The sequence below is a fragment of the Amblyomma mixtum genome, chromosome 2, assembly GCF_055824585.1.
Source record: "Amblyomma mixtum isolate Tamu chromosome 2, ASM5582458v1, whole genome shotgun sequence".
Lineage (NCBI taxonomy): Eukaryota > Metazoa > Arthropoda > Arachnida > Ixodida > Ixodidae > Amblyomma > Amblyomma mixtum.
The window spans coordinates 268,309,410-268,364,920 of record NC_143013.1 but is presented as its reverse complement, the minus strand read 5'-3'; the positions used below and the strand labels follow the sequence as shown (position 1 = coordinate 268,364,920).

Here is a 55,511-nt window from a genome sequence, read left to right as displayed (position 1 = left end):
CTGCTTTGACAGTGCCCGCACACCCTTTGGCCCCCTTGCGTGAAGTGACGCGAAGTGGTTTGGACAAGAGCGAGAGAGAGAGAAAACAAAAAAAAAATGCACAAAACTCCAGCAAGCCGTCGTGCAGGGAAAATGGTGGGACTAGCTGTTTGAAGCCCCCGGCGGCTCAGGTCCTGCTCCGGTTGGCTGACTTGGGTTCTGCAGCAGCCTTTTGACCTTTGACGACGCTCCGCCGTTTCTCGAGGACTGTATAGGACGCGTGCCGCTATCAGCTTAGTAATACAAGTCGGCTCGTATAATGTGTTACCACAGACTGTGAGTACTTGAGTGAGAGAGTATAATGTTAAGTGGATGAAGCACGTGCTTGATAGAATTATCACAGTGTCGATCGTGAGAGAGTTCGAGTATAAAATGGGGCCCGTATTTCGGTAATGACCACGAAGCGTACATAAACAAAGGTGTATGGACTAAACTGGGTGCGTTCCCTCGCACCGAAAAACGGCAGACGCTACCACCGCCGTCTCGGATTCCGTTAGTTGCGCATAAGAGCTCGCACCGCCTTTTAACCAAAGAAAGCCGCTTCAAAATATAAATACAAAGTATTTGTAGCACCACTGCTGTGATATTCACTTTTGCGCCACCGTAACTGATGCAATGCCGAACAACCGAGATGGCGTAATAGGAAAGACAGGTCGGCTGTCGTCCCGCAGGCGTCACTTCCGCATTCGAGGCTCCAACCAATCAGCGATGACCGAAGTTGACACTTTCAGAGTACAGGCCTAAGCTCTGACAACAATTGACCAAACTTTTGCGGCACTTTCACGTGCTGTCCACACAACATGTTAGCCAGTTTGGCCTGAGACATAGCACACGAACATCTGGACCGGGCAGGGGCGCCCTCGACAATATGGCGTCCCTGGTCCTGGCTCTCGTGGACGGGGGAATGTGCGCACTTATAGCGAATGCGGCCGATTGGGAATTTTTTTCACCTTACTATTCTAGACGAAAATCATATTTCGAAGGGCAAACCAATGAGTGAAGAATAATTATTGTCATAGGACTGCCTGGGGGAAGTATGAGGAACGGAAAAAGGGCAAGAGAGATGGTACATTGCAAAAGGGGAGGGAAGAGAACATTTAATATTTTGGTCATAATAACGTTATCATTGTTTTATCGAACCGGAAACTCTAACCTAGGCCGTGATGCATAGTATACGCTGCCCCTTAGTCACATACCTTCACAATTATTTGTGTTTGTTCAGTGACAGTTGAGTGGTAGTGACAAACAAGTTCTATCGCAGTGGCAGTCATTCGTGTCGCCTCTAGATCGCGTTGATCACTGATCGTACCGAGAGGGTAAGTGGCTGTAATTTTCTACCGTTTTATATTTTTACCTTGACATGATCTCCCTGTCAAAAATCAGACCTCCTCAAGGACATTAGTGTGCATGACGTTTTAACATATGGTGCGATTAACCAAGCATAATGTATCCGATGTAATGCTACATAAAAAATGTTTGTATTATTTGACCAGGAGAAATCGTTTTTTTTCCTTATGTGCAATGTGAAAATGGTCCGAATGTATTGAGCATTACACCTGCAGTGGCATTGTGCAAGGTGGTGTTCTCAGCTCCACTTTATTTATTCTGGCACTCATTGGCCTTTTTGAGACTACCAGGTAAAGGCCACCTCCCCGTGTTTGCTCAGGTCATCTTCATTTGAGCCTCCGCGCCTTGACGTTCGTCCACTTCACCAACAGGCAGCAACTGTGGCATATCCATAACTCCGCTCACAGAGCCTCTCACCAGAAGAGTGCGTGTTGATTGTTTACCCACAAACAATTATGACACTATATCAGATGTCTATCAGCCGCTAACCAATATTTTACTGTAACCCTCACCGCTTTCTGGGGCTTATTATAGATCTATAAGTATCATGGGTCCTCTACTCCGTTTCCTGATAAAACTTTGTCTACCGCGCACTTACCAAGCTGTTTTGGCGGAAAAACATGAAGGGCGTCGGCGAAGTCTATACTGCACGGGATCATACAGCAATACAACGTACGAGTACGTTAAAAAGCGTGCAAAATAAACGTATGTGCCCCCAAAAGCGCCAAGACCAAGCCCTTAGCCCATGCATAAAACTCCCCCGGAGCGCAACAACAGCTTAACCTGCTAGTGTCAAATGCCAACCACCAAAAGTGCGTATCCCACATCTTCTCCAGATACCTCAGTATCATCTGGCATCCTCGCTAGAATAGAGATCGCAAGCCGTATTTTCAAAGGTCATTGCTGCTCACTATTCTTCTGCGCCACTATAGCACTGTAGCAAAATTTGCACCCTTAAGGGTGCATTTCCGTGTCTATAGTTCACACCCTTGCACCCCTACCAAAAGAGTGCAAAGTATGCTCTTCGCACCCATAGTAAGGGTGGGATCGTTGCAGTTGCACCCTTTTTTTCAATTATCCAAAAGGGTGCAAAGTATGCTTATCACACCCATAGCAAGGGTACGATCGTTAGAGTTGCACCCTTTTCCCGACTGTTTTGCAGTTTCGTTGGTTTTGAATGCTTTAAACGGCGCTGATCAACCTTTTTTGTTGCACTCTTGAAGGGAAGCTAAACATTTCCTACGAAAAGCTGCAGACGACCTATCTAACTTTACACTACAGTTACGGCATCTCCAACTGTAATTATTATACCCAGATGTGTATCTCACGTTGTTTCGGAACCTTCTTGCTGTGGAGTCACATTTGTGATGTCTCCATGATGTTCATGGCGTGGTTCTGCTGAATATATTTTTAAAAAAGGAGCTTGCTAAAGGGGTCAACTTTCAGCAAACCCGCTCGCAGAGTAACATGATGCTGTATTGTGCCCCATATTTTGCTAAAGGAACATAAACAGGTGTAGGCTTAACTGGAATGAGTCACACAAAGCTACTGAACTACTGTGTTGAACTCTGAGGGGACACAGTTCAACACGGAAGACATCATTGCTGCGCGCAATACTTACTTGCCATAACGCGCATACTTTCTCCAAGTTTACATATGCAATTTCAGCGAGCCCCTATTTTGGAGTCAGTGATACTTAGCACTTCAGCTAAAATAATTCAGTTAATTATCGTATTATGGTGGCGCAAATCGCAGTCATAGCTGCTCGCATCAAGGCTGCAACTGTCATTTAATGGAAACCTCAAATAGCTCACATCATTTTAAAGCACGCTTGATTGTACTGGAATGAGTGTTCGACAAGTCAAATAACACCCGTGCATCCTTACGCACCCTCGCATCCGAAGAAGCGACAACACCCTTGCACCCGTGCACCTTTGAAGAGTGCATTGGTGCATTAAAGGTGCTAACATGCTCAACGCACCCTTTTTCAAACCATAAGAAAAACTTAAGGGTGTGGAAAGAGTGCAGTCATGAGCGCTACACCTTTAAGGGTGCAAATTGGTTTTGCTCGTCAGCGGCAAGAACTTTGTCCATCTGGTGGAGCCTGCGCAGCCTTACGGGCGTCTTGCCACATCGGACATAGTGAAGAAGGCTGGCCCGTCTTCAATTACTCAGTAAAAGGGCCCGAGATGCTAGAAATGAAATTCAATAAAGTGATTGTGCGGACTTGTTGGTAGAGGAAGATATCGCTCTCCTTTTCACACACAGAGCACGCAGATCATATCCAGGTGCCACGGACGACTTGCGCTCGTCCATAAGCTGGACATCCCAGCTATAACATGGTCGCGATCATGATCTGAATTCCACACATTACAACTTCCACTGGGTGCAAACTCGCCGCGCTTCGAGCCGCTACACTCATTTTATCTTACAACAATCACCTCAAAGACTAGCTGTATTCGTTTGTACAACTGGTATCCAGAGATTAGGCCCATTTATTATCATGTATTATATGAAAGTCTCGACATACATAACTTTTTAGTCGACACCAGGTCGTCATGACATTGAAGGTAATGACCTAGCTGATACAGCTGATCTATCAGCGCATGGGAGAGTACCGCATGTCTGCATTCCACTTTTAATAGCGTACACTGAAAGGGAACTTCGTGTACTTGGTCTCAACATGGCGCTGACTTCGTAGCACACTCCAGAAAGCATGGGACTGCCACTTGCACAAGCTCGACCATCCAGCGCGATTCCGATTACCACCCTGCCTTTCCCGCTGCAAAGCAACTGTTGGGTCCCCTGTGGTTGAGAATGGCCTTCCCGAATGCTGTCCTCGCACGAATGAGATTGCTTCCTCTACAGCGTGGGACCACTACAGGTAAGAAGAAACAAATGGACACCTACTTCGCCCCAGTTCCCCCTTCGTCACTCGGCAAATGCCTCTCGGCGCAGCACCGCGCTCAGGAGATTTCACGGAGGACAAGGTACTAGGGTCACGACCTCAACTTTCATCGACACAGAAAATCATTATAGCGCTATCTAGATATTTAAAAGCCATATGCACAAGCGGCTATACCTGTAGACAAAGTACAGATATTTTCTTCTTGTTTTTTTTTTATTGACAACGATGATTTTATCTTGCCCACCTTAACGAATGTCTGCACGGGTTAGGGAAGCAGTCGGTGACAGCTGACAGGCCCACGTATTTTTTTATCCTTTCTTCATAGACACTACTACTGCTGCTACTACTACTATTACTTCTACTACTGCTACTGCACTGCTACCACAAGCCGCCGCGGTTGCTCAGTGGTTATGGCGCTCGGCTGCTGACCCGAAAGACGCGGGTTCGATCATAGCTGCGGCGGTTGAATTTCGACGGAGGTGAAATTCTATAGGCTCGTGTTTAAAGAACCCCAGGTGGTCGAAATTCCCGGAGTCCTTCACTACGGCGTCCCTCATAGCCTAAGTCGCTTTGGGACGTTAGACCGCCATAAAATAAAAACATTGAATAAAATACACTGCTATCAATATTAATATTACTACCTTTACTGCTACTACTACTACTACTAATTCTGCTACCGTTGCAGCTACTACTGCTACTGCTACAACTGATAGTACTACTGCCACTACTGCTACTGCCACTACACTGCTACTGTTACTACCACTGCTACTGCTACTACTACTAATAGTACACCTGCTACTACTAATATTACTGCTGCTCTTACCATTACAAGCACTGCTAGTTCTGCTACTACTAACATTGCTGCTGCTACTACTACCGCTATTACTACTACAACCACTACTACTACCACTACTACTGCCACTACTACCGCTACTAATACTATTACTACTACTACTACTACTACTACTACTACTACTACTACTACTACTACTACTACTACTACTACTACTATCACTGCTACTACTGCTAATGCTGCTACTACTACTACAGCTTGGTGCGTGTACTATAACTTGTTTTCTTGACCTATGCGGACCAATGCTGAATTCAGTGCACAACTCCCGTTATATTTCTCGATCTTAATGCCAGCTTCCTTGTAGTACCATACGTACAGAGCTTACAGAGCTCGAAGAATTTCATTCTGGGCCGTGATGCGGAGTTCGTCACGCATCACCAGCTTTCCAGATCTGTTGAAGGAACTCTCATCTACGCTAACGCTACAAGAGACCTGCTCGCTTTGCAAGCAAATTCCTTGTGCTCTAAACTTTTACAGTGTATTACAGCTTACAGTATATTCTCCTTACGAACTTATGAACACTACTTGTTGTTGCCTGTTAACATGCCTCCGTTTCGTACAACAGCTGCGTTTAGTTACTGGCTGCACCAGGCATCAAAATCCGGTCCGCGGAGGCTGTGTTTCGATAGAAGCGAAATGCAGGAAATGTACATAAACTGCAATGGCAGCGCGCGCTAAAGAACCTCAGGTGGTCAAGATTAATTCGGAACCCGCCACTCTCTTCCTTCTTTCACTCTTTCCTTTTATCAAGGCGCAGCTGAGGTATCCATAGAGAATGAGGCAGTTACCGTGCCTTTCCTTTACTCATCAGCAATTTTCGATGCCATCGATCCAACAAGGAACCCCACTTAGCGTTAACAGCAATATCCTAAAAGTTCATGTCATGTTTTAGGCTAGTGTGGCTTTCTTTTTGTTGCTGACATGGTACTGGTGTTATTGTGCCTGTGACTTCCCTCGGGAGAAAAGAACATGATCAGGAACTACTATCACCAGGAATGGAATTGTGCATTATATGTATGCAAGGTGCGTGAAGGGGAAGAGGGAATACAGGAATGTTGACCAGAAGGGTGTTCTAGTTGGCTACCCTGCACTAGGAAAGAGGGATTGAATAGGGAAAGAGAGAAAGGGCGAGGTGCACAGTCACAATTTGTCCCTCGAGCCAGTTGCTCTCAGAAAATAAAAACAGTGTCTTGTAGGCTTTGAGGTCAGTCGACTGCTGTGGCTACCGTCCTTATCCTCTTTTAAAGGTCGAGGATCGAGGCGATCCAGAGCGCAACGCAGCTTCCCAATGCTCATTGAAACGCCCTTGGACGTCCTGCGGATTTCAGGATGTCTGCAGGACGTGTCCAAGGGAAGTTCAGTGCCCATCAGGTTATGTCTTTAGGTCGCGAAAACAGGCCACTCACACTGGAGATGTACAATTATCTCCTCGTAGCCACATCTTTCACAAGCAGTGCTGTCGGCCATCCCAATTAGGAACGCGAATTGTTTTGTAAAAGCAACACTGAGCCATAGACGGCGCTGGCGCAGTCTATACGGTTCGATGCCCTGATGCGACGTTTGAAAAAAATGCCCATGTTCTACCCAGAAAGTGCGTGCTCCTGCCCCAACCAGCGAAGCCCACACGCTGCGTCAACTCTTGATATAGGAATATAGACCCGAAGTCCGCCATTGTGGGCAGAGCGGGTAGCCTCGTCCGCGTAGTGGTTTCCCTTGATACCGCAGTGTCCTGGCAGCCACTGGAAAAATGATATCATGATCTTTTGACATGGCGCAGTGGTACACCTCGCGAATCTCTGCAACGAGGTTTTCATGCGACCTGCGACGTAGAGGAGGTTGCAGGCATTGTAGGAATGCTTTGAAATCAGTGAAAATTGACCATTCTTGTGGAGGTTCTTTGCTGATGAACTGAACTGCAGCCCGAAGGGTAGCTAGTTCCGCACCAGTTAAGTGTGGCAGGTCGTCTTCACCTTCATCAAGATGGACCTCGCCGGGATTCCCACAGACCCTGCGGAACTGGTTGAGTTAAGTGGGTCATCTGTGTAGACATATATGCGGTGACTGTGGTTAGAATGCAGATGTTCCAGCGTGATCTGTTTGAGAGCAGCCATTGATGCACCAGCTCCGTATAATTTCAGGAATAGAAAGGTGCACCCGAAGTTTATGTACACTCAAAAGGGCGACCATGGTTTTCAGGCAAGGGTGAATTGCGATAGTAGATATCTTTCACACACACACACACACACACACACACACACACACACACACACACACACACACACACACACACACACACACACACACACACACACACACACACACACACACACACACACACACACACACACACGCGCGCGCGCGCGCGCGCGCGCGCGCACGCACGCACACACGCACACACACTAAGCAGGTCTTCCAAGGAAGCCCGCCACTATTTCTTTTTAAACATGGGATTTTTCATTATGAAGACGGCTCCTGCGGGAGAATAATGCCAGCTACGGCGGACATCAGTAAAAGGGTGAATAAGGTTACGTAGTTAGCCGCCTGACTAATTTCTGGTAATTAGTTTTTCAGCTGTCACAGTTAGGCAGCCAGTTGCAGTCAGAGATTTGTAGCCGGTTGCTAGTAATAGCCTTGCCAGTTTTTAGAATTTCCAAAACGCGATTATCCTCGGCGAACGTACACTCCCCGAAGAACAGAGAGCGATGGTTTTGTGACCCATAGGGGTCCCTTGTTCGCAATGATGACGGATGGTACGGCATCGCTTCTTAGGCGCAGTCAATGGATGTAGATATCAGGCAGATTTCCCATCATCGCAAAAAACTGAGTTTCTGTCAACAGGCAAGACCGTGTCATTTCAATGCCTTTCTAAAGAGTTTACTGCATGTCTCAAAAGAACACAGCATCACGGCAAAGAACAAAACAGCGATCGATGATCTCTGGCTGACCGCGCATCATGGCACAAATATCGCCTCAGAGTGAAGCGCTTTGACAGGTAACGTCGACTTGTGGAGGTGAAAAAAGAGTGCGTTTGCTTCGTCGTCGGGGCAAGCAGTTGCAGTGAGAAATGGAAGAAATAACTGTACTAGGTCAGTTCGATTTATAATACAGGTATCTCCTAGTCGTGTAAATACGGCCTAACCGTTCAAATTTGCCGCGTTTGGACACGTAATTGGTGCAGCGTGCAAACGTTAATTGCTGCGGCCTCCCCATTTGGTTTCGTCGTCGGACCACCTGTCGTGGTTAGCGTGACTGTGGTGTACACTGATGCGCTTAGGCAATTCACCCGGCCATGCAACAGCGCGACCACATTTACCCATTAAACGAAACTAAACGAAACCAACGATCGAAACCTAACCCAAGCTAGACCTACAACGCCACAAGATGGCCACAAGGCTACAATGTAGCAAAATGCTGTGGCCAGAGGCCAGAGGGCAAAGCTGCCAAAGCACGATGATGATGATGATGATGATGATGATGATGTAGTCTTCCCTTTGTAACGGGCGGGCGCCTACCAAAGGTGCCCTGGCTGGATAGATACACACATAAAAACACCACTATCAAACGCGAAGCGGCAAACACACACGCGAATACCGACGGAGATGCGGCGGTAGCGCCACCTATCTCGGTCGGTACGAAGCAAAAGAGCGTTTGTAGGCGTTTGTGTCGTGCCGGTGTGTCGAGCAACCCGTGCCCGTAAAATTTTCACGTTGGCGAAAAAGGCGTGACTTTTGGCGTGGTCCGACTTGTGCGTGAGTGAGTGCAGCACCGTGAACCCAATGCATCGTGGCCTCGAATGTCCGTACAGAATATCCTGACCTGCGGCTTGCTCCGCTCGTGCTCGAGGTGACTCGTGAGCCATTCGATGTCCTAACTGCGTGTTGCATGTTTTCCTCACCGGCCAAGTTTTCATGTCTGGTTTTATTTCATGGATGGACCCGTGTTTGTCGTTATTTGACGGCATCGCCGTTGTAATTGCGTTAACTTACCACTGGGAAGAGCAACATGGGTCGCGCAGCGACTCAGGGACAGCTCAAGGAACAAACACCGATCGGCCTCGGGGTTCGTTTCTCAATCGCGCGGCTGCTTCCGCTGACAGGAAATGTGTGCAGAACATCGATTAGTATATCTACCAGTCGGCACTAGCAGGCTGATATTTTCGAGGTCCACGAAGTGTGAGAGCTGCTTTCTTGCGCTCAAATAGCGACTTTAAAACGGGTCAAAACGCCTTAACTCGCTCCCCCCTCTAGAGCTACCAGATTTCTCGAGTCGGGACCGTTCCTGCAGGGTCTATTTATACTTTGCATCGCTGTCCGAGCGCGTCCTGGCTCCTCGGACCCGATTAGTGGGTGACAGATGTTGCAAAAACGGCTAATTATAACTTGAACCGACGACAGTGTAGCGCAAGCGAGGACGAAGTGTGGAAATCTTACAGGTTGTACTAGTATTCCGTGCTTGTGACTGTCAGCTTTCTTTGTTTTGCCGCTATTTTGGAGAGCGCGTATTATTGGCTCGAGAATCGCCCCTGGCATGCCGCGCGAGGAATTTGGGAGGCCTCCAACATTCGTGGAATAAGGCGGCGAAGACTGTTGGTTTCCGATCGAGGCCGGAGCCGGGCTCGAAGGCGCTCTTGCGCCCCAGCGCGAAAGGTAGCGCGCAGCTGCGAATGAGGGGGAGCGGCTCTTTCAAGTGTGTCGGTTGCGTCCTGTGGGCTCAGCAGGTGTTCCGGTCGTATCGGTCGCGCTGAATACGCACAGCCTCTATCGCTTTTCTCGAGTTCGCCAGGTGCTGCCCGAAACTAACGCCAGAGGGGAGAGCTGGGACTTCGGAATATGAAGTAAGGTGCACTTCGTCATCGTCGATTTGTTTTCTCCATTCATTGTGAGTGAGCCGCAGTTTATCGTTCCACTGAGCCAGCACGGGCTTTTCTAACAATGTTTGAGCAGCATCGTTTCTTTCTGTTTTCGCTTTCTCTTAGAAAGAAAGCGCTCTTTTAGTAAATGCATCTGTTTATAGCGAACAGGATTACATAGGCGCACATTCGAGTTTTGGAACAAACGTCTTCTGTCCAAGTATAACACAACAGGTTTGGCTTTGGGATATGGTCTCGATGATCTGCTGTTGTGATTTCCTTATGTCAAGCCTCTACAGTTCTTAGATTCCCACTCCTAAGGCTGTAGGTGTAGACTTTCCCGCTATTCCATTTGGCCACAGGGCTTAACCCAGAGGTTTTTGGCCTGTGGCCAGTTATTGCTGCCTACAGAAGCAGACCATTTTGCCTCATGCTCTTCACAGTTCAGGCATTGCTTATACATCGAGGACAAACTGAAGGGCATGCGCAAAGACGGCACGACTGTTGGAACTTGCTGGCTTCATTTGTTAGGATGATCCCCAGCTCATTTTCATGAGGGTGGGGTGCTCCCTCTCTTTACGTGATGCCATGAGTTGGTGCAATTCTGTAAGGTGCTGGGAATTATACCAAATGATAGAGATTGGAAATAATAGTGACGCGTTTTTAATATAGTTGTATATATATTTATTGTCCAAAGTACATGTTTCAATGTCGGGCCCACGTAAGCAACAGGAGGACTTGCAAGGCAGTTGACACCCAGATATGGCTAACAGGCTTTTCTTCAAGCTGCATAACTGCATGTGTGTTTATAAGTGGTCACGTCATTCCAAGCTAGCCTGAAATGAAGCGGGGGCCAAGACTGCAGCAGCTCCTGGCATCCACAAACCATCAAAACAAACATTGGCATAAGAGTGCTGTCTGCATCTCCTTATGAGTGGAATGACCTTGCAGTGATAACACTCGTGAAAGCACACTTGAGAAAATAGGCACAAACGCAGAATGGAGAAAAAAAAACTGCAAAGATAGAAAGCACTCGGAAGTGGATTGTATGAATGATGCAGTAAGGCACAGCAAAGTCGTGTCCCCCAGCTGGCTTAAGACCAATTATGCTGGTCCAGATGTGCTTGTCTTCACTCATGTGCCAGCATTTATCATTTCGTAGGCTCATGCTCGTGTAGCTGCGTGGCACCACCGGTAGCTTTTAGATGTCACTTTGTCATTCAGGATTAGCTTGTCTGTGACTGCACACCACCTTGCTGTTGTCCTCAGGACTGACGTTGGCCGTGGTCTGGTCATGCAGGATGTTCGTCTGAGGGGCAGTGGCCCCCTTGACGCGGCAGTGCATTGTCAGACACTGTGTTGTGCCCCCCTGGAGAAGAGCGCTGGCGTCAGGCGGCAAGCGCCTGCGGATGCAGCCTCATGCGGGCCAAGAGCTTCCTCCTGTTGCTGGCATGCATCGTGGTGACCAGCACCCTCGTCTGTCTCTACGGGGACCCAAAGCCCGCCCTGGACGGGCTCGTCTCAGAAACGCACCGGCAGCTCAGCAATCTCAAGAACCTGAAGGTGGGGGTACATGAAAACTATTTCTGTGTCCTTTGAGCACCAGCTGTTGTGACTGTGGCTAGAATATGCGAAGCACAAACTATTGCTATTCTGGATGAGGCGTAACTCAAAGCGTGCCTTGTATAAAAATGTTGGTGGTCTATATTAATTTGAAGCTGTAGAGTTTGGCATCCCCCATGCAACTGATGTTACTTTTGTACTCAAGAAACCTTTCATTTTGTTGTTGGGCTCCAAGACCACTAGAACCTCTCTTTGATGGTTAGAAACTTATTTGAAGAACCCAATGTGGTTGAGTGCGGTTACATGCTATTCGAAGCTCTTACACCGTTGGAGATAATGCTTGCTGCTTGTTCTGTGATATTACAGACGTGTACAACAATATTTTCCACTGTCTGGCAGCATTTGAAGCGTACCCTTTTTAGTGCACACTGTGCCATGCCTTTTGCTGCACTTTAAACAACTTCAGGCTCAGATGCGGCTGATAGTTTAAAAAGAAGCTGTAGAAGTCTTAATACCATTATTTTCTGATTGTGCAAGTTCATGTAATTATTTGAAGCCTTTTGATAGTCACCACTGATTGGTACATGTGCATGTGCCAAGGCTAGCACAGCAGCTAGTACAGCAGCTAGCCTTTTTGGTGAAGCAGAGTTCCTGAAAGGAAGCTAATGCTTCACTGGAGACGACAGTGTGATTTACTGGAGCAGAGAAGGCCTCATAATTATTCAGCCAGTATTTACTTTCAGACTTTCAGTTCTATGGCTCTTTCTCATTGGTGTTTCTTGAGCAGTGTTCCAGAGTTGAAGAAGAATCAGGCCTATGGCAGAAACAAGTGCAGAGCTTTTGCTGTCGAGTGCTGCCAAGGCATTTCATGTTACTTGAGAGCACTGTGTCTGTGTGGCAGTGTCTATGTGGCAGCGTCATGGTGACCCTTAATGGGTGTTGCCGGTGTCTGTGGTTCAAGGCTCTAAATATATTGAGGGCTGCTTGGGCATTAGTGAAAGGGATTGAAAAGCTGATAAGAGCACTGTTCTCAAGTATTACAAGTAAAGGGGATCACGGAGCTAGTTGTGACGATAAAATGGGCTTGCCAGGTCTGCAGACATATACATACATCAAGCTGTGCAATAAGCGCAGCCTCAGGCTTTAAATAGAAAATCAATGGCAACTTTGATTTTGAATCCTCCAACGTTATCTACCTTCTAGAATGCAGTGTGTATAGTATGCAGTTCATAGGATAGAAGGTTAACTCTCTACGATATCACTTTAATAACCACTGCACTCGTGCCTTATCTCTGCCCAACCTGCCCTTGACAAAACACATTAATGAGAAAAACATCCATTTGACGCATTTAAGTTAACAGTCCTACAGGGTGGGTTCAACAACACCCGGGAATGGGAGCAATGCTAGTCCTACTTTATTTCTAAGTTTGAAACAATTGCCTACGGCATTAATAAATTGTCTTCCATCCACCCCTTGCAAAGCCAGTGCTGATCTGCCGAGTCATGGCTTGACAGGCCTCGGCCGTTCCTCCTTAGTCGAATCCTTTTCAAGCTTCCCTCTATACGCATACACAGATGCGGTTATCCCACACCACACTCATCTCTTCGCCAATTTGACCACCTTGATAAGCGCAGCGTAATCAAAGAACCCCTCCTAAACACTGCCATCATTCATAGTGGCCCCACACCGCAAACTCACGTTTGTATCCGCCTTTTTTTTGCAGGTGTGTGCATTTACAGCCCACATGTGTCTAGTTACATTCCACTGTGCCCGCCTTGACTCATTGTGCCGAAGGGGTTCCATATGGCAGAAGTCTCCCGCCTTTTCCACATTTGCTTTATTTTGTTTACTCGTTTACGTCGGCAACACAGGAGTGCACCTCAAATCTGTTCTGTGCTTCCGCCACTGGCTGTTTCTGTGCACTTTACTCACTGCTGCTATGGTGCTACTCAGGTCGGCACCCATTCTTCCCTTCCGCTCTTCTTTTTTTTTCCCCCTTTTTTTCTGTCTTTCTTTTCTCCCCGCGACCACATACGTGGCCAGCATGTGAGGACCCTTCCCTTTGCATTTTCTTTTTCCTTTTCTGTTTTTTTTTTCTTTCGAGCTGTTCTTCCCCACATTGGCCAGATGCCAGCGCGCGCGCACACACACACACGGATCATCGGGGTGCGTTTATTATGTGCCCTCAGAAAGACCGAGCAGCATATTCAGGCATAGCCAGCACCAAGAGCAGGGAAACTCTTCGTCTTCAGGCGCAGTGTAGTGTCGGCATGTGCCGGTAGCGGAACCCGTGACAGTTGGCACACTACAGTTTCCCCTAGTGAAAGGTGCTACTTTTTGCATTTTTTCGCGTTTTGATTTAGATTCCTTTTATTAATTAGCTCTGAATGTTTGCTTTCTATGTGCTGACTTGTCTCGTGCTTCCAAATGTCGTCAAATATGGGGGCAGTCGCCCCGTCAAGCTGCTCTGTGAAGCAGCTTTTCAGTGGCTGCTCCTTTCCGTGTACCGAGGGAGAATAAACTTATTATTATTGTTATTATTATTATGCCGAAATTGAATTGCGCAGGAATCTTCCAAAGTCTGTGGCAGTGTTTGTGTAGTGGCACCGTGATCTCGAAGCAGCAGCATCTGCCGTGCTCACTGGTCTGGTCTGTGTGCGTTGCCAGGTTGTTCCCGAACAGCGTGACCCTCAGGAGCTGGAGCGGTACCTGCTCCACCTGGGCCTGTCGCCCGCCACGTCTGCAGTGGGCCCCTCCCCCTCGGCTCTCCTGGCGGTGGCCAACGAGAGCGGCCCCCTGCCACCCGTGGTGGGTACGGCCATGGGTGTCGACCAGCTGGGTCGCCTGCAGGGCTTCCTGGAGGCCTGCCAGGCACACTTCCCCGACCACATGGTGGTCGTCTACGCGCTGGACTTTGGCCCTTCCGAGCTGCTCGCAGTTAGTATCTTCTTCCCAACACCTTCCGACTGTGCGAAACGGTGTTTCAGTGGGGACGAGAGTCTTAAAACTAACTTTTTTATTTATGGCTAGAATCTCATGAAATTTTGCACACAGATGTAATTTTCTCTTCTGATTCTAAATATGTAATCATAATTGAGCTGGTGGTCTTAGATCTTACAAAGTCTAGAATGTAATTAGGTAATTTCTTACGCAGCTTTAATGAACTTTCTCATTACATTTTGTTGCTTTTATTTACATGAATCGATAGCCAGAGAGTTCCCATACCCGATGACATTCTTCGTTTTTTTCTAAAGGCATGTCATCCTGATATGCTATGTCGAGAGTAAAAGGTTGCAGTATTTTACACTGCGACTCGTTAAGCTTTGCTTTTTGTATGGGGCCTAAACAAAAAAAGTAAGAATGTCATCGGGTATGGGAATTTGCTGGCTATCAATTCATGTAATTAAAAGCAACAAAATGCAATGAGAAAGTTCATTAAAGCTGCGTAAGAAATTACCTAATTACACTCTGGAATTTAAGATAACTTTTGATCTAAGACCACCAGCTCAATTGTGACTACAGTTTTGGAATCTGAAGAGAAAAAACGCATCTGTGTGCAAAATTTCATCAGATTCTAGCCACAAATAAAAAGGTCAGTTTTAAGACCCTCGTCCCCCCTTCAGTGGGCGATAACAATAGCAGCGAAGCAGTTGGGCTTTGATTCATCCTGGATTCGCCTCTCTAGGTGGAAAGCAAGGTGCTGCAAGTAGATGCACCAAAGAAAACATGATGCAGTGACCAGGGTCTGTTTCATAACTGCAGCAACTGTTGGAAGCAAATTTCCACTGGCACTTGGTAGCTTTGAAGTGGTCAGAAGGAGAGCTGTTCTCACCTTGCAGAGATTTGGAGCACTGAGGTTTTCCACACCAGCCATACTACAGGGCCCATAAGCAAAACCCATGACCTGGGAACTTCTAAAAAGGTTATGGTAGTATACACTGTTGGGCCATTATGCTGTTTTGGTCACGGATTCACCACCAGAGTCACTTCTGTTGGTAATAGAATTGACTTGCATTCCTTCATTGTTCGTTTCAATTGCACTCTGCAATTTCTGCCTTGCTTTCCGTTGTGCAAGCTGCTTAATGCGTCCCACCTTGTTTTTGTACCCTGTGCAGGCACAGAACTTGTGTAACTCTAGTAACTGCACCTTGCGCACACTCAACTTCGACTTCTACCCACCGCACGTGAGCAACCTCAAGATTTATGCCTACCGGCCTATTATAATTCAGGTGAGCCATCTCTGTTCAGTGTTCCACCTCTTGTCTTTGTGTGAATCTCACCGCACCTGTTTACCATAGGTGTGACTATGGGTGTTTGTTCCTTTTACCAGTATGAGTGCAAAACGGGGCAGAAAATGGTGGTGCATTTCAATACAAGGTCAGCGCACCGTTGCAAAACGCACCGCAACCCTTGCTTCTCTGACTTGTCTAAAACCATCAACAACTGGAGTTTTGTTTACAGGCAAAAGGCCTCTCACTATACTCAAGCCACCGCAGAGTGCATACCGCCGGTTACGATGCCAGTTTTATTCTCTAGTTGCTAGGCCTAATTACGAAGGCCAACACCGACAGAGTGCTTGCTTTGGCCGTTTCTCAGTTCTTATCAATTTGCCATTTTTGCCTTCTCGTCGTTCCAAGTCCTTAGTGCTGCGGGCACTGCACAGTTCCCGCAGTGGCGGGTTATCTTTCGCCTGTAGACTTCGTCGCAACCCGTGCGTTCATCGGCAACATAGAAAAGGCTGTATAGCCATCGTACAGTGAGCTCATGAAAGTGGTCACTACTCGTCGTCTTTGTACATGACTTGCGCCGAGGTTTAGTCATGAGGAGCTTCAGAATGTGTGCACAACTATTAAACCCTTCCTCTAGCTTATTGGCAATAAGTGAATCGATCGTCAACTGTAAATAATTTTTTCGTGACTGTAACCAGTCCCTGTTTCTAATATGCATTCATTTCTCATGACCATGGCGGAAGGTATGTGCAGCCGGCAAAATCTTTAGCTGGCGTGCGTGACGGCTGCATTTTTCATGCCCCTACAGCTTATGATGGAGCAAACTTGAGAAAATATCAAATCTAAGCACAGGCTTAGTGAACCTGTGCTTAATTTTGAGCTTGCCGGAAGTTGCTTCGTCATAAAGCGCAGGAGAGCAGAAAAGGTTGCCATTGCGTATGCTAGCTGAAAATTTGGCCCACTGTACCTTAGGTGAGGACGCATTGCTGGAACCACACCCACTTACTAGCTGACAGATAAAGTAGCATTCATGCACCTAGAAATCAGGAAATCATGGCAGTATATGGTTTACAAGCCAATGAATGGTGGCAGAAGCAAAAACTTAAAAAGTTAATGACTGTATTGTCGTGGTGATGAATGTTGGCATTGCAGCTTTCTCGCATAAATGTGGTCTAGGTAGCCATTCATGTCACATTTCTGTGAAGTGACTCCTTTATTCATTCACCATACAAAATTTTCACCTTTCCATTTCATGTCACAACATCCACAATTTGTTATCATGGTACCACCGTCACTCAACGAACATAATGACACCTTTATACTTGTACATCACTTACTGCTATGGCACCTGGGTCGTCTTGCGCATTGTGCTGTTGTATTATTTTCTTTGCTGTTAATTTTTCATAGCTTAATATGTGGGTACAAGATTAATAAGCTGCAGAATCTCGTTTATTGAAGCTCGTTCAATTGAAACATCTTGTTATTCGAACTGGCACTTTCTTCCTCTAACTGGAAAGCTTCCTCCAAATTTGAACTACACGCATCTCGAATGTATTTTCGATTTCCTTTGAATTATTGAAATATATATGAAATTATCGAACTTCAAATTGTCAAGAGACAACTGCATGCATTTCAACTGCGTAAGACTATACTTATCACATGTTAATGGAAGTAACGATCTGTAAATCAGACAGGTTCATATTTGGTCACACTAACTGTTCCTCTTCTGCATAAGAGCCGCATTCTTCAAATTTGTCAAAAGGTTGCACTCAGCATAGATCTGTAAGGGGGTCACATAGCAACCAGACAGTATTTTCCTAACTATATGATTGTGTTTCCTACAAGATACAATATAGGCTGCCAAAATTGAATCCTTTCTGCTTGTGACCAGTCTACAGGCCACCATTGCCAGCTGAGTATTTATTCTAGGCATTGTGCAGTAATGGGCTGTTGAAAATATGTTGGAGCACTGCATTCAGTTATTCACCGGACAGTACACACGCTCCTTTAAAACATGTCTGAGTGCCTCCTTTGTGTACGCAAACCGCAGAAACAGCGTGGAAAATGAAATGCTTAAGGCTAATAGAGAATGTGACAATGCCGCATGATGTACATTGAAAGACGTTATCTGATCACTTCGGAGCAAATGAACGATAATCTGAGACCTGACTTTTATTTACCTTGTCAGAACGGGCATAAATGCAATCATGAGTGTACCGTGGCCATACATCAAGAGGCCATCTCGAGAGACGCGTGTCAGTCACACAGACGTGCACCACCGGAGTGCAAACGACGCACACTGGGAGCTGGCTTCTTATCCTTGTTCCTTGCATGCCTGCGAGCAGGAGTTGGTGCGGGAGTCTGGTGGCGTGCTGTGGGTGGAGCCAGACTACCAGTTGACAGGGGCACCTGACCCACGGCGCGTGGTGGGCCGGGCGCTGCGCGAGGGCCTCGCAGCGCCCTGGGCTTCCCAGCCACAGCCCACGTCGGCGCTCACCCACCTGGGCATGTTTGAGTTCCTGCGGGCTCCCCGCGAGGCCTTCTTCTTCCAGCGCATGGTCGACCCTTCGGTCCTGCTTCTGTTCGACTCCCCTCAGGTACTCCGCTCTTCTCGCTTGCAGTGCATTTGGATGATATGTTCACACCTTTTAAAGCATTAGATTTGCACAGCTGTGCACAGCTTACGTATAAAAGACTGGGGGGGAAGAGAACGCTTGGCCGAAAGACCTGTAGCGAATTAATTGGAACACCAAATAAGTGGCCAAGGATCCTTTGCCTAAAAATAAAGTTTTTGAAAAGAAGCTAATTTTGCTTGAGTCCCATCGCAGTAGCTCAGCGGTTATGGCGCTCGGATGCTGGTTCGAAAGACACAGGTTCGATACCGGCCGCGACAGTCAATGGAGGCGAAATGCTAGAGGCCCGTGTACTGTGCAATGTCAGTGTACATTAAAGAACTGCAGGTGGTCGAAGTTTCCGGAGCCCTTCGCCGTGGCGTCCTTCATAGCCTGATTTGCTTTGGGGCATGAAACCCCCATAAACCAAACCAAACCAGCCAATTTTGCCTGAACCCAAAAAAGAAAGACAGTGAGAGAGAAAGGTCTAAATATGGTAATAAATGTAGTGGGCTGGCCAGTTTAATGTGGCCGCCTTGTATACAGGGTCATTGCATGTGAGCAGCATGGATGCTGTGGCACATGCATGGCTGTAGGATGCGAAAGTCATGTCAAGAGGTGCCAAATAAACAAAAGGTGAAGAAGGGACTGAGATGACATAAGAACCTACTCTCAACTGCAGTTTTAATCAGAAATTCTTGGGAAAGTATACAACAGAGAGAAGAAAAAAAGGACAAACACACAGGTCACTTGTTAACCTAGAAGACAACTTCTTTGCTTGACAACAACACAGATGGGTTTATTACATATACCTTACGAGCCTTATTCGTAAATTATATTTAAGTGATTTCATGTACCAATTTACCACAATGCTTTAAGAGCACATTTGTCTTTTCAAATGTGAGGAGAACCAGATGAGGAAAGCAGAACTACAAGAAGAGGTGAAATCGGGAGAGACAGATGCCAGACTGCTGTACCAAGTTTTCTGGTGGCATTTTTTCTCAATCTTGGGTGTTGCACATCTTATTTTTTCGCAGGTGCGAGGCCGGCTGATGCTGCCGTGGGTGCGGTGTGCCCTGGTGGCGGACTGCATCACTCCAGTGGGAGCCCAGAGCACAGGCTGCCGCTTTGATAAGAAGCCCCTCTACCGGTATTCGGGCTGCCATAGGTGAGTGGTTGGGATGGCGGGGGGGGGGGGGGGGGGGGGCAGTGTTTTGGGTTTTAAAAGGGTGCTCCTACTGCGACATGGTGTGTCTTTTCTTTTAGATCTAGCATACCAGTGGGAATTTCTGGGGGTAGAGGCAGGCCACCAGTACTTCGGCAGCTCTTTGGATGTAAAGCTTTACATCGGTTTTGCTTGGAAAGTCATGGCATCTGCAGCCAGTTGCGTTGCATATTCTCGGAGATGATGGCTCGGAAGAACTATTGTGACGCAGTGCACCAGGGAAACAGAATGTGCGGTAGCGTGCAAAAAATCTAGGAAATAACACTTATCATAAGCATGTGGCACTGATTCAGCCATACTATGTTACATTCTGTTGCTTGAGTGAGCTTCTCATAACACATGAAGTAAATGTCCGTTAGCCACTTATGTTTTCGACCTTTTTCCCTTTCTGAGTAGACAAGAGCGTGTCTTGCGTGCAGGGTCAAGCGTGCAGAGAAACTCAACACCAAGGCAGAAAAACTTTTTCATATGGTCACTTAATCACGTGTCCTGTGTATTGCTTTGCTTTCATGTTTTAACGAAAGAAAAAAGAAAGTGAGGGGAAACGGGTGGTGACCTGGCATCCTCTGAATGGGACAGCTGATATCAAAAGCAATGAAGTCTATGTGAAGGGCTGCTGCATCTTTACGTTGCATTTGGCACTGGTAGAGGTAGAGCTGGCAGTGAGGGAGTACTAGCAGCTGACATCTATGGGGCAGCCCTGTGAGCTGTTATCTTACACTTATCTTGTAAAGTGATGCAAATGTCTGATCATTTTCCTCCAAGGTGAATATCATTCAGTCCGTTCCTTTGGAGAAGTTATATGTGGAGAAGGCATGCGTGCGTGTGCGCGCTCGCTCAAGGGGGGGGGGGGGGGGGTGAATCTTATACATAGAGCTGACCTAATTGTGGTGTCTAGGGTAGTTCATGCTTAGTCGTGGGTACAATGTGCAACTCATGCCAACGCCCGTTCCTGCCAGGAGGCATAGAGCACATGTTTAAAAAATCGTGTTGCTTCGTATGCAAATAGGTTCTGTTAACAGAAATTTAAACTGCACACGATTTACCCGGCCTGCTCGCACTGGTGTCCACTTACCAGAACGATAGCACAAGAGCAAACTTGTGGTTAACTTCCGGTTTATGGGGAACTGGAATCTGAAACTACAGGAGCATTGGCAGTTCAGTTTGCCAGTTCCCAGACCAGTCAACCGAGCCACACATAAAGGAGATGCACGAAAATATTGGCTTTGATCTCCGTTTGTTCCCAACTGCTGGCCTTGCAATTGCTTCATTTTGCATATGCTGCTTAGAGCTGCACACACACCACGAGGCAGGAAACTATATAGCAAAGAGTGTGGTTCAGACATACATTTCACCCTTTGGGTAGCCATGAGGCAGTGGGAATGATCAACATGATCACTTGGTGATCACAACATGATGATCAACATGGAATGATGCATTCACAAAGCCAGCATTTGGAGTAAATGAAGATACAAGGTGATAAAATGAATACCCTTTTTGCATGCAGCTCAGCCGAGCAGCGACAAAAAGAACAGCCTACGGTTTGGTAGTTTCGGATTTTGGCGCGACGTACGCTCCAGAGGTTACCGGAAGTTTGCTCTCACAGTCATTCATTTGAGAAAGCGACCGCCGGTGTTAGCGGGTCGGGTAAATGGCGCACAATTGACTTTTCTTTACCAGAACCAATTTCCGAATGAATTACCGACTTATTTTGGCACCGCTCGCCTTTCGCATTCACATGCACCGACAAGGCCGCGCTTATCTTCCCAAGCTTGCCCTGCACGCAACTGCAGGTATGCTGGTGTGCTTGAGCAGCAGGGAGCACAAAATATGCAAGTAAAAGTTCTTTTTTTTTTTTAAGGATTCGGGTGTACAAAATATGCGTGGGTGGAAATTACGTGAGTAAATATAATATACCATATATTGCCGATTATAAGTCGACCCCCCAACTTGCCACCCCCTTTGTGCAAAAAAAAAGTTAGACTCCGAATTTAGGTTGACATTGCCGCACCCTGCGGTCCTAGCTTGCCCAAAAAGTTTTTCAGAAAGCCGAGCCATAAAGAAACATTTATTCGTTCTCAAGACATCTCTGACTCGTCGTCGCTTGTGAGGACACAGTCGCGATCATCATCTTATGAGCCACTGCTACCGCTGGTCGTCGGAAGCGGTGCCAAGATGCCGCACGTGGAAAACGACGTCGCACGTGGTGCGACGTGCAGAAATGGTGAAAGGCACACAACAACGTTGCACAACAACACGCGAAAATGCTTCTCGGCTCGTGTGACTGGTCACGTGTGGTCTAGTCTTGAATTGGATTGGATTTGTAGCCGCCCATTTGTATTAAACATTGCCAGCCCGCCCAGCTTTGGCCATTTTTCCGTGGAACGCCCACGGTTTGTCGATAACAAGTTGCTATCGTGTTAAAACAAGCCTTTGGTGCATATCTCAATTACATTCAAGTTTTTTTAAGCAAATTCACTTTCGCACCATGTCTGACAACTATTATGGAATTACGAGCGCACGGGGTGTGATATTATCCGCGACTCGGTCGAATTACTTAATTACTTTTGACCCCGCATATAGGCCGACTTTAAAGGGACACTGAGGAGAAATTGAAGCTGGCTTGTATCGACAGAATACCAGCTCCTGATTACAAAAACGCCGCTCATACAGACAACAAAGCTCTTGTGACGTAGAAAAGAGCAGGAACCAAAATACAGGTATCGCCGCCACAGGCCAAACTCGCAAGTACAAGCGTGATGACGTCATAGGACAAAACAGTGTTGCTAGAACCAATGGTTCTAGAAACACTAGAACATGAGAAGCCACGAATCACTGAGGCGCAGCCAATGCATGCACAAATCTCCTTGACGTCGCCAGATGGCGCCACGTATCCGGCAGCTACACGCGCGCCTGCAGCATCGGGACCAATCAGCGCCTGCTCACCGGCAGTAGGCGGGCTCCCGGTATTCCGCTAGCGGTAACAAGGTACACGGTATGCTAAAGGTGTCTATTTGCTAGAACTTCGTTGACGACTTCGAGAATGGGATCCATCATAAAGCTGGCAAAACGCCGGTGCAAACGTAAACAAAGCGACGGTAGCGACTGCCGCAATAGCCGATAGATGCCTTCAACATGCGGCCGGCGGTAGCTTTCTTTTCGGCTGCTGCTAGGCCGCACTGCTGGCCGTCAGAAATCACGGAGTCTGCGTTACGTCATTTGCACGTCATGTTTCACGTCACTTAGTCCTGTGTCGTCATAGGAGAATCCCAAGTTTGAATCAGAGCAGCGGGAAAAACGTTTTCAACTTCGAATTCAAATTTCTTAGAAATAAATGCATCTTTCGCTGCCGGCCAAGTGGCAACAAAGCCACGAAATGCCAATCTATCGGATTTTGCTGTAAACAAAATATTGATAGAGCTCTCCTCACTGTCCCTTTAAGACTCCACATATACGTCGACTCTGATTATAAGTTAACCCCCCAACTTTGGAAGGACATGTAAAGAAAAAAACGTCGACTTATGCGCGGCAGTATATATGGTATTTGCTGGTATATATGGTAATAACTGCAATGCTCATCCCCCAAGGCAGCTTGGCTGTGTTAGCTGCATTGCAGCGGCGTTATGGTTCAGGTAGAAGAAACACCCCCCCATTTGCCTTTTTGTCACCATTTCAGATACGACGTGTCCGCTTTGAACATTATCCTGGGCCTGCTCTACGAGAACAACCGGCAGCCGTACGTGTTCCAGGATGAGGACCACTTCTTCCGGCGGATTGTGGACGGCAGCAGCGACATGCCACTGTCGGGCCAACTAGCCGAGGCAAACAGCACGGTCAACAAAGTAGCTTCTCGATGATGGCACACTCACACTCACAGGTCCTGCAGTGGGGAAAGCCTTGTGCCCACCACACCCCACTGCCTCCCTCCCGGCCACTGCGTCGAATTGTGCTGCGCGCACCGGCTCTGCGTGTGCTTGTGGCCGTTACACCCGCTTTTTAGCCGGCACTGAGTCTCTCCCCCTCGACCCCCACTTCTCGCTTGCCACGTGGAGGCGCCAGGAAACCGCTTGTGCGCTAGCGCAGTCAGATCATAATTCTAGAAAAAGACGAAAAAAAATGCACGGCGGTTCCCATAGATTGGAACCTAGGGAGCAAAGTACATGTGCACAGGCTACGGGATGACATGTTCTAGTTTTGGCAAATTGCTCATTGTTGTGTGAAACATTTCTTTTCCTATTGGCTTTTTAGCATCACCCAGTACTTGTTTGAAAGGGGGTTGCCTCGTTGAATTCAGAGAAGGTTGGGAGTGCCTGTTAGCTTACTATGCCTCTTTATAAAGTGAAGCTTATGGCTGTTTATGTGGGCTGAGTGTTCACACGGAGGTGACCCTGAGAAGATTGGGTGTAGTTTCGCAGATTTAGATCAGCCGAACAAATTTTACTTTGCCAGCACTTCTGCCAATGCTTGCCCTTGGTAATGTAAATTTGCCATGCTTCGGTCGATTCTCTTCGAGCACTCTGAGCAAAGCATAATCAGCCTGAACAGGTCCAAATTTGGAGGGTCTGACCACTTTAATGAGAATGGTTGTGAACTTTTTCTGCATGGCTGCAGGACATTGGTAGGCGCACAAGCTGAGGCTGAAAGCTTTGTGGCGCCATGTGAGGACACTGTTGCGCTGCCCAAATTTTTGGCACTGTTTGCATTTTTTCATCTTTTCGCAGCTTGAGAACAATATGTACAGCATGGACAATAGTCTCCGGCCGCAGTGTGAGCTCTTGTGTGACTCTTGTCTTAACATTTTACGGCTTGTTTTTGTTTCTGTTGATGTTTGAACATGCAGCTGTTATTGTTACAAAAAAGTGGGAAAAACTGCTTTCTTTTTTTGTGTGCCAATGCCATAGTTGCTGGTGGCGATGGCCACTGCAACCTTGATTGTCATCGGATTGCATCAGTGCTTTTTTTTTTATTATTTGTAATCATAATTGAGAACCAAAAGAAAGGAATGGCTTTAGAAGTGGTTAGATCTTAGTAATATGCATCAGCTATGTTTCTAAGGCTCTTTGACGCAGTTGAACTAGACATCTTGTTTGTACAGCATGACAAGAACAAAAAACAATGGTTGCTAAGCATGGTTGTCCAATAAGGCCTGTTCATTCACAGCTGCATTGCAATACAGCCAGATTGGCATTACCTTAGCAGGTGAAGTTGAAGTTTCGTCTTTAACAAAATGCTTTTGTCGATGTGCTTTGTTCGCGGTCATGTTGTAGCATTTACATCGAGGTAAGCAACGACGATTTTGCATGATCAGTGGTGTAGCAAGCCTGGACTATGCACTTCAGTGATTGTCTGCATATGCTGCTTTTGTGTCACGGCAGTTTGCATGTGAGCTTTGGTTTTCAGAGGCAGTCGATCTCCAACTAGATTGCAGGAGCTGCTTTGAGACCTCATTTTGTGGCAGATATGCCCGCACTTCATTGAGAACCTTTGCGGTTTATTGATCAAAGTGGTGTCAGCAAGTAGCCAAAGCTCTCTTGACTACACCAGTAGCAGAGAGCCATGTGCGGGCTGTCTTTATATAAGGAACAGAGCTCACTGTAAAGCTTTAGTCATATGTGTCAACAGTCTAGTTCTACCCGCACGTCTAGTAGGTATTGTTTGTCTTGTGTTTTAGAGCCATAAGAGTCCAGAGTTTAGTGACCTGCTGGGGTTCAGTGCCAGGCTAGTCAAAGCATCCTTGAATGCACCCCCGCCCTTGCCCACTCCTCCTCCCAATCCATCTTGCCTGCCCACCACCCTTTGATGTCCTTTTCCTTTCTGTGTTGTCTGTCTCATTGCTGACTGCAGTTTTGTTGTGTTCATTTCCTACTCTGTATTGTTGTGTTTCCTATGGCGCCATTTTCCTTGCCGTTCAAGACGTGTACCAGCATTCGCTGCTGCTGCTTGAAGGTTGGTCGCAAGTGCACCTTTTGTACCGTCTCTTGAACAAACAGATCACATTTAGTTCCATTTACACGGATCATAACTGTAGGTTATGTTGTGTTCATTCGAGGATATTATTCTTTGACTATTTCCTTCTTTTTTTTTTTGTTGGGGGTGTGTGCGTATAACAGCAATACCCTAGTGGCAGCTGTGTGCTGCTTCCAAAGCGAGTTTGGTCAGTGGTACTGTGTGTACAGTGACATTTCTTCGGTCGTGAAAGTGTGAGTTGTTTAAACCTTGCTTTCCAGTTCAGTTGCATGAATTGGCCTTGACTACATGTGAAAGCAGCAACTGCTTGCCTCCTGATGGGCACTGCCTCTGAGCCAGTAATATGTGTCACACAGGTCATAAGTTGACCCTAACTATGGCACATGGAAGCGTGCACCTATTTTGCCTCAGCGAAACTGAAGCAGTATTGTTGGTATTGCTTGCGTGGGATTACCGCTTTTTCTTGATTAACTTAACACTTTGAGTGTCGGGCCTGTTCCGGAAGTGACTCACCCACAAGGAAAAAGCAGTTGTGGTGGTTGCTGGAAGCAAGCCACCCTCACCCTCTCGCATTTTTTGAACGCAGAGTATAGAACGTACGGGTACGTAATTGGCACTCTGAGGTTTATTTGTGAATAGTTTGCGCAGTGTGTTTACAAGAATCTGGAAATTCCCTTATGTGGAAGAGAATTTTACTCCAATGTTTTTGGAAATCTCCCAACATGGAGTGTGTTTTCACTGTCATGCATTTTTGGAAATCCTCCAATGTGGAGTAGATTCTAAATCCAATGTGTTTGTGGATTACGTAAGGTGGAGTAGATTTCAGTCCAATGTGTTTTGGAGAATCCCCCAAGATTAAGGCAGCCGTGTGGCTGCACTCGGGTGCATGCTAATGAATGGTCACTTCTTTTACCAAATATTTTTTATTTAATTACTCTTGGTATCATAGATAAGTGACCCGTATTACTTAGGTTGTACAGCACCAGAGAACACCCCAAATAGCATACATACTTTGTTTACCCGATCACTCACTTTTTTCTAAAAAAAAAAAAGAAATTGTGAATTCATATACAAATAATTTCCGCTAACGAAAATTCTAAATGTGCATTGTTTACCTGGCCCCTCGCGGTGGTGGTCGCTATCTCAGATGAGCCAGAGGAAGCGAGACAAAACTTAGGGTGTTGTGATTTTACTCCCAACAAACTCGGAAGCGTGCGTTGCACTGGAACCCGAAACTACAGGGCCGTTTGCAGTTCGGTTTCCCGCTTTCCAGGCTAATCAACTAGGCTGCACGAGAGTGTGGAAAGCTTGGGAAGTGTGCTGCGTTATCTCCATTGATCTCCACTTGCCTCCAGCTACTGGCCTTGCTAATGTGTTGTTGCAAATCTGTTGCTTTGAGGTGCGCTCGCCGCGATTACAACACCAAACCGTAAAGAAAATGATAATATATGGCGTGTGAGGAGCTGCTTTGAACTGCTTGGTTGATGGCAGTTGCTTTCCAGCTGTCTATGACCTTGATGCACCTAACCTGGTGCAACCACAGCCACTTTCAGTATGTGCATGTGGCTACAATCCCTGAATGCTCCTGCATGTTCAGGATATTGGTTCTTTGAGAAGTGTGCCCTTAAGGGCTTTTTTTTCTTGCAGTTCTAAGCCTTTCATAGTTCAAAGGTTTAATAAGCTTTGTTAATAATTTTGTCAACGAGAAAACAAATGTAGCTGCATTCTTGAAGCAGGCACCAACAGTATGCTTCAATTTCGCACTTGCGAAGTGTACAGTTTTTTTTTTGTTTTTTTCAAGCTTTAGTTCAAGTTGTGCTAAATGCCCATCATGTCTGTCATGCAGGCACTCCTGTGCAGAGATTTAGGTGCTGTTTTATACATAAGCAACTGTAGGCCTTTAGCATAGGCTGCTTCCACACGAAGGCTTGCATTATTTTCCAAATTACAGTCCATTTGCGCCGAGGAACCGCAGCCAGCCAGGGAAAGTTTCTTTTTTTCATGAATTACACCACCTGTTTCCTGGCAGGAAAGCAAAAGCCGAGCTTAAATAAGGCATGCCTATGAAGAAGTGAGAATTTCTTGCCAGATTCAATCTTCCCAATGTGCCATAATATGTTGACTAGCTATGTCATATCTGTGCCGTTAGTTTTTTTTTTCTTTTTTCAGATTGAACTCCGTTCTTTTTTACAATTTAGTCATCTTTTAATTTCGTTCACATTCCTGTGTGCACAGTTTAGCTTCATTTCATTTCTAACTGGTATGGGTATCAGCCACATATTTGATAGCTATGGCTCAGTGTCACCGGCATCTTTTGCTGTACATGAAAAAGAAGAGCTGGTAGCAAGAGCAAATCTAACCTATGCCCGCGTAGTGTTCACCTTGGAAAACTGGGGGTTCTTGTAAAAGTGGCTTAAGGCTGGCTGGCTTGTTTCACCATATACCGATGAAGTACTTTTTGCATTGGCCATGAAAGCTTGGTGGCTTTCATGCTACGTTGCGCAAGGGTCGGAAGAGTTTTGTGTCATGTGTTGTCACAGTTATGGTGACAACACATGGTGCAACTTAAGAAGCATAATACGTGCATATACGGCCTTTATCAAAAAGTTTGGAGCCTACCCTGACTGTGAGCAGACCAGGAGCGCTGCTGAGCACTGCAGTTGTTATCAGCAATGCTTATCTGTACCGTGGTTGTGCTGGGTGAGGAGGCATGCCACTTTGCATGAAGCACTCAGACCAGTAAGCTCCACTGCTTGACAGTGCTCCGCTGTGGCTACGGTTCTGGTGGGTGCGAAACTTGTTACAAAGACTGTAAATCTAAAAAATGGCTGATATTGAGGCTTACAGGCTGCAGGCAGTTGCTGCGTGTGGTTCAGGGGTGCTGCTTAGGGACATGAGTTGTCTGTTCTGGAGGTTTGCCCCTGAAAGGCGGAAAAAAATGAATCTTGTCAACCACTGCAACATCCGTCCAGGGGCACACATTCCAATTTAGTCAGCAATGTAAGCTGCATCTGTGATCTTGGTTGTGTTGTTTTTTAATCTTCCAATTTTTTTTTGTTTATGTGAGTGTTGTATATGCTGAGTTCTTTTAGTTATTTTTTGTTTGTTTTACAATAGGATGGGGATAAAAGCAATATATAGTGCCCTTTTGAGATGCATTATAGCGCAGGCCATGATATAAAAATAAAAAAGGAAAAAAAATGCTGGGCATGTAGATCAGGGCCATGGCCTGTGCGAAGAAGCGCATAACACTGTGTCAGCATCTAATGCTGCTCGAACGTGGTTAGGCATAACCATTAAATATGCAAGCACAAAGCTTTTTAATTTACGAAAGTTGTTTTGGGGATTTCTTGAGAAAAGGAACAAAAGCGAGACTACTGCCAGTAAATTGCTTCGACTCTACTAAATTTAGCCTAATGAAACAGTGAATTTTCCACAGACTACTTTGTTGTTTAAAACGAACTAATATTTGAGCTGCGGAGTTACATCCTCTTTGTATCATGTGAAATCAAGGCGGACCTTGTGATTAAACCAAGAAACATTTGTACCACTCCACTTATACCGACAAGCTCGCTTTGCCAGCACACTACCGAATGATAGTTCCAGTGCGTCGAAGGCTAATGCACACGAGCTTTGTGTACTGTGATGCTTGGATGCAGGCACGTTTGCTGTAACATGTGTCTTGGAAGCGACCCTCGCTAGCCTGTAGTCAGACATGACTTGGCATGAATAAGTGCTACGCTACTGTGCAGTTCTCTGTCTGCACCAGACACAGTATGCACAAGACAATGACGAGCTAGACTTTTATACTCACGCAAATGTCTTTTTGGATGGGATGTGTGTGCGGCAAACTTTTTTTTTTTTCAATAAAGATTCTTTTTTAACTTGAACGTGTCGGTCTTCTCTGTTGCATTGCATTCTTAACCTAACTAGCATTGGTTTGTCTTGGAGCTGAGGTTTGGCATGTGCTTCAAGGGCTGAAAACTCCAAGAATTCGTGAGTGTGCATTCAAAGCTTTGTGCTGATATGCATTTATCTCTGTCTAGCCATTGCAGCCAGAAACTGGATCTTGGCCCCACCGCTTAAAAGTGCTGGACACCATTGCAACATCAGATTGCCTGGCGACTTGAAAACCTGGAAATATTGGGAAAATTTTGTTCACCTGGAGAAATCTGGGAACCATCGGGTATAGCGTTAAAGGGTTGGCCAAGTCGGGGAAAATGACCGACTGAAATTTACACGACAGCCTGCAGTAATGCAGCGAGCGCCTAGCATGTGGTCCCTGCACATTTTCACGACATCTTGCCTACCTAGATTGATTTTACCTGACTTATTCCCCATGACGCAGGCATTGTGTATACTGATTTATTTTCTGCTTTGGCAACATTCTGCTGAACATTTTGTCAAAGCCACAACAGTCGCATTTAGCATGATCCTGCCAGAAGCCATTCTCTCTTGGCTACATCGCATGAAGGCAACAGGGCGCATTATACACTCCGTTCAGAAATTTCTCTGCGACTGTAAGATTCAAGTCCACCTTGGAAATACATTTAGCACCATGAGCACACTGTCTCGAGGAGTGCTGCAAGGAAATGTGCTATCACCACTGTTGTTTAAATTGCTGTGGCAGCTATGCCGAACGCCCTGTCATGTGGCCGTACATTGCTACAAAGGTTGATTTACACCGATGACATCTGCGTGTGGGTATCCGGATACCAGCATAAGCATCTAGTGGTGATAACACAGCAGGCTCCTTTTGCAATACAGACCCGTTTGGCCATGTTAGGTCTTTCCCCGTCGGCACAGAAGTTCTGCTTCGTGCTGTTCCTGGGAGAAAGCCGTCACTGCATGCACTTGGACCTACAAATGCAAGGAACCATAGGCATGAGCAGAGGGGGAGCAAGGGAGACAGTGGGCCCCCTAATAGGCATGGTGAGGCGGGGTGCAAATTTTGTACCATATTGTTCCCTACTACCGAGAAAAAATGAATGGGCTCTACCGTGAACTTGGCACCCCCTATGGAGACTTGCTCATGCCTATGCAGGGAACCTAGATTCATTAGGCATGCTACATGAGGTTCCTGGGCGCCATCCTTGACTTGCATCTGACATGGAAGAGAGCAGTGGACAACACTGTTTCCTCCTCGCTGCCATGGCTAGACGTACTTAAATGTTTGGCAGGTGCAACGTGGAGTAGTGCTCCTTCAACTATGTTCAAGTTGAGCTTGGCAAATGGGGCCATAATAATTCTTTACTCACTGCTTCTTCTGTCGCCATCAGACAGGCAGTATAAGCGTCTGGGAAAGGCCCCACAGGAAAGGCCTCAAGACTGCACTGGGAGTTCCATGCCAGGCTTCTTCTAGCAAGGTCTTAGAAGAAGCCCATTGCATTCCGCCACCTCTGCAGACCTCCTAAAAACTGCTTCTACGATTAGTTCATATTAGAGCGATGCATACAGGCCAGGTCTTGCTTTGTCGACTACAAGACACATAATCACTTCTTTGCAGCCCTTCACACCCTTAGCACATGTGGGTTGGTCACCCACGGGATACAGGTGTTGGCAGAACCTGCCATGGTTTTATGATGAGATTCATTGCCACCTCAACATCCCAGGCACAAAATGATCGCTGCCTCTGGACCAAGGTCCTTGGTTCTTGAACATCTGAACAGCATCTATGGGGGTCACTTGCAAGTTTACACTGGTGGCTCTGTGAGCAGCTAGGCATGAGTGTCCTGTTCAGCTGCAGTTGTAGCGCTTGGCCTTGATATATCTTGGGCTGGGCTCCTGCAAAGAGTACATATTGTAATCCACTTCAGCTCATTCACTGCCCTTTGCAAGGTCACTTAAATGTCCGTCTCTGCAAATTGTCATTCTGTCTGACTCCAAATCTGCACTAGAGCACCTGCAATCAGGGAGTCTCATTGAAAAATTTTGCCTCTGGCCTCTAAACTAGCTGAAGAACAGTTAGAAGGATTTACAGTTTGCTTCCAGTGACTACCATCTCTTAACATGGCGACAGACCTTCTTGCCTAAGAAGCCCGGTCTTATCCATGTCCCAAAGGGGTGGAACACTTTTCTGCACTTTAGCCACCTCTGTACCTTCCTTCCGTTACATGTGGCATGTGATAGAGCTATTCTCTTGCATTGACTGCACACGATGTGCAAGATTCACCGTATCACCTCTCCTATGTGCATACGCTGGGATGGTGTGGGTGATGTGAACAATTTTAATTTCAGTGCGCCCACAATTTTGTGCCGAGCGTAAGACTATATGAACGATGTCTCTCACATCATATATCTCAAGGGCTCCCGAACTGGGTGGCAATCATTTAAATCAGTGGCACCTGACCGCAAACGATTGGGCCCTCTCGCTGCACGGCGATGATGCTGACCAAGATTTCATGTCGTGGACGCAAGACGTAGACGTTTGTGTCCACCCACATATGAATGCAATGCATGACATCGCCTCCACACACACGCATGCTTATGATATATCACCCAGAATGCTGTACTATGAACGGCACATTACATTTTTGATTTGAAAGTCTGGGAAGGCATACAGTTGAAGGTGTATATGTCGTCTGTTCGAATCCCTGTCGCAAGCTAGCATCCAACTTGAAATATAGTCGCACAACACCACCTGGAACTCTGAATGTTGTACGGAAAAACGGGTGCATCACAATTTTGGTATGCATGTCGAGAAAACTGGCACCACATGGAGGTCGGCCAGTGGTGAGTATATAGAGACAAACGATGTGTAAGATTGTCTGATGTGGAGGTGCGCAGCTTGCTGTGTGCGTCATACGGCCGCTTGATGACGTCACCCATCGCTGGTACTTTCTGCGTCATCTGCGAGTACGCACTCGCACATACAAGCCGCCGGCATTAAAATGGAAACGATAGAAAACGCAAGATGAGGTAAGGGGGGCTGCAAGGTCCGCGCGTGCGGTGACGCAAGAGCCGGCGGGTTGGGGGATTTGCACTGGCTGTTAGGTTAATTACGAATCCCCAGTCGAAATGTCTACAATCGTCGCACTTCATACAGAACATACTGCATGGTGCAGCCGGGTGCGAAACATCACCATGCAGCTTTCTGCGGCCCTTAAATGCTAATATGTGCCGCAAGGAGAACTTATCATAGAAGAAAATTATAAATTCAAGCAAAGCGCGCGCGAGAGACACAGCGGTTTAACCTCCATGGACTTAACTGATTTATTTTATTTTTCATTACACCATGGGTTCGCTTTCTTTGACTCGAAAGCAGCGCCCTTGAAGGAGGCTCTGCGCGCTCTGACAACTCGTCCCATGGAGGAAGGAAATAAGTTTTCCTTCCTCCATGACTCGTCCTGACAATGCTCACAACCGCCGTGTTTCGTGTTGGAGACAGTTCAGCTGACAAGCACCATTGCCATACTCGCACGCGTGAAACTCAGCGACATCCACAGAGCCAGCATATGTGCTTATAATTATTATGGTCCCTATAATTATTTCACGGAAATATGGGAGCAGCATGGCGGCTACAGTAGGATATATTCATGGATATCTTTTCTCGGTAGCTAACATGCTAACAAGTAGCTTTCATGTTCGCATTTACATTATTTGAGGTGGCATACCATAGGATTTTTAAAATACGAAGACTTTTCTACGTTTTGGCGCTTTCGGCGTTTCGGCTCATCCATCAGCATGTCGTCTGCTTAAAAGAGCAGAGAGCAGTGACGGCAGGAACGCAACATTTTTGTTGTCTTGACAACAAATGACATATATCCACACTCCTTTTCTTTTGTTCATTCTTGTTTTATTTCCCCTTTTTTAACATTTTACAAAGCAGCCAACAAGTTCACCATCACCATCATCATCGGCAGGAGTTCCCTCGGTTTGGAAACTTTGGATCCACCGGGGCAGTTTAAGAAGGTAGGAGTGGAGGACAGCAAAAAAGTTGGCCAATTTGACGCGGACAGTGTTTTTTCTTTTTTCACTTTCATGACACAGCTGTGACAGCGAAGCTTACCTCACTAATAGAGTTTCGTACTACTCTTCGGCCTCACTCTATCGCATCCTAGCGTCGTCGCGAAACGCCATGGATCACAGCGGTGCATCGGTCAAGGGAGCCTACGCTGAACAGTCGGTAGACGGCTTGAAACTGCGCGCCTTTGAAAACGGTTCTCTGGAAGTGATTTGCGAGATTGGTGACCAGAGGTTCGACTGCATGCTTGACAAGCGGCACACTGTCCATGTAAGGAGAATGCCCCTGGCCACGGCCTGGGCTCTGCGCGAAGACATCGAGAACTCGTCGCTGGACACAGCTCTGGCGAAGCTGCCCAAGCGTCTCAAGGCGTACGTAGCGCGCCAGCTGCAGGTCGAGAATACGCAGCGGAAACACAGCCAGCACTTGCTGGGCCGCAAGCTTGAGACTGCGGGAAGCTACACTTTCATCAGAGCCGACCTGGTGCTCAGCTTCGGAGACTACGGCGGCGTTCTTAGACTGGACATGTGGTACGATGACTTCTCGGTGCACCCCGAGCGCACCGTCGTGAAGTGTAGGGGTCCGCCCGATTTCATGGATCTGGTCTCCGACAAGGCAGAGGATATAAAAGATTTGTTACAAAGATTGCCCCTCGACGAAGCCTGCGACATGTTGTGCACGACAGAGTGAATACCTTCGCGTGCCGGTTGGCCGGGCGTTCTGTTCATCCCCTCATGTGGCCAGCCAAATTTTTCATCCTGCTTTGTGAAATACGAGCTCATCTGGTGTTGTCTCAAATGCACTGTTTATAGTCTTAGTCACCTCACACAGCTGAAGAGCCATGCATTCGCACGATAACATTAAAGCACATTCTTGTGTTGCAGTGAAAGTTTGCGTTGTTTATAGTATCAGCAATGCATTCTGTGAATGATCGATGCATTCATATGGGCAGCATACCTTGTTACTACTTTTGTAGGTGGCTTGTTTCTACATCGCAGCACCTACCATGTTCGAGACCCGGGGTATGGTAAAACTTTGGATGTTGCTCTGATCCACTGTCACCAATGGCTTTGATTGTCATAGTTGTGCCTGGTGCTCCATGATGGCCCCATTGAGGGGTACAGACACAAAATTTAGAGCAAAAACAAACAATACAATTTGTTTCATAGGCATAAGGAGATGCCTCCCAGCAGATATCAGTTGCAGCCATTGAGTAGAAAAATTTAATATGGGTTTGAATGTTGTCTGAAGAGCCACTCGGCATTTCCACCTGCGTCATGCGACGTCGAGGTGAACTTGCCCCAATCACTATCACGCCATCGAACCCACAGGTTCACAAGAACCAGTGCTTGCCGGCAACACTGGCATCATCCGGTATGTGGTAGTCCGGGTTACCAGTTGGATGTGATGTCAAGGTGCTCCTATGTGCTGGCGCCGACTGAGGCTGCCTGTGTAACTTTAAATTGTAATTAATGTTCACACTGCACACTGGTGTTTGAACTCATTTTTACGATTACTAGGTTTGTAGGCCTCTTTCCGGGCAAAAGAAAACGGACACCCGAAAACTTTGCATCTGTATGCCTTTAACATCAAATGCAAGCTGTTTCAATGCTTGCCGCATTCTGTACATAGTTAATTTCAGAAAACCCTGCTAGTGGCAAATGAAAGGCATAAGACAGCAAGAGGGCGGGCACTGTAGTTTTATTAGGTTCCGCAGAAACGGTACAAGAAGCAGAAGGTCGTTCCTTCATCCCTGGTAGAACTGGGGAATCTCGTCTCCGGTGAGAACCTTGCGCTCCACACCATCCTTGGTGATCACACCAAGCCGGATGACACCTCCACTGCTCCCATCGCGATAGATGGCCAAGGCAAGAGCTGTGGAGAAGCGAGGAAAGACGTGTTGAAGGTGCATGCACATTCTCCAATATGTGGGAGCAGGAACTCTTTGACACTGGAAAAGGCATTTCCATATGAAGAGCTGTGCACTACGTGCTTTTCTTTTTGCGAAGCCGACTTCCAGTAGTTTCATGTCAAGAATACACACAACTGTTTGGTTCATCCAAAATGTCGGTTAAAATAGAAAAACCTTTGAAGTCCCCATTCTAATGCACCTTTATAGTCACCAGAAGGAACTTCAGTTAAGGTCAACAATATTTTAAAGCTGAGATAGGCTCTGAAACCATAAATGCACATGGCAATTTGGTGTGAAATCCACAACTGAGCAGGCCATACTGGTGATCGTGCTGTTGGAGCAGTTGTGAGACAGCTTTCTCAACCATGCATGGCCACCTCTAGGAGAACAGCCAGGACAGCACAATGCAGATGCTCCCTGCTTGCATGCAAGTAAATCGGCCACCTTTCGCTAATCTCCTCCGGCTACATAAAGACTGCTCCAAGACAAATTCACAGCGAACAAAGCTGTGGCTTCACTGCTGCATCAGCTTGGTAGCTGAAGAGGAGGAGGCCATGCTAGCTGCTATCACCCAATTTAATTCCAATGTTTTCAAAGGCCCAGCAAGAAAGGAAAGAGAACAGTTCCGGCCACGCTGACGCTAGTGCTTTGGCCAACAATGCCACTATCGTAGTGCGCCACTAATCACCAAAATATTTACAGCTAATATCAGTGAGGTTAGTATCATGAGCTATGGAAAGAAAAATGATAGGTGTAACGTTAAGAGATCGGAAACGGGCAGAGTGGGTGAGGGAACAAACGCGGGCTAACGACATCCTAGTCGAAATCAAGAGGAAGAAATGGGCTTGGGCAGGGCACGTAATGCGAAGGCAAGATAACCGCTGGTACTTAAGGGTAACGGGGTGGATTCGAAGAGAAGGCTAGCATAGCAGGGGGAGGCAGAAAGTTAGGTGGGTGGATGAGATTAAGAAGTTTGCGGGTATACGGTGGCTGCAACTGGCGAAGGACAGGGTTAATTGGAGAGGCCTTTGCCTAGCAGCAGGCGCAGTCAGGCTGATGATGATGACAGTGAGGTGGCACTTCTAGCACATGCAACTTGGACCGAAATATACTTTACACTATCTGACCAGCACCATCATGCTGGTAACACGAACAGAATAGATACACAAGTGCTTATGTTATTCCTATCTTTGCATTGTTACCAACATGCCCCATTCTCCACACTTCTGACCAGCACATGCTGCAAACTTAACTAGGCAGCCAACTCTTGGCCTAAACTCCTAGGCAGTAGCAGCACTAAGCAAGCATGGAGAGGCAGCTTGGAAAGCCTTCGCAGCACCACACAGTCAAGGTAAGAGTCAAGCCTGCACAAACAGTCAAATCAATTTGAAGGTGATCATTTTAGGGTTAACCTGCTAGGATAAAGTGCTCTACTGCAGTTTATATTTTCAAAAATATCAAACAAAATGTATTAATGTAGATCAGAGGCGTAGCCAGGGGTGTGTTTCAATGTCCGAGACCCCCTTCCCCGCCACCCCCAAATTTTCTGAGCATTACATCCCTCCCCTCCCCGCCTCCTTCAGGCCTTTTTTTGCGCACACTATTTGCACATCCCACTGATATAATAAAATGTAGACAAGAAAATAAGAGTGTTGGTTTATCCTCGAAAAGACTGATGTATGTTGTCACGGCTCTATAATAGGAAGCGGAAGTTATTGCAGAAAAGAGCCACTCTTCTCGCCATCGCACGACATATGGCACTCCTTTTAATTCTAGGCACAGTTCACACAAACACACCTTTTCACATCAGCGAACTTTTTAATCCTTTGCATTGCCCTCAAATGATCGAAAACTGTCGCGAAAATAGAAAGTGCTTTTTTTTTTAAAGTGCCTTTGCAGCCGGGCGCGCAGATTCGTATGCATGGGGTAGAAGTTATGACAAATGCCATTCATTCGCAGTTGCTGATTTGTAGAACAGAAGCATTTATATTGTTGTATATGATGTGAAGATATTGCAAACAGCCACGTTTTTTCGTACGAGTGTTTTTTTGTGAGAAAAATAATCTTTCCGAATGAACTCCTCGGGATCCTGTGTGAACTGGTATTTTTATGCAGATATTACGGTGACTGAAACCCCTCGGCTTTATTAAAGAAGAAAAATCACTAACACATTGTTTGAGCGCAGGCTCTCTCTTTTTTTTTTTTTACCGGCAGAGTACAACACCCCCTGAAAAATATTTCTGGCTATGCCACTGATGTAGATGGCCCCTTGATACTTCAATTAGCCCTTTAGAGTACTCTCCTATGAGGTAAAATTCATTGCTCTTGGTCAGCTGAGCTGCAAGCAATCACCTTCAGAGTGACACTGACTGTACACAATACTTTACACGCAATCTTGTAGAACGAAAAGTTTTCACTGCACACCTAATATTTTATATGCACTGGAATATTTATGCACCTTTTATGCACTGCAATAACCTTTTATGCACTGGAATATTTTAATATTCCAGAGCATAAAAGTAGCATAACAAACAATTGACAGTTACACATTCGAGGACATTCCTTTCACTTAAAGGTGCACTGAAGAGGAATCTGAACTTGTCTTTTTGGCGCGGGAACTCGATCTACACGTTCCGAGCTCTCTTAGAAACCTCGATTTATTGCCCTGTGTGGCCGATTTCCCTAATTAAATCGAATTAACGTCCGGCTCCCGCCTTTTCTTTTTAATTCTCCCCCGTACGGTGGGCGGAGTCGACCAACGCATGGAGTGCCTTTCACCCAGTCCCGTGGCGGCTTGCCACTCTGCCATAGGCGGAGTAATACGTAGTAGTCTGTAGTAGCAAAAAGTCCGCGCGCATTTTTATTTCTGCGGGCTTATTTTGCGGCTATATTACCTGTGAATGAAACTATTTATTCATGGAAACCTAAAAAACAAAATAAAGCGAAAGCAAAGCCTCCACGGAGCTGGCTGAAAGGTATTTCCCGCATTGGTCGACTCTGCCCACCATACGGGGAGAATTCAAAAAATAAAGGCCGGAGCCGGATGTTAATTCGATTTAATTAGGGAAATCGGCCACACAGGGCAATAAGTTTCAGTTTCTAAGAATGCTAGGAACGTGCAGATCGAGTTCCCGTGGCAAAAAGACGAGTTCAGAATCCTCTTCAGAGCACCTTTAAGTATAAGCCACTAAAAACTGGCTCACCATTTGTGACAAACTTCAGGCATTCCTCCTTGGTCATGCCGGGCTTGTAGTTGGCATCTATGTAGCCGTACAAGTAGGTGCTGCCAGAGCCACCCATGGCCACTGGTTGCCTCATCAGCATGCCTCCCAGCGGAACCATGTACACCTGGGGAAGCAAACAAATACACAAGAATGTGGTCCTAACTTCACCGGTTGTCTTCACTACAAGACCTGTTAAAAAAATTCAGAAGAGACACTTAAGACTTCTTATGTGTGGGAAAGCATTAGCGTCCATCTGTGTGTTGATGAACGGTTGCATCTCAATTTTGATAAGAAAATTGGCTTTTGAGAAAAGGAAATGGCACAGTAACTGTCAGGTTTCAGTGGACACCTCAATCACGCCTTAAGGGAAGGGGTAAAGAGTCAGGGAAGGCATACAAGTGAAACCCATCACAGTGGCTCAGTGGTTAAGGCGTTCCTCTACTGAGCCAGAGTATCCCGTTTTGAGCCCCACCAAGCCCGACCGCAGCGGCCACATTTCGATGGAGGCGAACACAAAAGGTGCGCCCGTGTACTGTGCCATGTCAGTGCACGCTAAAGATCCCCAGGTGGTCAAAGTTACTCCAGAGACCTCCACTACAGCACCACTTCCTTCCTTTCTTCTTTCACTCCCTCCTTTATTTCTTCCCTTGCAGTGTGGTTCGGGTGTTAGCACCCCCAGCAGAGCAGCTGATTAGCACCCTCTTCTCCACTTCCTCTTTTTGACAGCAGCGAGGATGTCATCCCTCCCTGTCTCTTAGCATCGCTCCTATCATTTTCCTTTCCATTATGAAAGCACTGTGGCTACAACCTCCTTACCTGGCCACCATTGTGCCGGTCCCATCCTGCACAGATTATCCCAGCCACCAGTTGGTCACGATGATTGTAGCAAAGCTCCCGAAAAATGTTGGCTGCCGTTTCCACTTTGGCTGGCTCACCCATCACCATCCTGCCACGTAGAAATGAACATGTCAGGTGACGAACTGAATGCGACAGTGTCACATGCATCTAATCATCATTGTCGTCATCAACCTAACTGCGCCCACTGCAGAGCAAAGGCGCCTCCCACCAGTCTCCTATTAGTCCTGTCCTGTGCCATTAGTAGCTACCTGTGTTTCTTCAAATTTGCTAATCTCATCCACCCACCTGACTCTTTGCTGCTCACTGCTACGTTTACTACGTTTTGGAATCTACTCAATTACCCCAAGTGACTATCAGCTATCTGTTCTCTGCATTAAATGCCCTGCCCATGCCCATTTCCTCTTCTTGACAGCAGCAATGGTATCATTAACTTGTATTTGTTTCCTTATCCATTCTGCTCCCTCCCTGTCCCTTAGCATCACTCCTATCATTTTCCCTTCCATATCTAGCTGCACTGTCCTTAATTTCATCTATCAGAAAGCCTTCAGAAAAACCACCATTCTCTGAAATTTTGCTCCACAGATTCTGGAACCTTTAGCACACAAGATAACGCCAGTGAAGCATGGGAGGTCATTGTTCAGTATGAGTGAATTCTGTATTGTTCTGTTTGCATTTGCACTATTATAGTGAAACTATGGGAAGTGAGTAGCAAAAGTGATAGGCCATAACTCACTCGTAGAAGCCGACGTGGTAAGCGACAATGTCAGCAATGGCCTGTGTGTCCGCTGCAGAACCTGAGCGGCAGCAGTAGATGCGATCTGTGACGCGTGTCAGCTTGTCCGAGACTCGGTTGGCCACGTACGCCCTGCATCAGACACATTAGCGCCGTGAAGGCATTTAGAACACCTGGGGGTGGGGGCCCTTCATGCTTGCATGCTTGACAGGCGACAAAACAGCAAAAGCAAATGGGTTAAAGAACACAGAATGAGACATGTGCAACCATAAAAGCAGCACTCCCTCACAACACACCTCACCAATTTGCATATGAGCTGAACATATTGAAAATGGTGAATCAAGTTAAGGGCCCCACTGGGGCAACTGTTATCAGTGACCTCGACGGAACACGTTTCTCGAACTGTCTACACCCAAAGAGGAATTGTGAATTGTCGGGCTTAGCGTCCCCAAGCGACACAGGGGCTGTGAGGGGCGACTTCTCCCCTCATCCGGATTAATTTGGCCACCTGGGGTTTTTAACGAGCGTTTATATAGCACGGAACACGAGCGTTTTTGTACTTCGCCTCTATTAAAATACCACCGCCGGAACCGGGATCGAGCCCGCGGCCTTTGGTTCAGCAGTCGAACTACAAAGCCACTGAGCCACCACAGTGGGTTACGCGCAAAGCTAGAAAAATTCCCTCCACAACACCACGAAACTGGTAGGCTAAACTAGTATCAACACATGAGGCACTTAACTGGGCGGCTTGTTAAGGCCGTTCGAGCGTTCACGCTTAGAAAATAACTTTGCACTGCTCCCCACCACAGCAACGTGAGTGTGCATCTTTCGTGCTGCTGTGTTGCCTGGTTGTACCGATAAGCAAAATAACAACGCCATGAGCATAAAATGAACAAAATGAAACTTCAGCTGCTTCAATAAAGATAGCTTGTAACAGATGCGAAATAAGTACGTTCGATGAGCAAAACAAGAGCGGTCGGGAACCATGCATACATACCCTGTGCTCGTCCGGGAATCCGCTCCGATCACGACACCACCGTCAAACTCCACAGCTAAAATCGATGTCTGAAAGAGGTAAGAAAAGCACATTCATAGACCTTGCAAAAACGAAGATGGGCAATGCTTTAAAACTTCGAACTGAACTGAGAAAGCGCACATTTCTATGAGCCCCGACGCTTGGACAGCCTCCACATACAGATACAAGAACTCTTCACCTCGGCCAACTGGCTCTTTACAAACACTCACCCCTGTTGAATGCTCGGCAGTCATCCAGTCGGGGACAACGTCGCTTAAACTAGGAGGGCAGAAAGTGTTCATGTCTACGCCGGTTCGAGAAAACGGAGAATGACCCAACACATTCGGCGCCGCCATTTTAACTGATGTTGATATTAGTGCGGATTGTGCATAGTTTAAAAGAAACCATGGAAGAAACGAACGGGTCGGCCGCTGTCACCTGATTGGCGCTGTCATCGCAGAAGTAGGTCTTGCAGATGGAGCAATACCTCCACTAGGGGGCTGGATGGCGCATCGAGCGAAAGTGAAGCGGCCTTATCCCGGAAGTCAGCCTTTGATAGTGTAATGGTGTCTTCGGCTGACGGCACTCGTGGAGTTTCTACGCACTCGTGCGGTGCCCCATGTTCGGCTGGATGCCACTCGTGCAGTGCCGTACATTCGGGTGGGACGAGCACGACACGCGTGCGCGCCACCGCGCCACCGTGGAGACCATAGAGTGGAGACCGACGGTGGAGCGCGGTGCAATCCCGTCGTGCAGCGCGCGCTAGCAGACGACGCTGTTCGCGCTCGTTGGTTGACGCAGCATCGACGAAGAGGAAAAACGGACGAAGCATTACAAGTGGGTACATCTTAAAGAAATGTTGAATATTATAGCAGCTGCAATGAATTTATTCGCGCTGCAATCACTCAGCCACCGGCCGGCTAGTCATGTGCCTTTTGTTATGAGGAAATTAAAGGTTTGTCAATATTTTTAGCACTTGCAGCGAACGGCATATGCTGTTCATCCGGCATGCCTGCACTTTATAACATCGTACTTTTTGGCAACGTATGCACACGTTAAAGGATATCAATAAAGCGAAAATGTGGGGCACTTAGTGGATTGAGAATCACCTGCCGATATTTTCGGAAATTACTCTAGCTGAAGTTCTAAAGGCGTATGCACCGAAAGCGGCAAGCACAACGCCTTGATGTGGTGTCTTACCAAACTGCGCCCAAATAATTAATCGCGGTATCTCACAAGCAGGCTCGTGGGTCTGGATAATTGTCACCACCTGGGGTTCTTTAACGTGCACTGACATCGCCCAGCACACGGGCTTCTAGCATTTCGCCTCCATCGAAGTGTGATCGTCGAAATGTGAACGAACCCGCGTCTTTCGGATCAGCAGCCGAGCTGCATTTTTACACCGCGCAAACCATTTGTCATTTTTCCCTGGAGGTGATGTTGCCTTTTAGGCAGCATTCTGAGATTCGAACGAAAATCGCTGTTAAGCCACTCAATGCAAAACCAATTTTACTCGCCTTTTTCTGTATTTGAAACACTAACCGCAAATAATTTGCTGTTGTCGAAGCGGTGTGTGTTACCTTATATACAGGTATTATTATGAGGGACCTTGGAGCAAAAATCTCCGTTCAAAGAATTTTCCGACTAGCCAGGAAACAAGATCTGGAGCTGGTCGTGAATTAGTGGCACCTTCGTGAATTGCAGGGGAGGAGACGTCTACAGCAAACCTTATATCAGGTATACACCCCTGCCAAATTGATAGAACACCGCGTTCTAATCGCAAGAAAGACCGCTCTCAGCGAAAGAGTAGCTTTTATAAGCCAGAAAAAAGCCAAGAAACAAACGAAATGCAGGCGTAACTGATTTTTACTGCGAACGATAATTAGATGGGGTCAATAGTGTCCCTTTAATCCCTCCACGGCGACTACAGCGCACGGCAGAAACATACGCAAGACCGCGCGGCATTATTCTGGCTCTAAAAGTCTCGCTGCACCTTATCTCTTCTCCCGGAGGACAGGCCGGACCTCCATGGTTAGTGTGCTCCCGCCGAACAGGAAAATTGACTTCGGAGTTTTGCAACGCGTTCATTTCTCCTGAATCATTTCATAAAAGTGAAACTGCGCTCCGAGGACACGGCCAAGCAAGCCATCGCCGCAGGCCGGGCTGCCAGTGTCATGAGCCTCCCGGACATGAACGTTTGAGTGCAGCGGGGCCGTGCGGGGGCCCAAGGACCTACGTGTCCCAAACTCCCCAGTTTCAATTAAAGTTTTCACCGCCACCACCAACGGAGTCCACACCGCTCACGGAGGAAGGAAAGCATCAGGAGAGGCGCCCTCGCTATTCGAGCTGCACGCCAAAAAGTGCGCCGGAAGTCACGCGTTTTCGCAAGGGCTACTGGCAGCTTTGGCCGACGCGCAGCCAGTAAACGCGCCGTCGCGCCGAGACGGCGGTCAAGTAGCGGGGGGGAGTGGCTTCAAAAAATGAGACGTAACTGCCTCCTCTGAGTCCTTTTCCTCCTCCGTGACATCGCTGATGGGCGTTGCGAACCAGAACATCACTCAGCCACATAATTCAACCGTAGCAAAGGCGACAAGTTTACACATACGTATATTGGTACGCTTGCACCAACATTTGCCGACGGGAGCGCGGCCTTGCGGCCATCAACGTACGCCTCGAATAACGACTCATCAGCGAGATAAACATCCTGCTCGCCCCACTATGCTGCGATAATTTAGTGACTCTCCTGGTTCCGCTGCAGCGGGGTGGGCGACGCCTGGGCTACGCCGAGACCGACAGTATCACAGGGCGTACACGGAAAGGCTGGTGTTAACCCTCGCGCGTAGTGTCCTTGGCTGAGGACAACACGCGCCGTGCTTCATGGCGTCCGCCGTTGGGTGGTGACGTTCTCTCGCTTCAGCACCGCCGCGGTGGCTCAGTGGTTACGGCGCTCGGCTGCTGGCGCGAAAGACGTGAGTTCGATCCCGGCCGCGGCGGCCGAATTTCGATGAAGGCGAAATTCTAGAGGTCCGTGTACTGTGCGATGACAGTGCACGTTAAAGAACCCCAGGTGGTCGAAATTTCCGGAGCCCTTCACAACGGCGTCCCTCGTAGCCTGAGTCACTTTGGGCCGTTAAACCCCCATAAACCAAACCAAACCTTCTCTCGCTTCACTTTACGAGGCTGAGAATAGGTGCTTAAAAGCGAAATTCCTGTGGCAGTAAGTAGGTGCCGTACAATGTTAGGCACTCCAGGGCCTAGTACACGAGGTCACTACCGAGATCTGAGGCACTTCGGAATTTAAAAATAGTTTAGGTATTGTTGGTCTTAGTAGGTTAATAAGATAGATAAAAGGAAATTAATTGAGGAGGACCGCAGAACGGCACAGTCAAGGAGAGAAGAAAGCTGCCGTAACTCTGAAAAGTAAATGAGGGGAAATTTAGTTGTTATCTAGGTGATCGAAAACAGGATATCAAATCAAATCAACTTTATTTTTCAAGTACAATGTTGATGGCTTTCCGGACAAAAAGCTGTGAAGCTTTTCGACATCGATTACCTACCTACATATCCACCTACCTATCTGTTAACTTCCAGCCAGTCTCACTCACTCACTCACTCACTCACTCACTCGCTCGCTCACTAACTCACTCACTAACTCACGCACTAAATCCCTTACTCCCTCACTTGCTTTATCACTGCACTCGCTCATTCACTACCTCACTTTGAGCACATTTTAGCACCTAGGACATTCCCTATGGTGTTTATGCGGACCTCCCTAACTTGCCCAGGAACCAGTTGTTCAGGAGAGGCTGTTAGTTTGTCTGTTAAAGGGATCCAAGTCATCTGCGGCCGCGACAGCCGCATGAAGTGTATGAAAATGCTTGCCCACTGCAATCGGTATACGTATATTGCTAGGACGCTCGGCGACGTCAGGCTCATACGCCTTCTATATCCTGCGGAGCTTCCCCTTCGGGCGTCGGTTCACGACCTCGGTGTATCTACCATCGTACTCCATGTCTTCTGAGGTACAGGTATCCTAGCGAGCTCAGAGGTGAAGCTCGGGGACTGCTACCCGTTGCAGACAGCCGAAGCAGAGAGCCACCTGTCATCCTTAGAACGGCGAACCTGTTACATAGACGTTAGCAGAAGCAATCAAGCAAGAAAATAAGAGGAACGCACGAAGAGCGAACTAGCTGTAATGAAACATAATTGCATAAATGCAAAGCGGCGCGAAGGCACCGAGGACGAACACACACAGACAGGACTGGCGCCAACTACCAACTGTAACTTAGTAACTACAAGCTACAAACTAAGTTGGCAGTTGACGCCAGTTCTGTCTGTGTGTGTTCGTCCTCGTGTATTCGCGTTCGCATTTGTGCAAGAGCTAACAGCACAGCGGCTGCAGAAGAAGACATCAGAAAAATCGAACGTATAGCGTCTCGCCGTTTGGATGCATTATGCACAACTCTGTATGGTTTTCGAAGGCTCTTCATTCACTCTGCGGACGTTGGAACCCATTAGGCTTTTTAATTAACACGAAAGGATGCGAAAATGGTTCCTATCCTTTCAACCCATTTCTTTCGTGCGCAGGTAAAGAAAAACGTCGCACAAGTTCTAGAGTGCGCACGCATGGCGAAACTTGCACGTCTGAAGCAGTCTTGATATCACTTCTGCGAGCCATGCCAGGGGCAGGCGAAGAAAACAAAAAAAAAATACGGCCACAAGAAGCGCGACGACGCGCCGTCTGCCCATGGGAGCAGCCGCGCGGTCCAGTGCACTGTCACTGTTCCCGGACCCTGCGCCAAGGGGGAAATGTTTTATCGCTGATAAGTGCGTCAGCGCAGATCGCCTTTGAAAAGACTTGTTGCCGACAGTAACACGCATGCGCAAGCCGCTGACTCGCGGATGAAAAATGCGACCGACAGACATCGCCGTCCTTTCTTCGTGCACGTGCTAGTTACTTTCGCCGTACAAGCGGCAATGCTTCTGGACATGAGTTTGTGCCCGGTACCAGTGGGTTGCTGTCGTGTTCACCGTCTACAGGAGACGCATGGACGCCACTGCACTCACGACCGACCGACGACTGCCGAGGAATACACCACCGAGCCAGGCCGCCGGCATCGAAGGTGAGTGCGAGGCAAGGCCTCGCGGCGAAGGCGACGTGTGTCCGTGAAACCTGCTCTGGGCTGTTAGAGCAAATTTAAGCTTCACTCGCGTTGTTTCCGCGAGCATTGGATAATAACAAGCAAGCAACACGCAGCATATAGAGCAGAGGTTTCATGGGCTGTCGCCATCGGGTTTCTCTTTCGTGACGGAAGCGTGGCGAGCTAGAATTTGCGGCGCGTATACAGCTTTAGGCTTAGCTCACACTAGGCAGGTCAGCTGTAGGTGTTGAGCCAGCGAGGAAACTGTATGCCCAGCTTTGCTCGCTGCCTCAAGGGGGTTTAGTTATGCGAGTCCGCTGCCGTTTTCGTCACGAAACAAAAACTCGTTCCGAACGGCGTTGCGACCAGGCCACCATGTCGTTCCACCGAGCGCCCAGGCGCGTTTATTCTCTCGAGCGACATGTGGTTTGAGTCCGTAACGGCGCTCGGAAATTTTCGCCAGCCTCGTCCAGCAACTCCGAAGAACGGACGCTGTCTGCGGTCTGCAGCACATCGTGTTTCCGCTGCAGCCAAGGTCGGTTCGCTTTTCTTACTTTTTTCAGTCCCGCGGCACAACGCTTCAGTCGCGCTCACTCTGCTGCCACGGTGAGTATGTGCAACTGCGATATATTTCCGTGTCTGTTACCTTTTTTTTCTCTCTTTGCAGATATGCTAACTCCAGCATTCTCATACTTGATACAACGGCACTGGTGCATACGGCCCGCGATGACATCTGGCCCGATATGGCAGTTGCGGGTCGTGCAAGGTTCCTTTCGTGCACCCTCTGCCTCACGTCACAAACGCTGTACTGTCGGGTGCTTCGACTGCACTGCATCGCAGCGTCGTTTTCTGCGTTTTCGGTAAGCAGGACCGCGTCTTATCGAAACGAGAGAACTGGCATGGCTGCAGAAGTCTGTATCAGCGCTGTCCCGCTGAAGGGGGTCGAGGATGCAGTTTAGCCGAAGTTCGCGCGGCATAAGCCACGTTTGTTTCCGGCAGTACAGCCAGTGTACAGTGTGACCCTCGGACGACTTTGGAATGCTCACGACATCCATTGCAAGAAGAGGGCTTGATAGCTCAGGTAGGTGCATGTTGCTGGAAATGACTGAACAGCGCTATAACAGACGGGATGGAAGAGAACACGCAACATGTGTCTATGTTCTCTTCTCTCTCGTCTGTTCGCTCTGTGCAGTCGTTTCCATCTGTGGTTGCCTTTGACGAATGTTCTTTTATCTTTGCAGATACGCCAGCTTAAAGACTCGCTTGGGTAAGGACAGCACGGAGCCGATTCAGCAAGTGCGAGGTCAGAACTCTGGCCTCGGTCCGGCATCCATGTAGCGCGCAAGATAATTCCTTCCTGCCTCGCCTTGCTGCTGCCTCCCACCACAAGCGCTGTACTGTCGGATGTGGTTCGACAGCACTGCATCGCAGCGTTATTTTCTGCTTTTTCGGTAAGCGGGACCCCGACTTACCGAAACGAGAAAGCTCTCATGGCTGCAGGTGAAAGCAGTACCCTCGAAGTCTGTATCAGCGTGGTGCCACTGAAGGAGATCGAGTATGTAGTTCAGTCGAACTTAGCTCGGCAAACGTCACGTTTGTTTCCGACAGTGCACCCAGTGTACAGTGCGACCCTCGGACAACTTTGGAATGCTCACGACATCTACAGTTGCAAGAAGAGGGCTTAATAGGTCTGGTTTGTGCATCTTGATGGAAATGACTGAACAGCGCTATAACAGACGACACGGAAGAGAACAGACACATGCTCTGTTCTCTTTCGTCCCGTCTTTTAGCGCTGTTCAGTAGTTTCCATATATATGCTTGCCTTTGGCGAAGGTTCTTCTTTTATCTTTGCAGGTATGCCGTTTTGGGACTCCCATCGACCCGGACATCCCGGAGCCGGCTCAGGAAGTCCGATCTCTGAACTGTGGCCACGGTCCGGCATCCATGTACGACGCAAGACGTTCCCTTCCTGACTTGCTCTTCTTTTTAGCTTTCTTGAAACCAGGAGTTCGGTGGTAAGTGCAACTGAATCGAAGCCAGCATGGCATACGTCACTTTTGCTCCCGACAGTAAGGAAAGTGTGCAGCGTGTCCGTCAGAAGCTTCTGTAGCATGCGCACGGCGTCCATGCCCTCCACTTGTCTTTGCAGGTACGCCGACTTGGGTTCTCGGAGCCATCGCGGCAACTGCGAGCTCGGATCTCTCGCTATGTCCGGCATCCGTGCACCACGCAAGGTATTCCTGTCGCACGTATGATGGCTCCTCCCTCCAAGTCTGTGTTATGAGTCTGCAACAGCTGATGGCCCACATAACACTCGGTCTGTTCATCCTGCGTTCAATACAATTTCTTTTCGCCCTTGTCTGTCTTGCTTAGTCGTGTTGCTACCAATCACCCGCGTTACAATAATTTCGCGCGATCAAGCTGCAGCTAGTACACTCCAAGGTTCATTTGCACTTAGCCAAATTCGTACATGTCTTACATATATTGCACCTACACGAGTTATATAAGTAACTGATAATTCATACACCAAGCTGTATATATGTGCGTAATACTTTTCATATCAGTACATACTTTACTCCAAGCAAATCTCTCGGCACGAGCATAAGACGTTTCCATTTGTTATTTTTGAAGATTTCGCATTTCATAGTTATTTTTTCCCGCGTAGTCGAGTTCCCAGACGTTTAGAATTTCATTGCAAACTCCCCTACAATTTCATCCAAATCGCTCATTCTGCAAATTATGCATCTGCGCCTGAGCAATTCAAAATGAAGCAAGTGTTCTCATCAGTACACTCATTCCTGATCACCTGTATGTGCTAATTAGCTACCTTTGCATACTTTCAAGGGGGCCTCTTGACCAAGCAAGGTGGATGTCAGTCCGGCTCTTTTGCGGTGTGCAAGGTTGCTTTATTCTCGAAAATATTTGTCTCTATTTGTCTGCTTCGATTCTTTTCCTGCATTTCTTGTTTCCTGACCTAATTCCCGTGTATTTTTGTATCTGAGCCTTTGTTCCTCCATTTGAGTGTATGGAGATGCTCAGTGTGCTTCATTCTGTCGTTAGTTATTAGTGCATAAGGTTGGATAGATAAGATAATAGAAAAAGAAACCAATGAGGCTTGTGGGAGATGCTCAGAAGAGAAAGGCGAAGCAAGGATTGTACAAGTAAAAACCCCTGTGTAGCACAACGACGTGTGGTATATATGCAGAGTTACGTTCTAATCGCCAGTGGCGCAACGCGGCAAGCGGGCTTCGTAGTCTCTTTCCCGAGGCCTACCTACTGGGCATGGACACCAACGCTTTCCAGGCTGCTGCTTCTTGTCAACGCAACGTCGGTCCAGAGTCAGCGCCTGCACGGGACGTCGACGCGGTGACCTGCTGCTCCCTGGCTGTCGTCACCGCTGCGAGGGTGTGCCAGCTCCAAGTTACTGCCGACGTGGTGTATGGAGCTTGCCGCCTTCATCTGTCCCTGTCCTGGGCCATCAACGACGCGAGGGGGCGCGTCGAGGCCTTGAGTGCCTACCCCAAGTGAGCAAACGCCCCTCAGACTTTGATTTCCTGCGTTAAGCGAAACTGATCAGCTATTTATAGGACTCACCCTATTTTGTTTGCCATGCATGCCGCACTTCGTGCAGCATAAACTTGCCGGTTAATCTAGCGCGCGGCAGAGATTCGAACCGGTGACCTATGTTAGGTGTGTTAACTCTCGATATTCAATCGCTGCCTCAAGCCGCCGCGGTGGCTCAGTGGCTATGGTGCTCGGCTGCTGACCCGAAAGACGCGGGTTCGATCCCGGCCGCGGCGATTGAATTTCTTTGGAGGAGAAATTCTAGAGGCCCGTGTACTGTGCGATGTCAGTGCACGTTAAAGAACCCCAGGTGGTCGAAATTTCCGGAGCCCTCCACTACGGCGTCTCTCATAGCCTTAGTCGCTTTGGGACGTTAAACCCCATAAACCAAACCAAACCAAACCAATCGCTGCCTCAGCGTCGGCTGATTTTTTTTTTTTTTGTGCAGAATAAATTTTCTGGGGCCTAGAAGCATTGGCTGGATGGTGTCAGAGTGCGCGCGAGATTTTCCTTTCCGTGCAGTTTTGTTTACATCACCTGTTGTGTCTGCAGGTGCGCTGGCTCTGGCTTTCCTGTGAACTACCCACACCAACTTGACGTGCTGTTTTCGAGTTCGAGGAGAGCGGATGTCTCCAGCTACTCCTCTCGCCCGGTATTCACGCCTCCTGACTTCACCGTCACTCTTCTGCCCTCGCCGCGCCTGGTCCATCCTGCTGCCTGTCCTTCGGACGAGCTCAAAGAACCCCGCACGCGTCCAGCGCCGGGCTCCTACTAGTGCTTCTCCACCAGCCGTCGGCCTACTTCTAATAGGCCTTCCGAGCCGTCAGCAGCTTCAGCGGCCGCGCAGTCAACGCCTACAGGGACAACTTCTCCGGTCCGTCGTCGTCAGCTGCAGCTGCAACAGCCCATGTTCCTGTAAACCTCCAGCAGCCGGTACAGCGGAAACCGACGGCGGCGGCTCGCCTACCCCATCAGCGCCTGCTATGATGAACCCTGCTTGTGGCGCCAACTACCTGACGTCACTTCTGTGCGCACTTGTGTGCACACAGCCTTACGCGCCACCGGACACGGCGGTATTCAGCGTTCCCCGCCGCGATGCTACCCTGTAGCAGTTTCCTGTGGTCCTCTCCTGCTGCCGCGTGGATCATTCAACATGGCGGCCGCCTGCGGACTGCCGCCGCTGCCCTGCAGTCCTTGCTGCGCCCGCCCCTGGCTAGCCTTGCGGTTGGTCGGAGGCCAGACTGCTTGCCTCCAGCATGCCCCCGACGTGTGCGCGCCACTCTCAGCGCGCGGTCGCTCATCCCCCCCTTCCTGGAGCCGATGCTGTTGATGCGGTGGTCCTGCTGCCTGGTGACAGCGGAGAGCCATCTGCCCTCCACGAGTCCTGAGTTACAACAAGCGCGGCGACGACGGCGACAGAAACTCCCCCCATTTCCCACCCAGCTCCAAATTCCCTTCCCCCTGGACGGCAAGAGTGATCCCGCGAATTGGGCAACATAATCCGCGTCCAGTATCCCTTCCAAAAATATCCCAAAATTACCACCACCACCTGTTTCGTGTGTCCTGCTTGGTGTCTTCTGACTTCACATCTGGCCCTGCTGTGACAGTCACGCGTCGTGCAAGATTTCGTCCTGTTCCCCACGAACACTGTGATAGGCCAGACGCAACTCGTTGTCCTCCTCAATCTTAAAATGTGCACCGTCACTGCCGTCATCAGGCTCTTGCCATGAACGAAATTTATGAGTTGCCGTCGCTGAGGCGTTCAGCGTGTTCGTCAAAGAAGGTGCTCCACCGTCTTCATCTACCATCACGATAACTGACTCTGAAAAAAAAAAGTCTCCTGTGCTTTCTAACGCGATCTTTTTCACAAGAGCAGCAAATAAATCCTTTGCACAGCAGTCTTGTACGAGCTTCTTGTCGCCACTTGTGCGCTCGCCGGCGCCGGCCGGCTTGAGCGCGTTGTGGTTGACGCGTAAATTACGTTTCTCAGCGCTTTCTGGCGCTTCAGCAAAACTAGTAAGATGCCTTCTTATCTTAGTAGAAAATCCACTTCATGATACAGACCTCCATTAGATGTATGTTCAAAAATAACTTCTTTCAAAAGTGGATTCAACGGCTTTCAATTTCGCATTGTTTTGCCCTAAAATAAGTTTATATCACAACGTTCGGCTTGTCGTACAGTCCACATGTAGTATTCACTAACGTATCTTGCGAGGTCTTAAAAGGAAAATCTGGGAGGAAAAACAGCCGGAAAAATAACCAGCAAGATTCGCTATTTATAACTTCAAATAATTAAATCGTGGTATCGAAAGATACAGTAGGCTTGCATTCCATAGAAAGCAGTAATATGAAGCTGAGTAATTAGCGAAGAGGACACTTGGGTATTAAGGTGGAAGCCTTTAATGCCTCATCGTTGTAAGCAGGAGTTGTCGACAGAAATGGCACGCTTTTCAATTGGTCGAAACGGTCGTGACGTCACAGTCCCTGAATTTCAAACGGGTGATGCTCCAAGTAAAATAAATAAGTAAATAAATAAATAAATAAATAAATAAAACCAAGTAGGATATTAGCCGAGTTCGGGATTCGAACAAGGGCCTCCGGAGTGCCAGACGAGCACGCTAACTACTCCACCATGAACAATACATGCGCAGGAATAAAAATCGCTAGCCAAACTTTGGCTGAGGCGACAGATTAAAACATTTTCATGTCGATCAATTTGTCTATGCCACCCAGTCCGGTGGCTGAGGTTGACTGCAGAGAACATCTCTCAGAGAGGCTACACTTTCTATAAAGTTTTCCCTGACTGGTCGCACATTTGCGTCCGCGTGCCTAGCCGCCATCCTCGTTTTCCAGATGCTGTGGAGGCCCAGTAGCATAAACATGTCGTATGGCACTTCGTCACTTTCTATAGGTAGGAACCGGATGCCATAAGGAGTAACAGGTAGGTCTTTTTTTAACGTTATTTGCAAGATATCCCAGTGGAAAACAGGGTCCCAGCAGTAGATAAACACATGTTCGATGGTCTCGGGTTTTTTGCACAGTGTGCAGTCGACGTTCCATGGTACGAAACTGCCTTTATCGTTTAGCCTGTTTTCACCGGAAGGGTACCAGAGTGTAGTTTAAAGAAAAAGGATTTGACGTTCGGTCTTACCGGCATCTTCTTAACTCGATTTAGTACATACTCCGCCATGGCAGCTGTTTTTTTTCTTTCATGGTATTTATTTACATGGTTTTGTACAGAAAGGATATATATATATATATATATATATATATATATATATATATATATATATATATATATATATATATATATATATATATATATATTTCTGGTCGCCCCGTCGCCCAGGGTTGTCGGACGACTGCGCTTTTTCCTCCCGACGCAAGGCGAACGCGCGCAGCGGAAAAAGCGCAGTCGTCCGACAACCCTGGGCGACGGGGCGACCAGAAATCCTGGGGAGGAAGACGAAGAATGAGGGAGACGCAAGATGGACGCTGGACCGTATGCTCCTATGTAATCACTCTTAGCTAAACTTGTTAATAAACAGTTCGAAAAAGTAAAAAGTCATCCTGCCGTTAATTCGCGCCCGAACACGAAGATAAAGCTTATAATATATATATATATATATATATATATATATATATATATATATATATATATATACACACACACACAGATACACAAAAAAACTATTTACAGAGCACCTAGGTAGGCGCACGTGGCCCAAACGTAATAGAAAACATATTAGAACTAAAAGGCCGGTAAGGATATACAGCACATCAGGAGAGGAAACCAATCCGGTAAAAAGTCCAATTCTGCAGGTAACGGACATTTCCGCCATGCCAGCTTGATGGTTAGGAATGAACAAAGGCGTGTCTAGTGAATATGGTGTCTTCGTTCACTACCATCTTCCTCCCTTCCCTGACAGAAGAATTAAAAAAAAACATTAAGAGAATAAAAATAAAAAAATGAAAAGAAAACATTTAAAGATTAAAATAAAACACAAAAAATTTAAAAAATAAAGAAATCAATGCAAACCAGAGCGCAAGGAAAGGCTTTCGCCTTGCAGCACTCTAGAGAGCCAAAGTGCCCCCTGAATTTTTATTAGGTGGAGCGGGACGATGTTTAAAAAATATTCCTCAATAAAAAAAATTTTGCCGAACGCTAATGATTTTAATACTTCCTATTCATACATCAAGAATAACAAAGTGGCCGTGTGAAAACCTCACACCCTTCCTGCTAATCGCTGATATGTTTTACTTCCCCTGCTGCTGCTGATTATGGTAACGGTTCATCAGGAGAATGAACTGAAATGAAGTAAAATGTTTGTCGGCTGTGGAAACTAGGCATTCGGATGGATATTTTGTACTATGTTTACATGTTAATGCCCGCTGAACGCGTTAGTTAGGTGATGTCTTTGTGAATGAAGATGTTCACGCTGAGCAAAGTGTCGCCACTAATACCACAAACCTCCTCTCCCCACCACCGGATTTGGAAGCTTCATTGCTGACCCTGACTGACGTTCTCAGCACTACAATCTCATCCATGTGCCCTGCGTATCCGCCTTCACAACGCCGTTATGGTAAGTGGCAAAATAAACTTCTGCGTAGTTGGCACAACTAACTTCGGCGACAACGTGAACAGGCACTCAGAATAAACGGCAAACAATTATTTTTGTAATTCGCTGAAGCAACACCTTTGTTTATGTATGCGGGTCTTGGAGGAAAGTCCAGAAGGTTTGAAAGCTCGCCGCTTTATTGGGTATCCTTGAAAAGGATAGTGCTTGCTGTTATTGGGCCGGGCAGCCGTATTTCTTCAAAGCCTGGCGGCGCGGTTCCCGTGGTTATATTTATACCTAAATTATGCATCTTTCGGGCATCTTAGGTGCTAATTACGCTTAATTGTACTTTTTTTCATCTAATTTGACACAATTCCGGCGTTTTTCCGACCATTATGTGACAATTTTCACTATGCCGTGATGACTTTCGGTGGATGTCGCGTCACACCGTTCCCGTGGCTATATCGACGTCTGCGTTATTCCTGCGCAATTTTGACATTTTTGACTATAATTAATTAACAAATTAATCTACAGTCATCAAACGTGGCTTCTAGGCTCATTTTTTCCTTCTCTATCTGACGCAACCATTCGTTTTCTCACATCTTTTTTAGTTTCCGAGTTAACACGAGTTGAACGCTGCAAAAGGTGTGACACCCTCTGCTAACGGACGACAGTATGAGCCATTAAAGGCTTTCGCCTTAAAAGAACACCGTACTCCGAGGCGGGGGCTCCCCTCGTAGCTCAATGGTGGCGGCCGCTTCGAAGAGAATCACTACATCACATACACGCACACACGAACGCGCGCGCAGACCTACGCACACGCATACACATGTGAATACACTCGCACACGTGCACACACTTTTGATTTGGTGGTGCCGAACTCCTAATTTCACTCAAAAACGGAACCAGTCCAGGGATAAGCAGGCGTAGGTCTGCTGGCTTGGGGGTG

General features: G+C 47.4%; 3 protein-coding genes across 6 annotated transcripts; 2 read left to right on the top strand and 1 right to left on the bottom strand.

The window, feature by feature from the left end:
• The first annotated feature begins 8,771 nt into the window (after positions 1–8,771).
• On the top strand, positions 8,772–29,483 carry LOC149363924 (uncharacterized). 4 transcript variants are annotated; one of them, XM_089573914.1, is made up of 7 exons: positions 8,772–8,990; positions 11,297–11,559; positions 14,228–14,497; positions 15,676–15,789; positions 18,135–18,386; positions 19,439–19,569; positions 23,303–29,483. In XM_089573914.1, exons 2-7 carry the CDS (start codon positions 11,416–11,418, stop codon positions 23,481–23,483), a joined length of 1,092 nt encoding a protein of 363 aa, XP_089430040.1. In that variant the 5' UTR covers positions 8,772–8,990; positions 11,297–11,415; the 3' UTR covers positions 23,484–29,483. The 4 variants fall into 4 exon arrangements, with proteins under 4 accessions (XP_089430040.1, XP_089430041.1, XP_089430043.1 ...); XM_089573915.1 differs by having other exon boundaries at positions 8,787–8,900; XM_089573917.1 differs by lacking the exon at positions 8,772–8,990 and adding an exon at positions 9,022–9,981.
• Positions 29,484–33,316: 3,833 nt separating this feature from the next.
• On the top strand, positions 33,317–34,439 carry LOC149363923 (uncharacterized). Its single transcript, XM_089569998.1, has 2 exons — positions 33,317–33,504; positions 33,583–34,439. Exon 2 carries the CDS (start codon positions 33,671–33,673, stop codon positions 34,244–34,246), a length of 576 nt encoding a protein of 191 aa, XP_089426124.1. The 5' UTR covers positions 33,317–33,504; positions 33,583–33,670; the 3' UTR covers positions 34,247–34,439.
• An 801-nt stretch (positions 34,440–35,240) lies between these two features.
• Positions 35,241–41,688, bottom strand: Prosbeta1 (proteasome beta1 subunit). Its single transcript, XM_089573913.1, has 6 exons — positions 41,529–41,688; positions 41,281–41,348; positions 40,284–40,415; positions 39,509–39,638; positions 38,672–38,816; positions 35,241–35,431 (listed from the first exon to the last, which is right to left on the bottom strand). The coding sequence occupies exons 1-6, from the start codon at positions 41,652–41,654 to the stop codon at positions 35,304–35,306; spliced, it is 729 nt and encodes a 242-aa protein (XP_089430039.1). The 5' UTR covers positions 41,655–41,688; the 3' UTR covers positions 35,241–35,303.
• Positions 41,689–55,511: the final 13,823 nt, after the last annotated feature.

Excerpts from the sequence above, each read along its gene's own strand:
- Prosbeta1 (XM_089573913.1), bottom strand. The coding sequence starts at position 41,654 with ATGGCGGCGCCGAATGTGTTGGGTCATTCTCCGTTTTCTCGAACCGGC. Across the intron at positions 40,416-41,280 it reads GATTCCCGGACGAGCACAGG|GGCGTACGTGGCCAACCGAG; the intron begins GTATGTATGCAT and ends TGTCTGATGCAG. Across the intron at positions 35,432-38,671 it reads CCTGAAGTTTGTCACAAATG|CTCTTGCCTTGGCCATCTAT; the intron begins GTGAGCCAGTTT and ends GCTTCTCCACAG.
- LOC149363923 (XM_089569998.1), top strand. The coding sequence starts at position 33,671 with ATGGATCACAGCGGTGCATCGGTCAAGGGAGCCTACGCTGAACAGTCG.
- LOC149363924 (XM_089573914.1), top strand. The coding sequence starts at position 11,416 with ATGCGGGCCAAGAGCTTCCTCCTGTTGCTGGCATGCATCGTGGTGACC. Across the intron at positions 11,560-14,227 it reads GCAATCTCAAGAACCTGAAG|GTTGTTCCCGAACAGCGTGA; the intron begins GTGGGGGTACAT and ends GTGCGTTGCCAG. Across the intron at positions 14,498-15,675 it reads GCCCTTCCGAGCTGCTCGCA|GCACAGAACTTGTGTAACTC; the intron begins GTTAGTATCTTC and ends TACCCTGTGCAG.